The sequence below is a fragment of the Pinus tabuliformis genome, chromosome 7 (genome assembly GCF_031772625.1).
Source record: "Pinus tabuliformis cultivar Carrire ecotype Pingquan chromosome 7, CPIR1, whole genome shotgun sequence".
Classification (NCBI taxonomy): Eukaryota; Viridiplantae; Streptophyta; class Pinopsida; order Pinales; family Pinaceae; genus Pinus; species Pinus tabuliformis.
In genome coordinates this window covers 481,765,103-481,837,191 of record NC_142293.1, presented here as the reverse complement: position 1 = coordinate 481,837,191, position 72,089 = coordinate 481,765,103, and the positions used below count along the sequence as shown (strand labels likewise).

General features: G+C 36.5%; 3 pseudogenes; all 3 read left to right on the top strand.

Moving 5' to 3' along the window:
• Positions 1 to 28,861: 28,861 nt before the first annotated feature.
• On the top strand, positions 28,862 to 29,886 carry LOC149248101 (O-methyltransferase 11 pseudogene; annotated as a pseudogene).
• A 6,750-nt stretch (positions 29,887 to 36,636) lies between these two features.
• LOC149248100 (caffeic acid 3-O-methyltransferase 3-like) lies at positions 36,637 to 38,074 on the top strand (annotated as a pseudogene).
• A 13,021-nt stretch (positions 38,075 to 51,095) lies between these two features.
• On the top strand, positions 51,096 to 52,290 carry LOC149248099 (caffeic acid 3-O-methyltransferase 3-like; annotated as a pseudogene).
• The last annotated feature ends 19,799 nt before the right edge of the window (positions 52,291 to 72,089 follow it).

Here is a 72,089-nt window from a genome sequence, read left to right as displayed (position 1 = left end):
CTGTTGATCACCTGTTAGTGCCCGTGGCCCAACTGTTCCCAATGAACTCCTAACTAAAAAACTACTTTGGAGATGGTATAAAAAGACCTCAAAGGGAAGGCCTAAGGGAGAAGAGAATAGAGAGAAAGGTTATTATGATGAGATTTTTCCCTTGACCAGGTCTGAAGTCCCTTGTTCCTTCTGCACTTCCCCCAGTTTTTACAGGAAACCTTTGTTTCCTTGTGTATTGATGTTCATCCACCATTTATGACATCATGGAGAGAGGCATGGAAGGAGTTTTGTTAGAGGCTTGAGGCTGGAACGGATCCAGAAGGAAGCTTTGATTTGAGCCTGCTGAAGGTGATTCAGGTGAACATATTCCTTTTTATGTTCTTTATTTGTCTATAATAAAAGAAACACATGTCTTGGTTCCCGAAATGAATCTTCTTTATGTTAATGGTAGTCATGTTTAGAATTCATATGTAAATGGTTGTTTGGATTTCGTAACTAACTACCTTTCTTTATAACATGAAGATGGTTTCTTTATAAGTTTTGTCCATGTACTGCTGTGTTCCTTGAATTGGTTGTTTTGCAGGACAAAAGAGAAGAAGGGAACTCCAAGAAGGGTTTGGACCCTAAAGGCCTTCTCAAACGTAGGACCAAAGGTACGTACCCCTTATCATAGAATTTGCTTATTATAGCATAATGGCTGTATGAATGTATGTTTCTTTGAATAGATAACTTTCAGTCTACTAGGGTTTCAACCCAAAAAGCCCTAGGGGAGTAATTCCCTCTATCATGTATGAGTGGAGAGTAATGCCTTTTGGGTTGTCAAATGCACCAAGTACATTTATGAGACTCATGAATGAAGTTCTTAAAGAGTTCATTAGCAAGTTTGTAATAGTATATCTAGACAATATATTAGTCTACAATAGGTCTAAGGAGGAGCAAGTGAGGCATTTAAATTATGTCCTACAAAGGCTGCAGCAAGAAAAATTACTGCTGAATTTGAAGAAGTGTTCATTCATGAAAGAAGAGCTAGTGTACTTGGGATTTGTTATTTCTGATGAAGGGTTGAAGATGGATCTGGAGAAGATCAAGGCAATCATGGAATGGCCTTCACCCAAGAGTGTTTTTGAGGTAAGGAGATTTCATGGTCTACTAGCTTTTATAGAAAAATCATGAAGAATTTTAGTAAGATTAATGCACATATTATTGAGACCATAAAGAAGGACAAACAACCATTTAAATGGACTACTGAAGCAGAAAAAAAGTTTCAGCTGTTAAAGAAGAAAATCATTGAAAAGCCTATTTTGGTTCTACCTGATTTTAACAAACCTTTTAATGTAAAGTGTGATGCCAGTGGAGAAGCAATTGGAGGTGTGTTAAGCCAAGAAAACAAACAAATAGCTTACTTTTGTGAAAATCTAAATTATTCCAAAAAGAAGTATTCTTCTTATGATAAGGATTTCTACACAGTTGTAGAGTCGTTGAAGAAATGGAGGCATTATTTAATGTCTAAGGAATTCATCCTTTATTCAGATAACCATTCATTACTGTTTATAATGCAGTAGCCAAAGCTCAGCCATAAACATGCCAAATGGGTAGAGTATCTTCAAGGATTCCATTTTGTTTTGAAGCATATAAATGGCAGTCAAACAAAGTTGCAGATGCCTTAAGTAGGTGGAATGTATTATTTCAAGAGAGTCAAATCCAAGTGTTGGGTTTTTATTTTCTTAAAGAATTGTATGAGACTGATTCAAATTTTGAAGAGGCATTTGAGGCTTGTAAAATTCTTCTTTTGATGGATAGAAGTAGATGGTTGGATTACTTCTTACAAGATGGATTGTTGTTTAAGAAAAATCAGTGGTGCATACCAAACTGTTCAATGAGGGAGAATTTAATCAAAGAAAAACACAGTGGAGGACTTGCAAGACATTTTGGCATAGAGAAGACTTTTGAATAGTTAAATAGATTTTATTTCTAGCCAAAAATGAAATCTAAAGTGGAGAAGTATGTGGGAAATTGCACAATCTATCAACATGCAAAGGGAAGAATCCAAAATACAGGTTTGTATATTCCATTACCAACACTAGATAGGCCTTGGGATATGGTAAGTATGGATTTTGTTTTGGGCTTACCAAAGACTCAAAGAGGTAATGATTCAATTTTTGTTGTACTGGATTGATTTTAAAAAATGTCACACTTTATTCCATGTTATAAAACTAGTGATGCTTCTCACATTGCTAATTTGTTTTTTATGGAGATTGTAAGATTGCATGGGTTGCCCAAAAGTATTGTCTCATACAGGGATTCCAAATTTGTTGGACATTTCTAGAGAAAAATGTGGAAGAAGTTGGGAACTAAATTAAGTTTCATTTTTGCCTATCATCCACAAACTGATGGACAGATTGAAGTGGTAAACAGGAGTTTAGGCAATCTTTTAAGGAGCCTTACTGCAGAACATCCAAAGCAATGGGATCAAGTGTTAGCAGAAGCTGAGTATGCATATAATGACTCACCTAACAGGAGCACAAGACAGAGTCCATTCCATATTGTTTATGGAATGCATCCAAGAGGAGTAGCTGAGTTAAGAAATTTTGGAAAAGAAGAGATGAGAAGTGTAGAGGGTGAAGACTTTGCTTCAGAAATGTAGGCAATACATGAACAAGTGAAGCAACAGTTACAAGATAGCAACATCAAATACAAAACCAGAGCAGACATGAGAAGAAGAGAGGTGAACTTTGAAGTTGGGGATTTGGTTTTAGCACATCTCAGAAAGGAGAGGTTTCCAAAGAGGGAGTATAATAAATTGAAGTTCAAGAAAATTGGACCATGCAAAGTATTGAGGAAATTCTCTGCAAATGCCTATGAGATTGAGTTACCCCTGGATGTTGGGATATCACCGATTTTTAATGTTGCAGACCTGTACAAGTATGAAAGTGGAACTACAAATGATACATCACAAGATCAAGAGATCCAAGATATCGACTGGGTAAAAAAATTACCAACAGCAAAGGAGTTACAGCCAGAAAGAATTATGGACAAGAAGGTGTTTAAGAAGACAATGGGATGAGAGTACTTCTAGTATTTGGTGAAATGGAAGGGACAACCGACCGTTGAAGCTACTTGGGTTACAGAAGTCATTCAACAGAAACTGGGCAGTTCTGTAGATGAACTCATGGAAAAGAACCCATGAAGAATTTTGTCCTCAGGAGTCTGATGTAGGAACATGTGACTTAAAGGGAAAAAATTTAATTCCAAAAATCCAAAAAATCTATAGGCAAGGGAGTGGGGTCATTTAGCCAGCAAGGTTCATGATTTTCTAGCTTAGGATAATGATAAAATTAATAATAAAGATCAAGTTGTAATAACTCGTTTTATGATAAGCTGTAGTAGATAAAGGCCGAGAAGGATTATCAATTAATTATAAATAAGAAACAGTGGGACTCTCAGAATATAGATCCTGGAAGCATTATCATTTGAGAAGAAAAATCTCTCTCTGTTCATTAGAACTAATGACTCCCTGTTAACTGGTATTTTATGCATGTATCAGTTTTGATCCTATTGTTTTTTGCATGTATTATTGGAGACTCAATCGTTTTTTTCGATTAGCTCTTAATATTAGAACTGTTGCAGAGTTTTCCCTTCATATCGGCGAGTGTAGGCTTCTTAATTGCATTGTTAAGTCCCATAGACAAAACTCTATTTTACACAGAGAAATGATGATATTTCCTTGGGCGAAACATAGTTCTGGACCTAAAACTATATTAGATTTGGTTCATACCCATATCGGGTCCGAACTAATATCGCAATATCACAAGTGGAGCATGGAGGGGACCTTTGGAACGACCGAGGGCCGAAACCCCGATAGTCCAGACCTGAATCATTATAGAGCATGATAGAAAGGGTGTCGGGTCCGCAAAGTGTACCGTGTCACAAGTTCGGAGCGGGGGAAGTCAACTCCTTGGGACATCGGGATCGCCAATTGTGATCTCCAATATATACATATATATTATTGCATCGGAGGAAGGAAGGATAAAGGACCATAAAAGCGCCAATAGTGTATATTGCGTATACCGCAATACTTTAAATATAAAAGCGCCGATAGTGTTAATTCTTTGGAATTAACACAAGACTGTTTATAAGCCGCGACAGTGATATAAAGTGCCGATATTGTATTTTCTTCCTTTGGAACAAAACCCCACCGATCGTGTATACTGCATTGTAAATGAATTTCCACTTGTTTAAAAGAAATGATAGTGTGTTACTGTCATTCCTTTGAAATTACAGTCCCAGTAAAGGATAAGAGCTTTGTGTGAGAAATACTGCAGATAACAATTATTGGAGCAATCAGAGGAGAATCCATGAGGCTGTTAGTTAATTGTAAATGACTGATATGCCAAAACAAACAGAGGCAGAAATTTGGCCTGATATTGATGAAATTGTAACCAGATTTGAGAGGTTGTCCATATCGCCTGCACCCAGGCCACCATTAATGGTATCAGAGCCCCCTTCTGATATTGAATTGAATCTTAGTAGCAAGAGAAGGAAAGTTAATATGGCTTTCAGAGTTGGAAGAGGATGAGGATGTGGTGGAAGAGGAAAACCTATTGCAAACACTGAAGTAATGGAAGTTGTGCAATGGATGCAAGTTAGATTGGATGCATTAACAATAGGTAGGAATATAGATGATGGAGATGTTAGTGAACTTGAGATTGAAGCCACATAGGAGGAAGCTGTAGCAGGTACCCTTGATATGAGGTTCTTTCAGTCAGTGTTGAGATCCACGACCGGGCCAAAGACCGAGGTATCAATATATGAAGGAGGACTGAATCCAGAAGAATTAATAGATTGGATTAATGGCATGGATAAATTCTTAAATTATGAAGAAACAAAAGATGAGAAGAAAGTCAAGTTTGTTCTCACCACGTTAAAAGGCCATGCAGCAGTTTGGTGGGATGGTGTGCAGGCAGAAAGAAAGAGACTTTGCAAGCAACCAATCAAGAATTGGAGCAGGATGGTATCAAAGCTAAGAGGTAAGTTTCTACCAAGTAATTATTAGCAAAGTTTGTTTAGAAAAATGCAAAATCTTAGGCAGAGATCTTTGACAGTGAAAGAATACACAGAGGAGTTTTACAAGGTAAGCATAAGAGCCGGAGAAGCCCAAGATACAGATGAGAAGGTGGCTAGATATATGAATGTTCTCAGGATGGACATTCAAGTTAAGATAAGTCTATTGTCTCCTAAAACAGTAGAGGAAGCTTATAAGATAGCACTGGAAGCCGAAGAAAAACTCATGAGAAAGAAGTCTGCCAGAGGGAGAGGTACTTTCCGAGGAAGGGGAAGTCAAGGTGGTAGATGAAGATCTACAACACCTAAAGATGGAGCTAGCAGTAGCTCAACCCAGTGTGCACCCATAGGAGGTGATGCAAGAGGCGGAGGGAGTTTTTCTAGAGGAAGAGGAGGCAGAGGAAGAGGTAGAGAAATAAGATGTTACATATGTAACAAACTGGGACACAGAGCTTTTGAGTTCCCAAAGAATGCAGAAACAAATCAGAGGAATTCCTTTTTGCTCAAGCTAAAGGAGAAGCACCAACAACAATAGTGACCGAAGAAGAAAATATACCAGACATAGGAGAATCTTTGGAAATTAATAAAGTTTTGCTCAAGCGAACAAAGGAGATAGCTGAACCATCACAAAGGAAGACTTTATTCAGGACAATGTGTAAAGTCCAAGGGAAATGTTGCCAGATGATCATTGATAGCGGCAACACTGATAATTTGGTCTCTACAGAAGTGGTAGAGAAATTGAAGCTGAAGACAATGAAACATCCAACACCTTACAAGGTGTCATGGTTGCAAAAGGGACATCAACTGTTGGTGAATGAACAGTGTGAACTGGAATTTCAGGTGGGCAAGTATAAGGATAAAATTATTTGTGATGTGATGCCAATGGATTTGTGTCACATATTACTTGGAAGACCTTGGCAATATGACAAAGGAGCCATGCATGATGGGAAAATAAACACCTACAAGTTTGGAAAGGATGGTGTCAATCATACGTTGCTGCCTCTGCAAGAAGAAGATGTACCAGGAAAGAAGACTGATCCAAAAACTCTGTTACTTGGAGGAAAGGAATACTTGAAGCAGATTGAAGAAAATGAGGTAAATTTTGTTGTAATTTGCAAGCCCAAGGTAATAATGACCTCTACTAAAGTTTCTAATTTACCCATTGAAATTCAAGAAATGTTGGAGAAATATTGTGATATTATTGTTGATGATTTGCCTAATGAATTACCACCCATTAGAAGAATCATCCATCATATAGATTTGATTCCTGGAGCAAGTCTACCTAACAAAGCAACTTACAGAATGACTCCTATAGAAAATGAAGAGGTTAGGAAGCAGGTGCAAGAGTTGCTTGACAAAGGGTTGATCAGAGAAAGCTTGAGTCCTTATGCAGTGCCAACAGTGTTGAGCCCAAAGAAAGATGGAGGTTGGAGAATGTGTACAGATTCAAGAGTACAATGAGATTCAAGAGCCATCAATAAAAGCAGTGGAAACTGCTTTTAAGACAAATGAGGGACTGTATCAGTGGAGAGTAATGCCTTTTGGGTTGTCAAATGCACCAAGTATGTTTATGAGACTCATGAATGAAGTTCTTAAAGAGTTCATTGGCAAGTTTGTAATAGTATATATGGATGATATATTAGTCTACAACAAGTCTAAGGAGGAGCAGGAGAGGCATTTAAATTATGTATTACAAAGGCTGCAGCAAGAAAAATACTGTTGAATTTGAAGAAGTATTCATTCATGAAAGAAAAGCTAGTGTACCTGGGATTTTTTATTTCTGCTGAAGGGCTAAAGATGGATTCAGAGAAGATCAAGGGAATCATGGAATGGCCTTCACCCAAGAGTGTTTTTGAGGTAAGGATTTTTCATGGTCTTGCTAGCTTTTATAGAAAATTCAATAAGAATTTTAGTAAGATTAATGCACCTATTATTGAGACCATAAAGAAGGAAAAACATCCATTTAAATGGACTGCTGAAGCAGAAAAAGAGTTTCAGTTGTTAAAGAAGAAAATCACTGAAAAGCCTATTTTGGTTCTACCTGATTTTAAAAAACCTTTTCAAGTAACGTGTGATGCCAGCGGAGAAGAAATTGGAGGTGTTTTAAGCCAAGAATACTAACCAATAGCTTACTTTAGTGAAAAGCTAAATGATTCAAAAAATAAGTATTCTTCTTGTGATAAGGAGTTCTACGCAGTTGTAGAGTCGTTGAAGAAATGGAGGCATTATTTAATGTCTAAGGAATTCATCCTTTATTTGGATAACCATGCATTACAGTTTATAATGCAGCAGGCAAAGCTCAACCAAAAACATGCCAAATGGGTAGAGTATCTTCAAGGATTCCATTTTGTTTTGAAGCATATAAATGGGCAGTCTTGCAGATGCCTTAAGTAGGAGGAATGCATTATTTCAAGAGAGTCAAATGCAAGTGTTGTGTTTTGATTTTCTTAAAGAACTGTATGACACTAATTCAGATTTTAAAGAGGCATTTGAGGCTTGTAAAAATCATGTTTTGATGGATAGAAGTAGATGGTTGGATTACTTCTTACAAGATGGACTGTTGCTTAAGAGAAATCAGCTGTGCATACCAAACTGTTCAATGAGGGATAATTTAATCAAATAAAAACAAAGTGGAGGACTTGCAGGACATTTTGGCATAAAGAAGAATTTTGAACAGCTAAACAGATTTTATTTCTAGCCGAAAATGAAATCTAAAGTGGAGAAGTATGTGAGAACTTACAAAATCTATTAACATGCAAAGGGAAGAAGCCAAAATACAAGTTTGTATATTTCATTACCAATCCAAATAGGGCTTGGGATATTGTAAGTATGGATTTTGTTTTGGGCTTACCAAAGACTCTAAGAGGTAATGATTCAATTTTTGTTGTAGTGGATAGATTTTCTAAAATGGCACACTTTATTCCATGTTATAAAACTAGTGATGCTTCTCATGTTACTAATTTGTTTTTTAAGGAGATTGTAAGATTGCATGGGTTGCCCAAAAGTATTGTCTCAGACAAACTGATGGAAAGACTGAAGTGGTGAATAGGAGTTTAGGAAATATTTAAGGAGCCTTATTGCAGAACATCTAGAGCAATGGGATCAAGTATTAGCACAAGATGAGTATGCATATAATGACTCACCTAACAGGAGCACAGGATAGAGCCCATTCCATATTGTTTATGGAATGCATCCAAGAGGAGTAGCTGAGTTAAGAAATTTTGGAAAAGAAGAGATGAGAAGTGTAGAGGGTGAAGACTTTGATTCAGAAATGCAGGCAATACATGAACAAGTGAAGAAACAGTTGCAGGATAGCAACATCAAATACAAAACTAGAGCAGACAAGAGAAGAAGAGAGGTGAACTTTGAAGTTGGGGATTTGGTTTTAGCACATCTCAGAAAGGAGAGGTTTCCAAAGAGGGAGTATAATAAATTGAAGTTTAAGAAAATTGGACCACGCAAAGTATTGAGGAAATTCTCTACAAATGCCTATGATATTGAGTTACCCTCGGATATTGGTATATCACCAATTTTTAATGTTGCAAACCTGTACAAGTATGAAAGTGGAACTACAAATGATACAACACAAGATCAAGGGATCCAAGAGATTGATTGGGTAAAACAGTTACCCACACCAAAGGAGTTGCAACCAGAAAGAATTTTGGACAAGAATGTGTTTAAGAAGACAATGGAATGGGAATACTTCCAGTATTTGGTAAAATGGAAGGGACAACTGACCATTGAAGCTACTTGGGTTACAGAAGACATGCTACAGAAACTGGGTAGTTCTGTAGATGAACTCATGGACAGGAGCCCATAAAGAATTTTGTCCTCAGGAGTCTGATGCAAGAGCATGTGACTTAGAGGGAAAAATTATTCAAACATATTCCAAAAATCCAAAAAATCTACAGGCAAGGGAGTGGGGTCCTTTAGCCAGCAAGGTTCATGCTTTTCTAGCTTATGATAATGATAAAATTAAGAATAAATATCAAGTTCTAATAAGTCATTTTATGATAAGCTGTAGTAGCTTTATTGCTTTAAATCACTTATGTAAAAGCCATGATTTTGTACAAGATAAAGGGCGAGAAGGCTTATCTATTAATTATAAGTAAGAAACAGCAGGACTCTCAGAATATAGAGCCTAGAATCATTATCATTTGAGAAGAAAAACCTCTCTCCGTTCATTGGAACTAATGACTCCCTGTTAACTGGTATTTTATGCATGTATCAGTTATGATTTTTTTTTTTTTTTTCGTATGTAATAATTGAGACTCAAACGATGTTTTTCAATTAACTCTTAATAGTAGACTTGTTAGGTAGTTTTCCCTTCATATCGACGAGCGCAAGCTTCTTAATTGCATTATTAAGTCCCGTAGACAAAACTCTATTTACACAGGGAAATCGTTATATTTCTTTGGGCAGAACATAGTACGGACCTGATACTTGCAATATAACATGTTTATTAACCATGGATATCCACTCCCACTTTACCATGGATATTATTATCTTATAAACAACTTTTGTTACAATAACATGACTTATCAATACCACATGCACAAAAAATATAACTCGTTAACAATAAAAAAATAAAATGTAAAATGTTTTAGACATTACATATAACATTGATTACATAGAATGAAAATTCTCCATCGTATGGAGAGAGAGAGAGGAAGCGGGGGGGGAACGAGAAGGAGATAAAGAGGGAGATAGTGATAGAGCCGAAGAGTGAGAGAGAGAGAGGGGGAGTGGGGGGGGGAAGAGAAGGAGATAAAGAGGGATATAGTGACAGAGATGGAGAGAGAGAGAGAGAGAGGGAGAAGTGTAAGAGAGAGGGAGAGAGGAATGAAGAGAGAGGGGAGGGGAGTGAGAGGAGAGAGGGACGAAGAGACAGGGAGAGTTGGAGGAGGGAAGAGAGCGGGTGGAGAACAAAGACATAGATAGATAGAGGTAGAGAGAGAGGGAATGAAAAGGGAGAGAAGGAGAGAGAGGGAGAGAGGAGACGAGGGAAGACAAAGAGAAGGAGAGGGAGATAAAGGGAAGAGAGAGGGAGACACAGAGATGGAGGGTGCATATAAGGGGAGAGAGAGAAGGAGAGAGGGAGGAAGATAGTGACAAAATTAGAGGGTAGAGAGAGACAGATGGGAGGGGAAGATAGAGGGAGGTGGGCGAGAAAGGTAGAGAGAGGACTTGAGAGAGATGAGAAAGGGTGAGATAGATCCAACCTAAATATGATGTGTGTATAAAAACCAACCTAGATCCATCTTAAACCCAGATCTATCTAGACTAATTTAAAATTTAAACAATTTTGAATAAGCCAAATTTAAAAAAATATAATATAAACATTTAAAAATATTATTTATTATATTATAAAATAATAATGACATAATCCAAATATACATCATTAAAAAAAACAATAAAACACCATTTCACTCAAAAATACTTTAAAATTTTTATTTAATAAATCCAAATATACATCATTGAAAAGAAGAAACAATAAAACACTATTTCACTGGATAATATCTTAAAATTTTTATTTAATAAGTAAAATATAATTTAAAAACACAAGAACAACATCTTCACACGTTGATGGGAAAAAATGTATATAAATAATATATATATAATAGTTTCCCGACCAAATTTGTGAATAAGAAATTATCTATGAAATAAAAATTAATGATGTAGTCGACGTTAAATATTATTTATGTTATTTTATTTATGTTATTGTCAAACTAAAGTCAGGAAGTTATTTGTTCACACATTCAGTTTGGATGAAGATGGCGACAAATAATTAGAATCTGATCACTATACCATGCCCACTATTAATCTCAGAATCTATGAAGCTTGTCTTTAGTATTACCAATTTCTGTTACAGTGGCTCAAAATTGTTCATTAATTTCTCGTGGAAAATGAAGGGTAAGAGATTATCCGCGCTAGTGGCATATCCATTCGTTGGGGCGTGACGCCCTTAGCCACCCTTCCATTTTTGAATGAATTTTGCTTCTTCCCATTTACTTGGTAGGAGAAGGATAAAGGACATTGTTATGTCATTGATCATGGGTAGAAAAATAATAAATGGCATTTAAGGATTTTGTTTTCATGCGAGAAGACATTAAATATTAGGAAGATAATAATTAGGGTTGGAAAACAAAATTTATGGGTGTAGTTTAATTATATATAAAATAGTTTTTTTTTTTTCAGAGTATTTTTATTAGTTAATTTTGTTCAAAATGTTATATAAGTTTTTAAAAATTATAAATATAAGTTGTTTAATTTTTAAAAATCGTGTTAGGGTTTTTTACGGCGTTGAATATATTTATGTATTCAAAAGTGTATTTTAAATAATAAGAAATCACAATCTCACTTTATATTGTCAAGTTCTACTCAAGAAACTATTTCATTTATTAGTTAAATTACATATTAAATAACCTACTATTTAGATGTTAAATATTGAAAAATAATATTTATAATTAAAATTAATCTCAAATTGTATTATTTAGTATTAAATGTAAAATAGTGTGTTATTTATATATTAAATATAAACAAATAATAATTAAAGTTATAATTGTTACAAAATTATGACACTTAAATATTAAATATCAAGGAAAATTAATAATTAGTATGATTAAAAATATTTTATTAGGTATAAAAATTTTAAAATTAATATAAATTTTAGTCATTAAGTATTAAATATAAAAAATCATAAAAAAAAATTCCACAAAAAATTATAATCTTTTATTGAGGTTTATAAAAAGTTATATGAGTACATACCTAAAGTATTCCACCATTTGGTAACACATACAACATAAATCAAAATTGGGCTTTAAAGAAAGTAAATCTCCAACCCAAAACAGTCACAAAGAGATAAGTATGTAAAGTAGTTATGGAAGAAAACAAAATGCCTAGTCTAAACATATGACTTGAGTAGTACCTGCTACTCTGCAAATAGTATATATATAGACTACAGCCTAATAGGATATGTCCAAAAACCCAAAAAGCAACATATATGGAAAAACAGGAAATATGTGTATCATCCAAATTCCAAAAGAAAATGATGTTGATAAGAGTGTTATTTCCCTTCTATTGATTTAGTTATTTGCCAAGAGCCCTAATCTTGTCTAACACCCACTTTAGATATGTTGTTTTCATCTACATTGTGTTCCTTGTATATGTGACCACAAGAAACAAAATCAAAAGATGATTTTAGTTGTAATATTTCTTCTAAAATAGGTAGAAAAAAAATGGTTGTGGTGTCTACCGACAACGTTGAACCAATTTATCACATTTAGAGTGTCTCCAAATATTTGTAAAGATTTGCATCCCATCTCCAGAGCCCAGTACATGAGAAATTTCAAGGTTAAAATCTCTGCGAAGTTATTTTTCCCCCTTCCCAAACCTATTTTTAACTTTAGGTGTTGTGACTTTTTGAGGTGAAGAGATGTCCCTCCACCACACCTTTCTTGTTTATTTCATCATTGAAATAGGCCCAATGGATTTCATAGTTTATATCATCCACCATTGACACCTTAGGGTCTGAGCTTTATTCCTTCGCTAGCATTAGAGAGTAAATCGTTGTAATTTCTGATGCAATGAGGATTGATGGCGAGACCTGATCCCTAAAAATTTCCTTGTTCCTTGCTAACCAAAATCCCCAACATAAAAAAGGAGGGATGTTTCTGTACAAACTGTCTTGATCTAGGCCCCACCATGATTTCTATGTTTTTGAAAAATGCATCAATAAATTCTCAATTTGATTTTTCCCTGATCTAATTAAGAAAAATTGAATTTCCTCATCAACAAACAACTTGGATGATGTTAACTTGTGTGACATGGCTTGTGTAACCCAATTTACTTAGTAAATTCGATTTGGAGGAGTTAGAGTTCAGTTTTGCATGTGTGATTTCTAATTTCTAGCAATCAAGATCAGTTATCTAAGGTTTTTTTAAGTTAAACTAGTTCCAACCTTTGGAGGAACTAGCGGAAGGTCAGTTAAGAAGTGGAACTTCATTCAAACTCAGTGATCATCTAGTTAACTCATCAATCAACCCAAAATATCTAGTGAATGTAGAGAATTTGAGTTACCCAGTTGAGGTGGAGATTCCAAGGCAATGTAACATTAGTTGTAGACTAGCCTTGAGTGTACATGTGTTGCATGTTGTCAACTGACCAACATAAAGGAATTGCACAATTTAATTGACGAAATTTCCTAAATAATAAGGGCTAATTCCTCAATGAATAAAGTAATGAAATAGGAGTTGAAGCTGAGGCAAGATTTGAAAAAGTCTGGGTTAGAGACCTTCAGTGAGCAGAGAGATAGGTTGTGCACTTGCAGGGTGAGCTCAGTTGAGAAAATCATGTGTAATACATCTCTATTCATTTGATTAATGCAAGCAGGAAGTGGGGTTTTTAGCATATTTCTTTCCCCAAATTAAAATATTTGTTTCATGTGTGTTATTTCTTCTTGCATGTTTGAGATTGTTGTTCTAAATTGTGAAATAATGTCCACAGAGTAGTAGTGTAGGTTTGTGTCTTGTGATTTTGATTAAAAAATCATGAATAATTGAAAATCTACAGCCTAATTTCTACATGGTATCAGAGCTTGATTCACATTATAGCAGGAAATTCAAAGTTGTTTCTCAGAGGTTTGAATTTGAAGATTAGTGTCAAAGCTGAGAAGATTGCCTTCAATGGACTAAGGCTAGAGTATGCCTTGGAAGGAACCTCTAATTTTGTTGCATGGAAGGACCACATTGAGGTAGTATTAGATGACAATGGATTGCTAGAATACATTAAGATAGATGTTTGAAAACCTCAAGCATCTAATGCCCAAAACCTTGCTTAATGGAAGAATGATGTAGCAAAGGTGAGGAGAATAACCTTGGACGAATTACAGGATTATATGATCTTGAATATCCATGGAAAATAAAATTTGTTCGCGATGTGGAAAGTACTGGTAATTGTTTGACAATAATAGTGACCATCGGAAGCAAGCACTCAAGGATAAACTTTGAAGTATTAAGATGCAGAAGAATAACACAATTTCGTAGTATCTGAGCAAGCTTACACCGTGTCATGATGAACCTGGTGGGGTCAGTGTTAATGTCCCTGAAGAAGAATTTGTAACCTTAGCCCTTTTAGGCCTTCCCAAGAGCTGGCATAGTTATTTCGGTGAATGGGAGGGAGAAAATATGGAGTTGGGAGCACTTGTGTTATGATTTGCTACAAGAGGAAATAACCCAGAATACTAGATATGGGACTTCATCCAAGGGTGAGGATGAAGAAAAATTTTCATTGGATGGAAAGGAAAAAAACAGAAAAGGTAAGAAATCCCAATCCAAACCAGAGTCTAGTCAAGGGGGGAAGAAGAAAGATTTGTCAGAAATTAAATGCTTCCATTTTCATGAATTTGGGCACTATGCCACAAAGTGTCTACACAAGAAGGAAATAAAGGAGACCTACGGAGGAGGAGCAGGTGAAGCTTTGGCTTTATAGTTCAAGCTTGAATTTACCCTTGTTTCATGTATGGTCGGCACGGTGATGGGGAGTGTGTGGTACTTGGACTTAGGTGCATCATTCCACATGACAGGAAACACAGATTTTTTCAATCCCTTGGAGGAGAAATATTTGCAGATACACTTCAATATGGGGGATGACAGACCAATATTAGTGTAATTGCTTTTCAGAGGGAGTCAAGCTCTCCCCCTCATGCTCAAGGATGTCATGTTCATTCCAGGTCTAAAGAAAAATCTCTTCTTTGTTGTATTTTTGCAACATTGTAGTTACGATATGAATCTTAAACAAAGGAAAGGAATTCATGAGACACGTAGCCATGAGACAGGTGCATTAGATTGGGCTTCATGCAAAGAACCCATACAAGCTATATGTGGTGGATTCTGCTACATTGATCACAAAGGTGGAGAAGGTGTAGAACCGCAATTTCGGTGAAATTTGTCATAGAATACTTGGTCATTTTCATCATGGAACTTTGAAGATCATACAATAGATAACCACACACCTTCCCAAAGGAGTACTTGAGCATTAGGATGCATGTAAAGGGTGTACCTTGGGGAAGTACACAAAATCCACATTCCGTGATCAGGAGAACAAAGCACATGCAATCCTTGAAAGGATCCACTCTAATGTTTGTGGACCTTTCTCAATAGCCTCCACTAGAAAGCACAAATATTTTGTTATTTTTATTGATGGATTCTTATAGAAATGTTGGATCTTATTCATGTGGAAAGAAGGATGAGCCATTCTCCAAGTTCATAGAATTCAAGGCACCAGTTGGTAAAGAAACGGGAAAGAAGGTGAAGGATCTTACGAGCGATAATGGAGATGAGTATGTGTCTAAGGAATTTAAAAAAAAAATGTGAAAAGGAAGGCATTAGGGAAGATTTAAAAACACCCCTCAACCCACAACAGAATGGGGTGGCTGAGAGAAAGAAACATAACATTGTGGAAGAGGGAGATGTTGTAGGATCAACACATACCTATGCATTTGTGGGTCGAGGCATGCAACACAACAGTCTATTTGCAGAACTAGATTCCTCATCAGATTCTGGGCATGATTACACTGGAGGAGGCTTTCTAGGGGAGAAGGTTGGCTATGTCACACTTTAGGATTTTTGGAGCCTCTGTTTACTTCCATGTCTCCAAAGAATCAAGGAAGTAGCTAGAGTTGATAGTAGAATTGGGGGTCTTTGTGGGTTACATAGAAACTCCTCACAACTACCATGTCTACCTGCCATCCCTCACAATGGTAGTTGTGCGAAGGGATGTAAAATTTTATGAAGACAAAGTGATGCAGTGCTCTTTTGAGAGGGAGCTTTAGATCCCACTAGAAGAGGAGGTTTTATTTCCAAAGGAGGAACCTCAAGAAATTGTGGAGAAATCACAAGTTGAGGAATAGACAGTGGAGACATCCACTCAAGAATAATCATCTAGAGAAGGCAGAAAAATAACCACGGAAGCTGAGAAACTTGTGTAGGATCCGAGGGAGAATGTGGGTGCTCCTTAAAATCAGTGCAGGAAAAGAAGGACACTAGATCGGTATACTGTCTACATGGCTCTAATGACTGAGCTTGTAGAGATTGAGCCATCCTCTTTCAAGGAAGTAGTAGAGCAACCTATATGGGTTGATGCAATGGTGGAGGAATATGAATCCATTGTAAATAACAATGTATTGGAAGTGGTCCCAAGACCAACAGATAAATTATTTATGGGTTCGAGATGGATCTTCAAGGTAAAGCATCTAACACACAGAAGCATAGAAAAGTACAATACCATATTTGTGGCCAAGGGGTAGTCTAAAGTTTAGGGGGTTAACTGTGAGGAGAGATTTTCTCCTATAGCAAGGTACTCATCCATCATATCAATTCTTGCTTTGGTTGCATAGATGGGGAAGAAGATCCACCAAATGGATGTAAAAACAAAATTACTCAGTGGAATTATTGAGGAGTGGTGAACATCGAGCAACCAAAAGGCTTCGATACTTTTGATCGGGAGTCTCATGTGTGCAGACTCATGTGATTGTTGTATAGTATCACGCAAGTACCCCATGCTTGCTACCCTAGGATCGATAGTTATCTCACCAGTTTGGGGCTTCACCAAAAGTGAAGTGGTTACAAACCTCTATCATATCTTAGTAGAAGGTAATTTTTTTATTATTGTCTTATATGTTGATGACTTGATTTTAACTGGTGATGAACAACTTACCAGATCTTGCAAGGAGGACATTACTAAAGATTTTTAAGTGAAGGAAATGGGTCTCGTGCACTAATTCCTCAAATTGGAAGTATGGAAAGGTGACGGGGAATTGTTTGTCTCTCAGGGCAAGTATGCCAACTAGATACTTCAGAGGTTCCGCATGGATAGTTGCAAACCCATGGAGACACCTCTAGCGATCAACTGGAGGAAAGAGGATGCAACTTTAGGTGAGGGAGTCGATGATACTATTTACTCGAAGTTGGTGGGTTCACTAATGTATCTTGTGAAAAAATGACTAGATATGTGCTATGTAGTCAACCAGCTAAGCAAAACTATGGTTATGCAAAACAAATTATTTTGGAGGGAAGCTAAGCATGTTCTATGGTACCTCAGAGGAACAACCTAGTTTGTACTGTGGTATAGATGAATAGAGGGAGTGAAGCTATGTGTCTTCATAGATGCAGATTGGGCGTGATGTCCATTAGACCGAAAGAGTACATCGGGTGGAATTTTCAGTGTTGGGTCCAAAGGTCTATGGCACTCAACTCGACAAAACTAGAATACATGGTTGTCAGTGAAGTAACATGTAAAGCGATCTTGATGAGAAATATACTTGTTGGATTGTTTGGTCAAATGATGGATACAACTGTGATAATCAACCATATTCAACTATAGTCAACCATAGCCAAGGATTGAAATCTTTTTGTATTAATATTAATGAGGTTTAAAAGGATTTATTAATATGATTTTAAAATAAGGTTTATTAAGGTTTATATCTAAAAGGACTTAAGGATTATTTAATATTTAAGTTTAAAAAGGATTAATATAAATATTAATATTGATATTGATATTAAAAATGTTTATTAATAGGGTTATCGATAATATCAATAGTAATATAACTTTCATACTAATATATTAACATAACTTTTATAACATTTTTCAATGAGGCAACCATATTCAACCATGGTCAAGCCAAATCAATTATGGTCAATCATGGTCATTATGGCAATTCATAGTTAACATGGTAAACTGTCGAGCGATAAAAAGGTGTCTTTTTAACTCCTAATTACCTTCACATTAATTATCAACCCAGGGACGACCTTTTATTTCAAGAGTGTACTTAGGCTGAGGCGGCTATTTATTCAAGAGTAATGTTTTGCAGTGTAGTGCTTAAAATCCAAAAGTAAATGAATGCTTGAAAAAGAAATCTAACAATAACATAAACTCAAATGCTCTGAAATCCAACTATTCACTCAGCAAAAATCAATTGAGGATACAGTAGCAATAACTGGTTCCTCTAGAGATCGATGCAATTGAAAAGGCACTCAAAAGAAAGATCATCAAACTGGGAACTAGATAGCATATGTCAATGTTCACTACAGTCTCAGACCTTCTGCACACCAAAGAAAAGATAATGAGAATAACAAGAAATGGAACATCGTCTACTTCTATAAATAGGATTGAACAACAAAACTTTATCCTTGTTTAACTGATATAAATTAAATCAAGCATAAATAAGATCCACAATTGAGAACTTAGGCAGCGATAGCCAATGTCCTTTACAGTTGTTGATCTCTCACACCATACTAAAGCAATAAATTGAAAATGATAAATCAATAATGCTGCTAACAGAAATGGAATAAACACGCTTGTTGTAATAACATTTAAAAGGAAAAAACAAATCCTTGCGGAAAAGGAACAACAACTAAATCTATTGGAAAACTGAATCAACGAAGCTAATGAAATAGAAATACGCAGCAACTACAAATGTAATTGAATCAGCAACCTTAACCCAGCAGCATGAACATTAATCGCAGTTATTGAAGCAACAACAATTGCAGTTATAATTGAATAGTAACATAATTGAACAGTAATTGCAATTACAAATGAACAACAATTAAATGAACCACAGTCTTAATCAGACAACGCAGTATTATATTAGAATTAAGAGCAGGACAATTCAAGTTATGATTAATAATTTTGTCACTACGGAATCCAATTATGATTTCCCAATTCTACAAAATGTTCATAAACAAAAGATTGTTGAATAACACAATTTGAAGAAATGAGAAGGCAACCAAACCGTCACACGACAAGAAATCAGAAAGATAAAATACAGCAGCAGCATACTCCACCAGAGGCTGGGCCCTTAGCCGTCAGCAAATGTTGCTGGGCTACTTCAGATGAAAAGAATGAACAACAACCCTTTTATTTATTCATCATAAAACTGTGAAATTATTACAACAGCTAAAGCTTTGAGAATTAAAATGGCAATGCAACAATCTCCTTTTCCTCCTATTCTATCCTATCCCATCATCATTCTTGAATCTCTAATTCTAAATCATCAATTCGCCATCATTTTTCCATCCCCAAATCATCCCCATCTCTGATCTCTGTTTTCATTTAAATAGAGATAGATCAGAGAGAAGTTACAATAAAGATAAGTACAACATAATTTCTATTACAAAATTAGATTGTTTCCAACCAATTGATCAACAAGAAGATATATTTCCATCCATCTTTCAACAAGAGCAAGACGAATTTGGCTTTGCAGCTGAGATTTGGAGGACGGCCGCAACAACAAATCTGAGAAAATCGTGCTCAAAGAACCCTTCGTTTCTCTCAGTACGAGCCAAATTTGGGCAAGCCGTTCTATGATTAAGTTAATTGGGTCCGTTCTGGAAAAAACCCATGTTCCAGATTTTCCATATTCTGCTTCATTTTCTCAGAATATCAACCGCAAAACTATCACTTCTTATTCCAGCGCATTTCTGAGTTGGCACTTTTAATGATCAAATCTTCAATATGGAAATTATCTTGAAGGCTAAAAATGGTGAATAATGTTATAACCAATTTATTAAAATTTCATTGATAAAATCATGCATAATCATCAATTTATTAGAAATAAAGGAGAATAAATATTATTTTTACATAAGAGCATAAATCATTGTAAAATAGAATTATATGATAAATTATGGTAAATGATGTGATGAAGAATGGTAGAAATGGGTGGAATAAGCATTCAAAAGTGACAATAATAATGGTATATTAATGACCCAACATACCCCCACACTCAATATGTTGCATGTCCTCATGCAACCCAAAGACAAAACCCATGTGTTAACCAAGCAATAAAAATTTGAGAACAAATGAATGCTTCCTTAATTAATGAATATTCAATTTTAGCAATCTTGATGAAGGCATAACAGTTTTTACATTGACATTCAACTATATGTATGAATTTGCAACAAAATATGATATAGATAACAACAAACTTCATTAACCATTTTCTCAAAGACTACAAACCAGATTTTGTTGAAATGTTGCAAGTAAATTTACAATATATGAAGGCCTCTATGATCCAAAAATTAGATCGTTTTGATGCATGGATCATGAGATATAAACAAAATGGTTGTAGGTGAGAGTGCATGATTTCCGAAATTTTATGAACTAATTTATCTTGAAATTGTCTGGATTTGTATTAATGATACGTCTGTGTTTTCCAAAAATCACAAGAATTGAGTTCATATTATGGAAATCAATTTCTGCACTGTGTAAAAATGAAATTGTATGTCGTAAATGAGGAAGAAAGTAGAAAACATCCATCATGCGTAGCAATTCCTCCCCCTCTCTGAAGAATTAGCATGTCCTCATGCAATGCTAGAAGACAAATAGAGGTGGTTGCTACCAGCTGTTGAATTTTATGCTTGGTGTAAAACAACATGGAATAAGGGAGGTGTTGAGAAGGAATAAGAATAGCAATGGATGATAAAGAATATGAATAACATGGTTATAAGGAAGAAATGAATGAAATCAACACTCCCCCAAACTGAAAGATGATATGTCGCTGAAAAATGGGAAGTGGTACAGATGTGGACGGAAGGATGATAAATAACGCTCAAAATGGATTTTTATGAAATTCTCCTAAATTCGTAATAAATCATAAAATTATGCGATTTTACCTCAAGTTTTACCTCCAAAAATGTGGAATGACATATATGGACTCGCATTTGTTGAAGGTGATGTAGGCAGAGTTGGTGCTGAAACTGATGCAAAAGGTGGAATCCAGGTAAGCACATCATATCTGAAGAATTGTTCATGTTCGTGAGCCTCTTCTGTTAAGTGCAATAATGTTGTCATGCTATGAATAGAATTCTGCCCATACTTGTTGTTTTCCTGTAAACAAATCACTATTTTGCATACAATGTTCTTGAATCCACAGTGTTAGTTTTGAATAGCAACAGATAAGATGCATGCAAAAATTTCAATCAGAAAAACTTTTGTATACATGCAATACTGATATTTTGTCAAATCAACACGTTATCGCATAGTGCAGTAATCATATCGCATGCAATCCCATAATGAATACATTCCACCTCCAATTGGAAAAGGAATTCCATGACCATAACGCATATGAGACGTGTTGTGCTGATGGCAAGGCAAGGGAACAATACAACAGTAAATGAAGCAGAGTACACATATCAATGATAGGACAACGAGAGTTATGGTTATAATGAGAGCAGAGTGTGTAAAAATAGTTATGAATAAAAGATAGGATGATTTGGATTGATGATAAGTTATCAAAAATAGAAAAAGGACATCAATATGCCAAAAAGATGTTTTACTGACAGTATTCTAGCTGAAAGTGATGCGATGATCATAAAAGAATTTCTCATGCATAAAGGTTCAAAATAGGGAAAATTAAGGAAATAACTTCTCTGATAAAAAAAGGAATAAGAAAATGATATTATAGTAACAATTGACAATAAGATATAACTTCAATACCATAAGCAGGGCCTCTGCTGCCAGCAAGCGTCCATAGCCTCGGCAGGGTTGCTTTTTAACCCATATGAGCCATGATCCTCAATTTATAAATGGAGAGTTATAGTGTTGTTCTACAGAAGAGATCAGTGTGCTGGTGTGGTAACCAGATAACCACACTGTCATTCACTGGGATGTAGCAAAAGTGATCAGGCCGGCTCGTGATGAGACCTCCTGTTCCAAGGATAATTTGGCTATCCAATGGATCATAACCCTGGTGTGGTGGCCATAATGGGAATGTCACTTTGTTAAAACCTTATGTACATGGTAGGCTGGCTTGTAATGAGACACCCTATCCTCCATCTGCGAACAAAATTTTTTTGTTATTACACATTTTTATGATAAAAAGAGGGAGGCTCAGTACTCCTTAAGAGTAGGGATGGTGGAAGAAGTTGAACATGTCAATAGAAAAAATATACCCATAATCTCATTTATTACAGACAGAGAAGATTATAACCAGGAAGGGTAGAACCAACATGGTATTAAGATTATCAATCTGAATAATGTACAACAGAAAATAATGCAGTAAAGTAATATATAAATAATTGTGTCCCTTTTGAAAAGATTCTATCATCAAGGAGCTGTCCTATTAAAGATCATAACGTGACTGATACTAACTCCCTTCAAAAGAATCCATAATTCTTGTCCTCATAAAAGTAGTGTACTTCATGCCATGAAGGGGGATCAGTAAAATGTGGTTGAGATGAACTAGGAATAATCCTACAAGAGGAAGAAAAGGTTGCTCTCAAAAATACTCCCAAAGGGTTGCTCTTTTGAAGGAACAATAAAAACACTGAAAAAGTGGTGTTCCGCGTAGGGAACAGCAAAGGAAATGCACACCAAAAAGCAAAAATACACATAAAGAAGTGTGAAAATGAAAATGTCGTTCCTTTGGAAAAAGGAACAGCAAAAACTAAAAGTGTCGTTTCTTTAGAAAAGGAACAACAAAAACGCAAGTGTCGTTCCTTTGGAAAAGGAATAGCAAAAATGAAAAGTGTCATTCCTTTGGAAAAGGAACAACAAAAAGGCAAGTTCCGTTCCTTTGGAAAAGGAACAGCGAAAATCAAAAGTGTCGTTGCTTTGGAAAAGGAACAACAAAAAACGCAAGTGCCGTTCCTCTGGAAAAGGAACAGAAAAAATGAAAAGTGACGTTCCTTTAGAAAAGGAACAACAAAAATGCAAGTGTCGTTCCTTTGGAAAAGGAACAGAAAAAATGAAAAGGTGTCGTTCTTTTGGAAAATGAACAACAAAAAATGCAAGTCTCGTTCCTTTGGAAAATGAACAGCAAAAATGAAAAGTGTCGTTCCTTTGGAAAAGGAACAGCAAAAATGCAAGTGTCATTCCTTTGGAAAAGGAACAACAAAAATGAAAAGTGTCGTTCCTTTGGAAAAGGAAAAACAAAAATGCAAGTGTCGTTCCTTTGGAAAAGGAACATCAAAAATGAAAAGTGTTGTTTCTTTGGAAAAGGAACAACAAAAATGCAAGTGTCATTCCTTTGGAAAAGGAACAACAAAAATGAAAAGTTTCATTCCTTTGGAAAAGGAACAGCAAAAATGCAAGTGTCATTCCTTTGGAAAAGGAACACAAAAATGAAAAAGTGTCATTCCTTTGGAAAAGGAACAACAAAAACGAAAAGTGTCGTTCCTTTGGAAAAGGAACAACAAAAATGAAAAGTGCAGAAGTGTTGTTCCATTCGAAAAGGAACAGCAAAACGTGAAAGTGCAGAAGTGTTGTTCCATTTCGAAAAGGAACAACAAAACGTGCTGCTCTATTTCGAAAATGAACAGCAAAACGTGAAAAAGGAACAGCAAAATGGACAATCATAAAATGCAAACATGAAGAAAAAATAAATTAGCTGTTCATGGCATTGATGCTGAAGATATGTTACAATTTGAATGAAGCAACACCTGAAACACAAAATATAAGAGAAATCAGAAAAGAAACAACATTTTATTTAAAAAAATAGTATGCAAATAAGTAAATTAAGTTACAACAGCTATGATGTTATGTAAAAAAGATGATCTCTTTGAAAAATGTTTTAGCAACAGTGACAAGACATGAATCTTCAAATGGAAATCAATTCTTCATTTCTTCTGTTATGAATTCGTTGGGTAATGAGTTGGATGAAATTCCTTTGTTTCATTTAAAATTTCTTTCAAAAATCACTCGTCCATAGATTGACCTTCTTTATTTTCCCAAGACCTGCAAAAAACGAGTATCTACCTGCAATAAAAACATTAAATCATGGAGAAAGAGAGCTGCACAGGATCCCCTACTCCAATAATTATGCAAAAAAACTAACAAGTAGTTACTCTGTAGAACAAATCCACGGAGAAAATAACAAAGTAAAATTTATTTGTTATCTGCGGGAGAGCAGTGGCCAATCATGCTAACCTGCAGTGTTTTAATCACAACTTCTTTGTTTTTTGTCGAAATTGAGTGATTCCAAAGCCAAATGAGATCTAATTCAAAGGTTTATCTCTAGTAGAAATAGGTTTTAAATATTCATTGATATGATATGTCAATTTTAGTTAGAACAACCTGCATAATAGAGTCATTGTCGATTACCCCGCTTAGACCAACAGTTGATATTTGAAGCGTAACTTTTTCGTTTGAAGTCAGATTTGAATTATTCAAATTGGAAATAAAAATATATTCATTTATATATCTCCAATAGAAACCGTTTTTGAAGACAAGAAGAATTGATAGGTAAAATATTGTAAGGAACAGCCGGAAAGACAGAGTTTTAAGAGTGCTGATTTACGATAGACAGTCAGTATTTTGATCATAAATTCCCCATACGATATCGAAAATGAGTGATTCAAATTTCATTGTAAAATATATTCATAGGGGAATCTACCATAGAAACAAGTTTTAAAAATTCATTCATTTAGGCCTCCAAAAACTGACTGTCCCAACTCTGTTCCTGAGTTGCTCGCTAGACATCCGGTCAATGTTTTGGTTCTAACTTTCTCATTTCAAATCCAAATTGAGTGATTCAAATTGGGTTGTAAATTAGACATAAAAGGATACTTAGTATAGAAAGAAGTTTTAAAAATATTCCCTTTTGGTCCCTCAAAACATGACTGTCCCGACTGTTTTTGCAGAAATTCCATCAAGCCCGCAAGCCAAAAAAATTGTGTTATTCAAGAAGTTTTTCAAATTGGTGATAAAAGTGAATATGAGTGTTTGTAGAACTATTATTTCCATTATAATTCATCTACATACACAAATGAATTAAAAAAATTATCACCGATGTTGATTTCCATAGCATGTTGCAACAAAAAAACAACTAGCTTTACAAAAATAAAAATAAAAAAGATGTGTTTGTTTTATTTGTTTATTTATTTTATTTTCTCCACTATCCTACTCTTCTTTGAGAATTGAATATTTTTATGTATAAGAGTATTTCCAGTGGAACCATTTTAGAAATAAGGCTTTACGTATGCACATACCCAAATTTGAAAAATGCATGTTGATAAAAATTAGGGTATGAGAAGCCAACTTCCCTTGAAAAGATGGTATCAAAAATTGTTGAAGTATGGAGTGATGATGCAAACACGTGATGGAGTGAAACCAATCTTCAATATATGTGTTACTTTCTTGATTTCCCATCATACCATGAAGTTCTTGAGATTTTAAAATGGTTTGTTGGTGCAACCTTAAAGAAACCTCATTTTCTTCCATAGCTTCTACAATTTTTGAATTTGAAACATTCTGAATCTCATTGTAAGTTTTCTCTAATGGCACATGTGAGATAGAATGGGTGGGAAGGGTGGGTAAATTTTGCAGTTCAACATTGTAAGCATGGTGTACTGGTTTATTGTGGTGAGGGTGTGGAATTAGTTGAGCAGGAAATTCAAAAGTAAAAATGTTGGGCAGTTTCTTACCATAACAGAAGATGTTCTTCATGTGCTCCTTCGAAGCTCCTTAAATGTTCCTGTCAATTAGTTAGTGAAATGGGTGGTGCTTACATCACCACTTGAGTGAAATCATGTGATTCGTTTTTTAAAAATTTCTATCTTTTTTCTAGTCATTCACACAAAAATTCAAACATCTATTTCTAACCAAAAAAATTAACAAATCTGTCAGAAAGTGGGCGGGGGAGCAGGGTTGTTACATGCTCCGTACGCAGGTTCTTACCTTCCGTTTTTAATACCCAATTCTCTCCTAGCAGGCACTCATCAGATTCGCACTACTCTTTAGAAATGGCTACACTCTCCCCGGCAACGGCGCCAAAATGTCGAGCGATAAAAAGGTGTCTTTTTAACTCCTAATTACCTTCACATTAATTATCAACCCAGAGACGACTCTTTATTTCAAGAGTGTACTCAGTCTGAGGCGACTATTTATTCAAGAGTAATGTTTTGCAGTATAGTGCTTAAAATCCAAAAGCAAATGAATGCTTGAAAAAGAAATCTAACAATAACATAAACTCAAATGCTCTGAAATCCAACTATTCACTCAGCAAACATCAATTGAGGATATAGTAGCAATAACTGATTCCTCTAGAGATTGATGCAATTGAAAAGGCACTCAAAAGAAAGATCATCAAACTAGGAACTAGAAAGCATATGTCAATGTTCACTACAGTCTCAGACATTCTGCACACCAAAGCAAAGATAATGAGAATAACAAGAAATGGAACATCGTCTACTTCTATAAATAGGATTGAACAACAAAACTCTATCCTTGTTTAACTGATATAAATTAAATCAAGCATAAATAAGATCCACAATCTGAGAACTGAGGCAACGATAGTCAATGTCCTTTACAATTGTTGATCTCTCACACCATACTAAAGCAATAAATTGAAAATGATAAATCAATAATGCTGCTAACAGAAATGGAATAAACACACTTGCTGTAATAACATTTAAAAGGAAAAAACAAATCCTTGCGGAAAATAAAAAACAACTAAATCTATTAGAAAACTAAATCAGCAAAGCTAATGAAATAGAAATACGTAGCAACTACAAATGTAATTGAATCGACAACCTTAACCCAGTAGCATGAACATTAATCGTAGTTATTGAAGCAACAACAATTGCAGTTATAATTGAATAGTAACATAATTGAACAAAAATTGCAATTACAAATGAACATCAATTAAATGAACCACAATCTTAATCAGACAGTGCAGTATTATATTAGAATTAAGAGCAGGACAATTCAAGTTATGATTAATAATTTGTCACTACTCAATCCAATTATGATTTCACAATTCTACAAAATGTGCATAAACAAAAGATTGTTGAATAACACAATTTGAAGAAATGAGAAGGAAACCAAACCATCACACGACAGAAATCGGAATGATAAAATACAACAACAACATACTCCACTAGAGGCTGGGCCCTTAGCCGTCAGCGGATGCTGCTGGGCTACTTCAGATCAAAAGAATGAACAACAACCCTTTTATTTATTCATCATCAAACTGTGAAATTATTACAACAGCTAAAGCTTTGAGAATTACAATGGCAATGCAACAACCTCCTTTTCCTCCTATTCTATCCTATCCCATCATCATTCTTGAATCTCTAATTCTAAATCCTCAATTCTCCATCATTTTTCATCCCCAAATCATCCCCATCTCTCATCTCTGTTTTCATTTAAATAGAGAGAGATCAGAGAGAAGTTACAATGAAGATAAGTACAACATAATTTCTATTACAAAATTAGATTGTTTCCAACCAATTTATCAACAAGAAGATATATTTCCATCCATCTTTCAATAAGAGCAAGACGAATTTGGCTTTGCAGCTGAGATTTGGAGGACGGCCGCAACAACAAATCTGAGAAAATCGTGCTCAAAGAACCCTACGTTTCTCTCAGTACAAGCCGAATTTGAGCAAGCCATTATTTGGTAAAGTTAACTGGGTCCGTTCTGGACAAAACCCATGTTCTGAATTTTCCATATTCTGCTTCATTTGCTCAGAATCGCAACCGCAAAACTGTCACTTCTTATTCCAGCGCATTTCTGAGTTGTCACTTTTAATGATAAAATCTTCAATCTGGAAATTATCTAAAGGCTAAAAATGGTGAATAATGTTATAACCAATTTATTAAACTTTCTTTGATAAAATCATGCATAATCATCAATTTATTAGAAATAAAGGAGAATAGATAATATTTTTACATAAGAGCATAAATCATTGTAAAATAGAATTATATGATAAATTATGATAAATGACGGGATGAAGAATGGTAGAAATGGGTGGAATAAGCGTTCAAAAGTGACAATAATAGTGGTATATTAACGACCCAACATAAACCATGTTCATCTATAGTTAAACATTAACAACCATGGTCCAAAATGTCCACCCATGGTCAACCACAATTGACAATAAATAACCATGTTAAAAAATTAAGATCGGAATGTGACATTTAAACATCAAAGTTATAATGTATAAAAAAATCAATGATGCAATCTTAAAAAGAATAAAAATTTGCATCACAATTTGATCAACAAAAGTTGACATCGCAAGTGATGAGAAAAAAAATTTCATCGGAATATGACACACAAGAATCAACATTGTAATGTGACAATCAAAATATCGACATTGTAGTATGACAAACAAAAATCAAACCATGGTTCATCATAGTAGACCAAAATTGATCATGGTTGACTAAGGCTAACCATGGTCAACCATAGTCATCCATGTCAATTTTAGTCAACCATAGGAAATCATAGTCAACCATGAGAAAGCATGGTAATCTTTGATCAGCCATAGTTAGCATATAGTGAAACATGGACAACCATTATCAACCCTGGTTGACCATGACCAATTATGGTCGTATTGTATGAACCATAGTCACCATAGTTAACCATGTCAACCATAGTGAACCATTGTCAACCATAGTCATTGTGGTTAATCATAGTCAACATGGTTTACTACATCATTAACTATGGTTGAGCATAGTCAACTATGGTAGCCTATAGATAAAATGGTTAACATTGCCAACCATCATCAACCATTATTGACTCTAGTTTGTATGATTGACCATAGTCAAACACGGTCAACGATAGTCTACTTTAGTTAGCCATGGTCAACAATAGTTAACGATGGTCAACCATCCCCAGCCATGGTCATCTCAGATTAACTATAATTGAGCTTAGAAAATCATGGTCAAACATGCTCCATGAAGGTCCCATGGTTGAATATTGTCAACCATGACTATTCATTGTCTACATGGACAACTATAATCTATGATAGAAAACTATGGTCAAATTGGTCAAACCGTGGTTAACACATTTGACCATACTAAACCATGGGCAATCATGGTCAATGATGTTTTCACTGAACAAGAAGACAGCGATCAGCTAGAAGATGTGGACACCAAGAATATAAAGTTCCACTTGATGGGAATTTTGAAGCTGTTGGTGTATGGAGGAAATGAGCAATCATGTGGGCTTTTCTTGCTCCTAATAGAAAACAATGTCTACCTAGAAGCCTTTCAACATTTGCACGAATCTATCTTGGAGGGTTGCTACACCTTTAACAAAGCTCATGGTATGGATCCCTGGGAATACTTGGGCAACAATCCCAAATTCAACGAGATTTTCAACGAGGCCATGGCCACTAACACTAGATCCATCATGGTTTTCGTGGCGAAGATGTATGAATATGGGTTTAAGAGTATGGTGACGCTGGTAGATGATGGAGGAGGTATGGGCTCTGCCTTGTCCATCATTGTGAAGGAACATTCACACATTCATGGGATTAATCTCGATCTGCCTCATGTCATTGCCATTGTGCCTCCCATAACGGGTAATCAGATTTGTAATGTTTGTCACCATTAATATAATAAATTTGTCGATATATATAACATGATAGCAAGTTAATGATGATTTATGACTAGGAACAAGGGAGTGTTGCAGGAGTGGAGCATATGGAGGGAAATATGTTCGAGCACATACCTTTTACCGATGCAGTCATGATGAAGGTCACAATTTCATCTATGGTCTTCTGTTTGCATAAGAAATTTACTTGTGCCATTATTATTATTTCTACATGTTGAGGAGGACCAATACTTTTCTATTTTTATTTACTACAGTGAATTTGTTGAGGGCTAATGATATTCTATTGTCATTTACTACAGTGGGTCCTCCATGACTGGGTGGACGAGGAGTGTGTGAAATTGCTGAGAAGAAGCTACGATGCAATGCCAATGAAGGGAAAGGTGTTAATTGTGGAAGCAGTTGTTGAGGGAGACAAAGAAGGTGAAAGCATTTCGAGGCGTTTGGGATTGTTATATGATATATCGATCATGGTTTATACAACTGGTGGGAAGGAGAGAACATAGGAAGAATTCAAAGGGTTTTTCCAGTCATCAGTCTCCCTGGTATGTTGCATGTCAGTCCCCAAGTTTCTTTGGTTTTCAACTGACAGATTGCTTGCCATGAATGTCGCCATTTCTCTAGGTATTGCAAGTTTTTTCCTATCTCTCAGTAGTTCAGGCTCGATGGCCTCCAAGAGAGCAAGGTCAAAGGACACAGTTGAAAGTGCAACTGGAGATACAATTGAGAAAGTGTCTATGATTTTTCGGATTTACAAAGACACCAAGATGCTTGTAGAAAAAGACATCAAGTTGAAGTGGTAGGATGTCAACGATACATTCTCATGCAGATTTGGGGAAGATCTGGAAGACCATTGGGTCTATGTGAATATTCACAAGTATGGCATGTACTGGATTGCATGCAGGTATCCCACGTTTCCATGTGCAAACATGATACATTGGATCGTCTTGCACACTAATCCCAAGATGATGGTGTTAAGCAGTGTCAACGAGACAAAGATTTCTACATTCAAGGCACAGGACTATCAACTGATGTACCACTTAGCATAGCCGACGATCATAAAGGAGACACCATTCAGCAGACCCAGCAACAGTGCAAACTCCAGGGATATCTTGAAGAGCTGGGTGAAGGAGCCAGCCAAGTTCAGGATGACACCTAACCAGGTTTACGAGATGAAGATACTGTGGAAGGAATATTAGTACTTGGTCATCTTCGCATGCCGCTTATACGACCAAGAGAGAACAGAGACCTTCCCACAAAGTTGGGTGATCATGTTGGACCAACTGACCAGTGAAGGCAGACCATGCAACTTGTCTGACATGTTGGCTCATAGGCTGAAGGAACAAGTAACAGAAGCTCGGCAGCCACCCAAAGGTCAGCAAGCAGAAATATACATGTCCACATACATTCTAGATGCAATATGTGCCCGTCAGTAGTTCTCAGGCTTGAGTTGGGCATGGATATCAGTGGAAACCTATGTATACACAAACTACAGATTGTTTTCCAAATGCAGCTTCTGTGGAGTCATCACACAGTTGTCAGACCATTTTTTCACCCTAGTGTACAATATGATATTTGAGCAGGATCCACCTTGCATGTCACAAGAAACAATGGAGGCATTGATCGACATAACGAATTGGTATGCCTCACCTCTTGGCACCTTCATACGGATGTACAGTGAAAAGAAGCCTCCGCATGTTTTACCAAAGTTTTCCATGGACAAGCTCGTCATGTAAGAAGAGTCGTACCACATCTCAACAAGACGCTCAGCTAGTCTACATCGGAAGAAGAAGGTAGCTTGGCCCACTCTTCCATTGTGGATCGGGTTGCAGGAGATACAAAATCTTAAGCATGCTGATGCCAATATCGATGAGTTCAAAAGATTTACTTTCGGCATCAGGAGTTTCAATTTGTATAACCCGCATTGCTTGGTGAAGGAACATTTTTCAAGTATGGTTCTCGTGGATCCACGGGGTGTGTCATTGGCCTGAGGAAGGCCCATGGAGATACTGTCACAACTTCTTCAAGCTCAATGAAATGGTTGTCATAGCTATGGAATGGTTAGCAAAGCACAAATAAGTAACATCTTATAGAGCAACATCATCCACAGTAGTAGAGGGTAGCGTGTAACAAAGGCAAGAGAAAGGTTTTCGACAACGTAAAGGTAGAGCAAAGCTGCAAGTTTAAAGTAGATCCACTTGTTTTGAAAGAAGCTTTGGACATAGAGGCGAAGAGGCAACAACGTGATAGGAGGAATGCACAAAGGCAGAAAGAGAAGCAGAGGATGGACGAAACAGTGAAGGAGTCGCAAGAGTTGAAGCAACAACTCTGGGAAGAAAAATAGCTGCACAGATAGGAGAAGGAAGCACAACAGGGAAAAACATGATAGGAGGCACAACATGTGCAGTTTGATGAAACTACGCCCATACAGGTTGTAGACTCATTCGACCAGCTATCACAAAGAAGACAGGGTGAACAATTGCAGGAGTGGGACTTCGCTCAAGATATTTAACAGATAATTGAGTAGATGGATATGGAGATGGAGTAGCCAGAGTCAGAACATGATATTGAACTCATGCCTTACAACTAAGAGGTCAACCCACCGGATTCACCAGATTTGGAATAAAAGCAAGTCCTAAGCGATCAAGGAGATACTGAGATCCTTGAAGACAATCCGGAAGTAGAGACACACAACATATCATTCAACAAGTCACAGCATAGAGTTGTGCAATCATGCAGAGCGACTACTCTGGATGTCCGTGCATCTCCTACGCAAATTGAAGAATGAGTGATCGCATCTGACATGCGTAAGCAAACAATAGAATTAGCTGATCCTACCAGAGAATATGCTGAAGTGACTAGCTCGAGTGTTCGCTTCTTGATAGCAGAGAATGTGCAAATGGCTAAGGAGTTATAGATGGCCAAGCATGGAGGAGAACAGGTTACAACATCTCCCAGAGAAGAGTTGAAGAGAGAAATACTGAGTGAGGTATCATCTCTCGAGATAGTCATGCAAATGTTGTATTCTATATTTCTCACCATGCATAAGTCAGTTGTCCATCTCAACGGTTGGCAGTAGCACTATGTTAGGAGAGCGCACATCTTGTCAGATTTGTACACTATCGTCGACCGCATGAAAACATGGACAATGAGACACAAGGGATCCTCATTACACTTTCCTAAGATGATGAAGCCCAAGGCGGTGGTGTTTAAGGCATGCTTCTGGAGTCAGATTTGTAACTATGAGGAACTCCCGCAACTCATCTCCACTTTGTAGGCTTCACATGTGTGGTGTTCAGAAGCATGGATGTTGTTATGCACACGCATGCGATCCCATCCATTGGCACACTCACCGAGACAAAGACTAAGAATCAAGTCCGACTGGAGCTGGACATGTACTTTGAGGACTTGATGTGCATAGCCACCAGCACAGACTTGGCGATCAACATAGACACTATGCATTAGTATGTTGCTAGTATGCCTATACTCAAGATGATTATGCTCATGTTATTAGATGAGTTGGATAGAGGAGCCAAATTGGTGTACCTGGATGCAACAAAGGCAAGAATTCATTTCCAAAAAGATGTCACCACAGAGTACACAGACACCATCATGGACTACCAATCTTGGCATTAGTTCACCACCGTCAACCATCTCAAGGACATCAAAGAGTTGGTCTTCCCACAGTCGTCTGAGTCTTAGTGATGTCTTGCATGGAGTGATCAAGCCCATTTTTGTCACATGGGTACATGTGTAGATTGTATGTAACATCTTGTAAAGTTAAAGTCCAAGTGTCGATAGTTGAATGTAATAGTCATAGAGTAGTTGAAGAGTCATGAGGGTAGATGAACAGTCACAAAGGGGAATGTCAAGGGTCACCCCACCCTTTCCTATTTATAGAACCTCATAACTCATTATACAGGCTTTTGAGGAGCCAAGCTTCCTATAGGATTATCTTGTAGAAAGCTTGGAGTGTATTGTAACGAGCCTTGACTTCTCCACAGTGCAGAGCTAGTACATCTCTTTGGAGGAGCAGGTGGCAGTGACTGGAACGTTCTGTTTTCAGGACTATTGGTTGGTCATGGTTGTATTGTATGATTGGAACTTTCTCTTTTAATATACAGAGCCAGCACATTTCATGCATATGTTGTTGCTGTATCTCAACTATCTTGGTTACTTTAATGATATATGTATATGTTTGCTTACGCATGTATGTATGAAATTTTTCTGTATATGTATGTACGATCTTACCAAGATGTGTTGTTGGTTTAACCATCACTTTGGATCATTGGCTAACCTGCGTTCTAGTTTGTAATGCATCTTTGCTCGTGTGTTCCCTTCTTAGCCGCGTGCTTTCACAGGTTTCCAAGGGACGCACTCACCCCACTTTCCATGTGTTAGAACCCTTCATGCACCTTCCTTAAATTGTTGCACCAGTCACACCCTTCCTATGAATAAGGACATCCTACTTACCTCCGCGCGCAACTGCGGTCAAGGTGATATCGTAACACCCACTGCTGGGACTCCTACACCAAATGGTCTGAGGTCTAGTTGGGACTTCTTACTAGGGAGATGCCATAACATGTTGGCGGGTCCAACACCATCAACACGAAGCTAGGGTGAAAAGTCCTTAACTTGAACTATGAGGGTTTATTTATAACACATGAGGTGACTCTCCACCTCCCATGTGACTCTTTACCTCCCTCATGACTCTTGAGCTCCCATGTGACTTTTGAGCTTCTATGTGGCCTTTGAACTCCTACATGACTCTAGGAATTCCTAGTGACTTTCCAAATTCCATTTGTGGCACTTGCGCCTCCACGTATTTTACATTTTGTTATTTTTGGAAATACAAAATTACATTCCACAAATTGTGGTAAAATACATGGACAACATAAGACTTTTATGACGACACTTTGAGAAGCCATAATTTGGTGAATTTGACATAAGACTTCATTGTAATGTATCAATGCCAAGTTATCCTCTTTTTTGCTATGTATTCTTGTCCTTCATGATATATCTTGCTTATATGTCTTCATCTTCATCCTCCAAAAGAAGTTGGTTATAACATCAGGGTCTTCCATGTCATTCCAATCTTCATCCATCTATTGTAGTTTACAGTTCATTTATTTCCACATTTGATCATACCTTTTTATTTCACTTCCACAAGTTTCTTCTTGCAGCTTCTCCTTGATGTCCTCCTTAAGCATCATCTTTGCATGTTAGGATGATAACGCCTACAAATAGAGTTCACTTTTGGAAAGACAATACTAGTCCCAAAATCACCTAATCTACCTTTTTCTCTCATGCAAAATGTTGATTGTGATGGGAAAATGGAACAAGGGCTGAGAGGAAGGCATTCTCGCATGTAGTTCATGGGTTCAGGAGGCAAGGAGTGAGGGACGGAGCACTAAGGGTGTGTAGTGTATAGTAGCAAGGAAGGAAGAGGCTTGCGTAGGTCTTGGAGGTAGAGAATGCATGCTTTCTCACTAAGAATACATAATGCACAGTGCTTGAGGAGATGAGTCTAGGGATTGCGATGTTAAGAACTGGAAGTGCTGAAGGGTGGCCCTACTTCTCAATGAAAGTGTGTAGTGCGCAGTGAAGGCAATGTTAGTCTAGGCATTATGCAGAGGGAAAATTTATGAGACAAGGGAGGCAAGTTTGGGCATTGTAATTGCTCAACGCATAGTGGTTGAGGAAACGGCTCAAGGGATTGCATAATTGTGTACTACAAGGTTTCGGAAATGGCGCTACTATCCACTAAGAATGCGTAGTGTGCAATTTGGGGTAGTATTAGTCCAGACTCATGCAACGGGAAAGTGTAGGAAGTAAGGTTGATTGACTGTGCTTTGAGGTTGCTCAATGCACAGTCAACGACGACGTCCGCTAGATGGGCATAATGTGTAGGTCAAAAAGGTAAGGATTTCATCACTTAGGCTTAGGAATGCACATTATTCTCATCACTTAGCTATAAGTTGAATGTGCTCATGAGTTGTGCAAGAGGTGAGGACAAAGAAGAACTATAAAATTGACTAAAGTGTGATATCAATGGGACAAGAGAGTAAGAGCATATAACAAGACTTGAACATGATCTCAGACACATATATAAACATGCATATAGCGACAAGATATACAGTACCCAAAACCAACATGCATACAACAAAATAATAGTAAAACAACACTTATCTCCAAGTGCGGCAATTAAGATATATCATTACAACACAAGTGTCAACTACAACAAAAAGATGTGTTATGCCATGAGAATGTGTCCAACGTATGTTCTAATAACAAATAGGATCAACTAATGTAAGAGCGTGCACTTGAATTGCCTCTTAAAGGTGCGCGAGTGCCACCTTTAACAAAAGACGACACTTTAGGCTTCTTTAGAAAGGAACTTAAACACTTACAAAAAATTAGAGAACATGCATGAAACAACTTCAACGACTCAAAATGATAGTTTTCACACTATCAATAGAAGGCTTCAAAATTTGAATGTAGACAAAATTTAGAAAGTATTATAACAGCGATAACAATACCCTCATAAACTTTGCTTGCCATTTAACTAAAATTATAATCCAAAAATATTTACATAATCAAAAAAATATAACAGAAACATTAAAACCTCATTAGGTGTTATTTTTAAATATTTTATTTAATATAAACTATAATAATGTATTATGATTCATAGCAAATGTGTGAAAAATAACCATCCAAACACCATTTCCTTATATATTATTTTTAAAACATTTATTGAATATAAAATATAATAATTTATCATGATTCATAGAAAATGTGCGAAAAGAAAACATTTATTTAATATAAAATATAATAACTGATCATGATGCATAGAAATTGTGTGAGAAAGGAAATATTTATACTTATAAAAATATTATTTTACATATTAAGTGTAATAGTTTCCTCATGATAATTGAGAAAAATATGTGGACAGGATAGTAACTGTGAAATCAAATTTGATGTGGGCGACTGTTAACACATTATTTTATTTTATTTAATGATATTTGTCAAATAAAAGTTAGGAAGTAGGAAGTTATTTGTGCGTAGTTCAGTGTTGCTGAAGATGACAACAAAAATCCTTTCAATCTTATCCCTCCCACCACCATTGTTAACTGTTAATAGGATTGACATAAAACAACTGCTTCATCTATAAATGGATCACCAGCTTCTAAAGAAACACGCAACTTCATCCCATTCCATACGCAGTCCCCTTTCAATACCCATTCCTTTATTTTTCTATGCTCACCCTCGCACCTCCAATGGACTTGATTGATCATGTTTTGGCTCCTGTAACTGGGCAACACATCAACTCATCACGGGAATCCGAAGAAACGTAGGAGCTCCAGCTATATGAGATGATATTCTTTGTTGTGAAGCCATTGACTTTGAAAGCAGCTATGTTGCTCAACATTCCTGATATCATCGCCACATGAGGCAATGGAGGTCTGCTTTTTGCCGAGTAGATTGCCTTTCACATTGTTGCTGCTAATTCCTCATCAACTGGCAATTCCCACGTGGATGTGGGATACCTGTACAGAATTCTGAGGTTCCTTGCTTCCTATGGTGTTTTCGCTGAACAAGAAGAGGTCGATCAGCCAGACGATTCAGACACCAAGAAAATAAAGTTCGGTTTGACAGGAATTTCGAAACTCCTGTGTGTGGAGGAAATGAGCAATCATGTGGGCCTTTCCTGCTCCTCATAGCAAACAACGTCTACTTGGAAGCCTTTCAACATTTTCAGGAATCTGTCTTGGAGGGCTGCTACACATTTAACAAAGCTCATGGTATGGATCCTTGGGAATACCTGGGCAACAATCCTGAATTCTACAAGATTTTCAACGAGGCCATGGCCACTAACATTAGATCTGTCATGGCTTCCATGGCGAAGATGTATGAAGAGAGGTTTAAGAGTATGATAACACTGGTAGATGTTGGAGGAGGTATGGGCTCTTCCTTGTCCATCATTGTGAAGGAACATCCACACATTCGTGGCATTAATCTCGATCTGCCTCATGTCATTGCCACTGTGCTTCCCATAACACGTAATTAGATCTATAATGTTGGTCACCCTTAATATAATAATTTTTTTGATATATATAACACGATAGCAAGTTGATGATCATTTATGATTGGGAACGAGGGAGTGTTGCAGGGGTGGAGCATATGGAGGGAAATATGTTCGAGCATATACCTTCTGCCGATGTAGTCATGATGGAGGTCAGGATTTCATCTATGGTCTTCTGTTTGCATAAGAAATTTACTTGTGCCACTATTATTATTTCTACATGTTGAAGAGGACCAATACTTTCCTATTGTCATTTACTGCAGTGGATTTGTTGAGGGCTAATGATATTCTATTGTCATTTACTACAGTGGATCCTCCATGACTGGGCGGATGAGGAGTGTGTGAAATTGCTCAAAAGAAGCTACGACACAACGCCAGCGAAGGGAAATGGGTTAATTGTGGAAGCAGTTGTTGAGGGAGACAAAGAAGGTGAAAGCATGTTGAGGTGATTGGCATTGTTATATGATATATCGATGATGGTTTACATAACTTGTGGGAAGGAGAGAACAAAGGAAGAATTCAAAGGGTTGTTCCAATGCGCAGGCTTCAAGAGCCACACCATCATCAAGCTGCCTTTCCTTCAGTCACTCATAGTGTTTTCCAAAGCGTAATAAGTTGTTGCATTTCCAATTATCATTACAATAACGTTGGTTTTGCTGGGGTTGTTATCATGTAGTATATGACCTATGTTTTATGTGGTACGTCAATAGTTTGAATTTTTAAGGAGCTAAAGGATTTAGAGTGCGATTATTGCTACAATTAATGGTGGTTTTTCCTTGTAGTATAAGATATATGTGATAGGTCAATATTTTGAATTTTTAACGAGTGAAAGAATTTATAGTGGGAGTAATCGGGATGGCTTCCACGATACCCTTAACTCAGAGATTTATAAGATTTCTTAAGAGTAGACATGGTTGAAATTATTGTGAGATTTTCTCATTATAACAAAGATTGTCTCATTATGACAAAGATTGTCTCATTATGAAAATGAACCATGGTCAATCATGGTCCAACGTCACATTGTGACAAAGATTGTCTGGATATGAAAATCAATAATGGTCATCCATGGTCAACTATGGTCCAACATGGCATTATGAAAAAGATTGCCTCAACATGAAAATCAACCATGGTCAACCATGTTTATATTAGGGTTTATAATATTGATCTTAGGGTTTATATATGTTGGGTTTGTAATATTAATACCGTGGGTTTAATATTATTCTCTTGGTTTTATAATAGCTTGGGTTTTTAATATTAATCCCTTAGGTTTACTATTCGTTTAGGTTTATAATATCAATCCCTTGGGTTTATTAATCTAAGGGATCATATTCCTAGGGTATGATATTAATCATAGGGTTTATTAATCCTAAGGCCTAATATAAATCCCTTGAGTTTATGATCATGATCAACCATGGTCCAACGTTGCATTGAGACAAAGATTATCTTAATACGAAAATCAACCATCGACAACTATGCTCAACCATGGTCAGTTATGGTCAATCATTGCCAACTATGGTCAACCATGGTTAACCATGGTCCAATATCGCATTGTGACAAATATTGTCTCAATACAAAAATCAATCTTGGTCAACCATGGAGAATCATGGTTCAACGTTGTATTGTGAGAAATATTTTCTCAGTATGTAAATCAACCATGGTTAACTATGTTTATTTTAGCGTTTATAATATTTATCATAGGGTTTATATGCCTTGGTTTATAATATTTATCATAGGAGTTTCTCAATATAAAAATCAATCATGGTCAACCATGGTCAACCATGGTCCAATGTCACATTGTTACAAGGATTGTCAAAATATGAAAATCAACCATGGTCAATGGCATTCTAATGTCACATTGTGACAACCATGGTCATCCATGGTCTAACATTGCATTGTGAAAACCATGGTCATCCTTGGTCAACCATGGTACAATGTCACATTGCGACAACCATGGTCATCCATGGTCCAACGCGACATTGTGACAAATATTGTCTCAATATGGAAATCAACCATGGTTAACCATTGTCCAAGGTCACATTATGAGAAAGATTGTCTCAATATGAAAAGGAATCACGATCAACCATAGTCCAATGTCACATTATGATAAAGACTGTGTGAAAATTAAAATCAACTATGGTCAACCATGCATATGTTATTGTTGTATCTCAGCTATCTTGGTTACTTTAATGATATATGTATCTATTTTCTTACACATGTATGTATGGAATTTTTTTGTACAAATATGTGTGATCTTACTGAGATGTGTTTTTGGTTTAATCATCACTTTAGATCATTGGCTAACCTACTTTCCAATTTGTGGTGCATCTTTGCTCGTGTGTTCCCTTCTTAGCCGCATGTTTTCATAGGTTTCCAAGGGGCACACTCACACCACTTTCCATGTGTTCGAACCCTTCATGCACCTTCCTTGACTTGTTGCACCAGTCACACCCTTGCTACCAACAAGGACATCCTACTTACCTGTGCGCGCAACGATGATCGAGGGGATACCATACGACCCACCATTGGGACTCCTACACCAAACAATCTAAGGTCTAGTTGTGATTTCTTACCGGGGAGAACCCCTGACATGTTGGTAGTTCAAGCACCGTCAACATTTCTGGCACTAGAAGGAGGGACAGATGACAAGCTATGTCCTCTCATCCTATTTTGAATCTTCAGACAATTTTTCATGGATACTATCAGACTCATCCCTCCATGATTTTTTTCGCATGCCGAACCTCTCACCATCACAAGGGAGTTTTTTAATCTCTTGTCCGAATTCACGTATGATGGTGAAGGTGAAGTAGCCTGACTTGAGTACTTAGAAGACTTCTATGCATTCCTTGAGGATGCAGATGAGTTCTATGAAGAAGTGGTCAACGTGATGCTTTCACACACACTTCGCGAATCCCCGAAATGATGGTACAACAGTCTTCCACCCAATAGTGTGCACTCACTTGACCAGTTTTGTGATCTCATTGAAGCTACTTTCCATAATTTTGATCCAAAACCTCTTGACAAAAATAGTTAAAACAACGGAAGACTCTACAAGAATCACCTATGGATTTTTGGGACCGCTTTTGGATATTTCAATTTAAAGCTTTGAAAAGTCACATGAAATTACAGTATCTCATGGAAAGATTTGAATATTTCCCTACCAAATCTGTCAATCCCAAGATGAAGTTGAAGTTCAAACCCCACTCAGCATACTTCGGTGATGAAGTTGTGCAATCGCAGACGGGCACAATCACTGTCACAAGTGACCATCTGACGTCCCCTCATCAAACATCTCCACCACCGTAGAGTGATGTTGGAGAACATGCACACATGTCCATTCAACTGTCACATCCTCCCAACATCACTTCTCTCAATTTTCGCACAAATTTGGTTGTGAAGCCCATGGGCTATGACATGCATGTCTTACCTCAACCTCCATCTTTGTGTTCTACTGATCCTCCGGATTACATTGTCTTATGTTCTTCCATTCCGGACTCTACATTTGTTGTGAATGAGGATCAAGATATCGACAAAGTTGGTGTTACACAAACAACCTGCACTATCATTCATGAAGAGTATGACTGGGAGCCTGAACATCAACCTGCGGTGAAGGATGATTCCCTTCGGTCCGCGCCTCCTCTGTTTTTCCCTGACATCTTTGGTGATTCTGCCATCCCTGATTTTGTGTGTGTATCTTCGTCTAGAGATGCAGCCATTGTTGATCATTCGCAAAACACATTAGATGTCATTCCATCATTCGACAATGGAGAGGACAAATCATTCTTTGAAAATCCACTTGATTTTTCATCTACCTTTTCCAGAAACATAGGGTGAATTTTTGAATTTTTTATTTTTCATGACGATGTTGATGAAATCTTTGATTTTTCTAATGATAGCTATCATGATCTATTACCCCCGTATTCGATCATGATGATGGTTTTATCACAATTGATTTTTCAAAGCCACCTATTTATGATGATCTATCTGTCGACGAACTCGAAACCCCACACACTATCGAGGCACTTTAGCTCGAGCTGATGGTTATTTCAGGCCCTCACTGTCCTGAGGTTGGTTTCACTTTCAATCAGGAAATTGTTAAAACACCCAAGGCTCCTCATCACTCATCTGTATGCATTGAAGATTAATCTCACACACAGATTATGCTTCCTCCACTCAAACTACACAATCCCATCGCTCATGCATTGGAGGAATCTTACACAACAAGCACACATGTGCGACCCAAGTTATCTTTGTTTCTTTCATTTTCTTGCATGTCACATTCAAGAGTATGTGTATGCTTAACATCTGCATGCAGTGTCACACAACACCATGGTAAGTCCACGGATTACATGTCATGCACTCACACTCATGTTTGTTCCGTGGATGCTTTTAAACTCAGAGTGTGTTTGTCTTCATTGTTATATATTTCATGTTTACTCGTTCACACGACTTAGATGTTCATGAAACATGCCTTCACCAACAAGGGTTGACCAATGTGCAGGTGGCTGCATTGGAAGTATGATTTCACGTGAGCAGACCCATGCACTATTAGCTTAGGATTAGGAGTAGTGTTTTCTTTTGGTTTGTTTTCCTGCATGCATGTTTGCTTCTTACTTTGTATGTTTGCTTGATTGCTTGTTTGTTTTCTTACTTGCACTGCTTATGCATTTACTTCTACTTTTTCTTTGGTTTTAGGTGTGTTTTCTTGTTTACGTTTGTAGGATAGGTTCACATGGATCGTGTGCGACTCTGGAAACAAGCAAGGTAAAGTAGAAGAGGACATGTGAGATTATCAATACTTGGTTATTTATCATCATGTCTTTGTATGCAGAACTTGTTGTCTTCAGTTCATGATACACCAAGGGAAAATATGTGTTGTTTGTAGTGAGGCTTGGTGAAAACACACTTCTTGCGTGCTAACTAGTATCACCTACTCTAGTTAGTTGTTTTTGGGTTAATCCTTGTCAGCTCAGTCAAGTAGAGTAAGGTGAGGGGGAAAACCTTAACAAGCACGTTAGAGGTACATATAAACTACTTCTATGAAGGGATAACCTCTTCTTCTCTCAATAAGTCGAGATCCCTCTTCTTCCTCTCAAATGAATAAGTGCTATGCACAGTTAAAAATGAAAATGAAAAATTGAAAATTTTCTAAAAATGAGTAAGGTGAAAGAAGAGAAAGGCTTCCTATGCAGAGAGGTGATGCAAGTAACTTCGCCGGGGTACTGACTAGGCTCGCTGGCAGTGGAGCAATGCTTGTGTTCCTGTGTGACTCTGTCAGGGTATTGTCCAAGCCTGCTAGTAATGGAGTGACATCAAAGATGAAACTTAAACTCTGACAACCATAAGGCTTGTGCACCAATATACCCATCATCCCCAATCAAAACAACTATGTTGGCTTGGCTTGGAATGTGTGTCGATCGTCCAAGATCTTGGAAAATGCTACATCTTACAATCAAGCAAGTTTGGAAAACAAGACAAAGAGAGAACTGAACAATACTTCTGGAGGTGTTAGACTTGCTTTTCACAAATAAGGTCCATTCAGAGAGCTGAAGTTCTACCAGTGTGTCCCCAAGTGTTGTAGCAGCTACAAACACCCTCCAAAATTTTTTCCTTAGCTTTGTTTTGGAGCCTCCCTACCAATCATCCTTAGGAGCATGTCTTGCACTGTCAAGTACATAGACTTCAACTGATTTTCAGTGATTGGCGAGCCTGTGCATGTTAGTTTGATTCACTTCCTTCATACGCTGCCATCCCAGACTTAGTTTATTTGCTAGCTGAGCAGTTCCCCTAGAAAATTGTGCAATTCTAGAGGGGAATGAGCCTTCCCTCCAGAAATTGCACAAATCTATTGGGTTTCCTGCAAACCTCTAGAATTGCACAGAATAATCAGATAGGCCTCGCATAGAAAACTGCACAATCTGGCCTGGCACTAAGCCTCAGCCCAGAAATTGTGCAATTCTGGGAGATAGTCACCTATTGACCATAGAAATTACATAATCCCTTAGGGACAACCAACCCAGCTCAGCCCAAAAACTGCACAAATCCCTCTCCCAGGCTTGTAGGTTGTTGCATGTGCCTTTAGGTTGACCAGTTCCCTCCGAGACCCAACAAACTTGATTTGCATGCATGGGATGCTTTTCCCAAAATAGAAAAAATCAACATTCAAAAATCATCCCTAGATTTTAGGGATCTATTTTAGCAGTTGGAGGTTACATGCAAAGATCGTTTTAGAAACTGACCTCCAACTGTCGTTTTTTCTTAGATCTGTGGCATGCACGTCATGAGACTCAAACTTATTTATTCGATGTTGCAGAGCTCATTCCTCACATCAATTTGGAGCTATGACATCCCACATCACATCTAGGAGTCGTCGGCACGTTCAACTCATCTTTTTCCGGGTAAGTCTGCTTTACAAGTCTTGTGTAGTTTTTCTATCGCTTTTTGTGTTTTGGCTTGTGTGAGTGTTTTCTTCTTGATTTCTATGAACGATTGTTGTCGTTTGCATGCGTGTTAGCCTGTAATAGTAACGTTTCAGTTTTCATTTGCATCTCACTGCTGTCACATGCATGACACTGTTTTTTGACTGAAGGTCGCCATTGCGGTGATCCACTTCACACACATGCATGTCTTCCCATTTTCTGAATCTTGCATTCATTTTTTGCATCCATGATCATTAACTCTCTCTTACACTCAGTTTCGCCATGCATTCAAAACTACACATGTTTTCAGTCGCTCGTTGGCGGGTCTGGGCAACCTTGACCCGCACCTCGCCTTGCCCGGACAATATTATGCATTTCTGAGAGGGAAGGCTCTGCCTTCCTCCCATAAAATGAAAAAATTTGGCCAGGCACTGTCCTCAAGGCTTGCTATATGCATTTCTGAGAAGCATTGCTCTGTTGGCCCAGAAAATTGCACAATGCAGTCCTTGGGCTTGCAGGCCTTACTAGATGAAAGTGTGCATTGCGCAATCTCAGCCCCAGTAGGTCAACCTGGTTTGCGCACTACCCAATTCCAACATCCAATCACCCTCTCGACAGTCTAGATTGTGCTTTGTGCAAGTTCGGCAGTCAGTCTCCGAGCCTCCCGGTGAAAATTGCGCAATCCTTGTCATCAATCTCCCTGGTATGTTGCATGTTAGTCCTCAAGTTTGCTTTGGTTTTGAAATGATAGATTGCTTTCCATGAATGTCGCCATTTCTCCAAGTATTGTAAGTGTTTACCTGTCTCTCTGCTATATAGGTTCAATGGGGAAGGTCTGGAAGACCGTTGGGTCTATGTGAATATTCACAATTGTGGCATGTACCAGATTGCATGTAGGCATCCCACGTTTCCATTCGTAGACATGATACATTGGATTGTCTCGCACGCTAATCCCGAGATGATGGTGTTAAGCAGTGTCAGCGGGAAAGGGCTTGCTACATTCAGGGCATAGGACTATCAACAGATGTACCACTTGCCACAGTCGGTGATCATAAAGGAGACACCCTTCAGCAGACCCAACAGCAGTGCAAACTCTAGGGATATCTTGAAGAGTTGGGTGAAGGAGCTAGCCAAGTTTAGGATGACACCTAACCAGGTTTACAAGACGAAGATACTGCGGAAGGCATATCAGTACTTGGTCATCTTCGCATGTTGCTTATACGGCTAAGGGAGAACAGAGACCTTCTCGCAAAGTTGGGTGATCGCGTTGGACCAACTTGCCAGTGAAGGTAGATCATGCAACTCATCCAACATGTTGGCTCATAGGCTGAAGGAATAAGTAACAAAAGGTCGACAGCTGCCCAAATGTCAGAAAGAAGTAATATACATGTCCACATACATTCTGGATGCAATTTGTGCCCGTCAACAGTTCTCAAGCTTGAGTTGGGCATGGACATTAGTGGAAACCTATGCACACACTTACTACAGATTGTTTTCTGAATGCAGCTTCCGCTGTGTCATCACACAATTGTCAGACCATTTTGTCACCCCGGTGTGCAAGATGATATTTGAGCAGGATCCACTTTGCATGTCGCAGGAAGTAATGGAGGCATTGATCGACATAGCGAATTGTTATGCCTCACCGCTTGGCACCTTCATACGGATGTACAACGCAAAGAAGCCTTCACATGTTTTACCGAATTTTTCCATGGACAAGCTCGTCATGCAAGAAGTGTCGTACCACATCTCGACAAGACTCTCAGCTAGACTACATCAGAAGAATAAGGCACCCTAGCCCGCTCTTCCATTGCGGATTAGGTTGTACGAGATACAAAATCTTAAGCATACTAATGCCGAGACCGATGAGTTCAAAAGATTTACTTTTGGCACCAGGCATTTCAATTCATATAACCTGCACTGCTTGGTGAAAGAACATTGTTTGAGTGTGGTTTCCATGGATCCATGGGGTGTGTCATTGGCCTGAGGAAGGCCCATGGAGATATTGTCACAACTTCTCTAGGCTCGATGAACCAATTAGCATAGCTTTGGAATGGTTAGAAAAGCAGAGAGACGCAACATCTTAGAGAGCAGCCTCATCTGCAATAGCAGAGGGTAATGTACCTACGCGTGAAAAAGGCAAGAGAAAGGTTGTCGACAATGCCGAGGAAGAACAAATCTGCAAGTTCAAAGTAGATCCACTTGTTCTGAAAGTAGCTTTGGAGATAGAGGTGAAGAGGTGACAACGTGATAGGAGGAACACACAAAGGCAGAAAGAGAAATAGAGGATGGAGGAAATAGTGAAGGAGTTGCAAGAGTTGAACCAACAACTCCGAGAAGAACAATAGCTACGTAGATGGGAGAAGGAAGCGCAACAGGGACAAACATAGTAGGAAGCACAACATGCACAAATTGATGAAACTATGCCCATATAGGTTGTAGACTCATCTGAGCAACTGTGACAAAGCAGACAGGGTGAACAGTCATAGGAGCAGGACTTCGCTCAAGATATTGAACAGATACTTGAGCAGATGGATACAAAGATGGAGCAACTAGAGTCAGAACATGACATTGAACTCATGCCTTACAACCAAGAGGTCAACCCATTGGCTTCACCAGATTCGAAAGCAAAGCAAGTCCTAAGCGATCAAGGAAATACTGAGATCCTTGAAGAAAATCTGGAAGTAGAGATGCACAACATATCATTCGATGAGTCGCAACATAGAGTTGTGCAATCGTGCAGAGTGACTACTCCGGATGTCCATGCATCTCCTACGCAAATTAAAGAACGAGTGATCGCATCTAACATGTGCAAGCATCCAACAGAATTGGCTGATGCTACCAGAGCATATGCTAAAGCCACCAGCTCGAGTGTTCGCTCCTTGATAGCAGAGAATGCGCAAATGGCTACGGAGTTACAAACGACCAAACATGGAGGAGAACGAGTTACAACATATACTAGAGAAGAGTTGAAGAGTGAAATACCGAATGAGGTATCATCTCTTGAGATAGTCATGAAATGTTGTGTTCTATATTTTTCACCATGCATAAGTCAGTTGTCCATCTCAACGGTTGGCAGCAGCGCTGTGCTAGGAGAGCACACATCTTTTCAGATTTGTACATTGTCATCGATCACATGAAAACATGGACAATGAGACACAAGGGAGCCCCATTACACTTGCCCAAGATGATGAAGCCCAAGGCGGTAGAGTTTAAGGAACGCATCTGGAGTCAGATCTGTAACTATGAGGAACTCCCGCAACTCATCTCTAGTTTGCAGGCTTCACATGCATAGTGTTCAGAAGCATGGATGTTGTTGTGCGCACACATGAAATCCCATCCATTGGGACACTCACTGAGGCAAAGACTAAGAATCAAGTCTGACTGGAGCTGGACATTTACTTTGACAAGTTGATGTGCATAGCAACCAGCGTAGACTTGGCGATCAACACAGACACTATGCATTAGTATGTCGTTGGTTTGCCTGCACTCAAGACGATTATGCTCATGTTATCAAACGAGTTGGATAGAGGAGCCAAATAAATGTACCTGGATGCAACAGAGGCAAGAATTCATTTCCAGAAAGATGTCACCACAAAATACACAGACACCATCATGGACTACCAATCTTCGCATCAGTTCACCACCGTCAACCATCGCAAGGACGTTGAAGAGTTGGTATTCCCACAGTCATCTGAGTCTTAGTGACCTCTTGCATGGCTTGCTCAAGCCTATTTTTTCTCACATGGGTACATGTGCAAATTATATGTAACATCTTGTAAAGTTAAAGTCCAAGTGTCGATAGTTGAATGTAATAGTCATAGAGTAGTTGAAGAGTCATGAGGGTAGATTAACAGTCACAAAGGGGAATGTCAAGGGTTGGGTTTTCTATTTATAGAACCTCATAACTCATTGTACAGGCTTTTGGGAAGCCAAGCTTCCTATAGGATTATATTGCAGAAAACTTGAAGTGTATTGTAATGAGCCTTGACTTCTCCATAGTGCAGAGCTAGTACATCTCTTTGGAGGAGCAGGTGGCAGTGACTAGAACGTTCCATTATCATGACTAGTGGTTGGTCATGGTTGTATTATATGATTGGAACTTTCGCTTTTAATATACCGAGCCAACACGTTTCATGCATATGTTGTTGTTGTATCTAAATTATCTTGGTTACTTTAATGATATATGTATATGTTTTCTTATGCATGTATGTATGGACTTTTTTTGTATATGTATGTATGATCTTACTAAGATGTGTTGTTGGTTTAACTATCACTTCGGATCGTTGGCTAACCTGCTTTCTAGTTTGTAATGCATATTTTCTCATGTATTCCCTTCTTAGTCGCATGCTTTCATAGGTTTCCATGGGGCGCACTCACCCCACTTTCTATTTGTTAGATCCCTTGATGCACCTTCCTTAACTTGTTGCACTGGTCACACCCTTGCTACAAACAAGGACATCCTAATTACCTCCGTGCGCAACTGTGATCGAGGCGATACTGTATGACCCAATGTTGGGACTCCTACACCAAACGGTCTGAGGTCTAGTTGGGACTTATTACTAGGGAGATCCCTTGACATGTTGGCCAGTCCAGCACCATCAACAAGAAGCCAAGGTGAAAAGTCCTTTACTTGAGCTATGAGGGTTTATTTATAAAAAATGAGATGACTCTCCACCTCCCATGTGACTCTTTACCTCCCTCATGACTCTTGAGCTCCCATGTGACTTTTGAGCTTCTATGTGACCTTTCAACTCCTACATGACTATAGGAATTCCTAGTGACTTTCCAAATTCCATGTGTGGCCCTTGGGCTTCCACGCATTTACATTTTCTTATTTTGGGAAATACAAAATTACATTCCACAAATTGTGGCAAAATACATGGACAACATAAGACTTTTACGATGATACTTTGAGAAGCCATAATTTGGAAAATGTGACATAAGACTTCATTGTAATGTATCAATGCCAAGTTCTCCTCTTTGTTGCTATGTATTATTGTCCTCATGATATATCTTGCTTATATGTCTTCATCTTCATCCTCCAAAAGTAGTTGGTTATATCATTAGAGTCTTCCATGTCATCCCAATCTTCATCCATCTATCGTAGTTTACAGTTCGTTTATTTCCACGTTTGATGATGACTTTGTATTTCACTTCCACAAGTTTCTTCTTGCAGCTTCTCCTTGATTTCATCCTTAAGCATCATCTTTCCATGTTAGGATGATAGCACCTACAAATAGATTTCACTCTTGGAAAGACAATATTAGTCCAAAAATCACCTAATATACCTTTTTTCTCATGGAAGATGTTCACTGTGATGGGAAAACGGAACAAGGGCTGAGAGGGAGGCATTCCTGGGTGCAGTTCATGGGTTCAGGAGGCAAGGAGTGAGGGACTGAGCACTAAGGGTGTGCAATGTATAGTGGCAAGGAAGGAAGAGACAAGCTTATGTGCATTGCGCAGGTCCTGGAGGCAGAGAAGGCATGATTTCTCACTGAGAATACACAGTGCACAGTGCTTGAGGAGATGAGTCTAGGGATTGCAATGTTAAGAACTGAAAGGGCTGAAGGGTGGCCCTACTTCTCAATGAAAGTGTGTAGTGTGCAGTGAAGGCAATGTTAGTCTAGGCATTGTGCAAAGGGAAACTTTACGAGACAAGGGAGGCAAGTTTGGGCACTGTAATTGCACAATGCACAGTGGCTGAGGAAGAGGCTCAAGGGATTGCATAATTGAGTACTGCAAGGTTTCATAAATGGCACTACTGTCCACTAAGAATGCGTAGTGTGTAATTCAGGGTAGGATTAGTCCAGACTCATGCAATGGGAAAGTGTAGGAAGTAAGGTTGATTGACTATGCTTTGAGGTTGCTCAATGCACAGTAAAGGACGATGTCCGCTAGATGGGCATAATGTGTAGGTCCAGGAGGTAAGGGTTTCATCACTTAGGCTTATGAATGCACATTACGGTCATCACTTAGCTAGAAGTTGAATGTGCTCATGAGTTGTGCAAGAGGTGAGGACAAAGAAGAACTCTAAAATTTCCTAAGTGTGATATCAATGTGACAAGAGAGTAAGAACATATAACAAGCCTTGAACATGATCTCAGACACATATACACCCATGCACATAGCAACAGGTTTTATTGTACCCAAAACCAACATGCATACAACAAAACGATAGTAAAATGACACTTATCTCCAAGTGCGGCAATTAAGATATATCATTACAATAGAAGTGTCGACTGCAACCAAAAGATGCATTATGCCATAAGAATGTGTCGAATGCATGTTCTAATAAAAAATAGGATCAACTATTGCAACAGCGTGCACTTGAGTTGCCTCTTAAAGGTGCGCCAATGCCACCTTTAACAAAAGACAACAATTCAGGCTTCTTTAGAAAGGAACTTGAACACTTAGAAAAAGTTAAAAAACATGCATGAAACAATTTCAATGACTCAAAATGACAGTTTTCACACTATCAACAGAAGACTCCAAAATTTGAATGTAGACAAAATTTAGAGAGTATTATAACAACGATAACAATACCCTCATAAGCTTTGCTTGCCATTTAACTAGAATTACAATCCAAAAATATTTACATAATCAAAAAAATATAAAACACTATTTAGAAACATTAAAACTGCATTAGGTGTTATTTTTAAATATTTTATTTAATATAAACTATAATAATGTATTATGATTCATAGCAAATGTGTGAAAAATAACCATCCAAACACCATTTCCTTAGATATTATTTGGAAAACATTTATTGAATATAAAATATAATAATTTTTCATGATTCATAGAAAATGTGTGAAAAGAAAACATTTATTTAATATAAAATATAATAATTCATCATGATGCATAGAAATTGAGTGTTAAAGGAAATATTTATACTTATAAAAATATTATTTTACATATAAAGTGTAATAGTTTCCTCATGATAATTGAGAAAAATATGTGGACAGGATAGTAACTGTGAAATCAAATTTGATGTGGGTGACTATTAACACATTATTTTATTTTATTTAATGATATTGTCAAATAAAAGTTAGGAAGTAGGAAGGCATTTGTGTGCAGTTCAATGTTGGTGAAGATGACGACAAATCCTTTGAATATTATCCCTCCCACCACCATTGTTAGTAGGATTGACATAAAACAACTGCTTCATCTATAAATGGATCACCAACTTCTAAAGAAACACGCACCTTCATCCCATTCCATACGTAGTCCCCTTTCAATACCCATTCCTTTATTTGTCTATGCTCACCCTCGCACCTCCTATGGACTCGATTCATCATGTTTTGGCTCCTGTAACCAGGCAAGACATCGACTCATCATGGGAATCCGCAGCAACGCAGGAGCTCCAGTTGTATGAGATGATACTCTCTGCTATCAAGCCATTGGCTTTGAAAGTAGCTGTGTTGCTCAACATTCGTGAATTCATCACCACACGAGGCAACGAAGGTCCACTTTCTGCCGAGCAGATTGCCTTTCCTATTGCTGCTACTAATTCCTCATCAACTGGAAATTTCCACTTGGATGTGGGATACCTCTACAGAATTCTGAGGTTCCTTGCATCCTATGGAGTTTTCAGTGAACAAGAAGAGGACGATCAGGTAGATGATGCAGACACCAAGAAAATAAAGTTTAGCTTGACGGGAATTTCGAAGCTACTGGTGTATGGAGGAAATGAGAAATCATGTGGGCCTTTCCTGCTCCTGATAGCAAACAACATCTACCTGGAAGCCTTTCAACATTTGTAGGAATCTGTCTTGGAGGGTTGCTACACATTTAACAAAGCTCATGGTATGGATCCCTGGCAATACCTAGGCAACAATCCATAGTTCAACAAGATTTTCAACGAGGCCATGGCCACTAACACTAGATCCATCATGGCTTCCATGGTGAATATGTATGAATATGGGTTTAAGAGTATGGCGACGCTGGTAGACATTGGAGGAGGTATGGGCTCTGCCTTGTCCATAATTGTGAAGGAACATTCACACATTCCTGGGATTAATCTCGATCTGCCTCATGTCATTGCCACTACGCCTACCATAACTGCTAATTAGATTTGTAATGTTGGTCACCATTAATGTAATAAATTTGTTGATATATATAACACGATATCAAGTTGATGACGATTTATGACTTGGAATGATGGAGTGTTGTAGGAGTGGAGCATTTGGAGGGAAATATGTTCGAGCACATACCTTCTGCTGATGCATTCATGATGAAGGTGACGATTTCATCTATGGTCTTCATGTTGAGGGCCAATACTTTTCTATTGTCATTTACTGCAGTGGATTTGTTGAGGGCTAATAACATTCTATTGTCATTTATTGTAGTGGATTATCAATGACTGGGGGGATGAGGAATGTGCGAAATTGATGAGAAGAAGCTACTATTGAAGAGATATTGAGCTTTGTTATGCCTGCAATGCTTCCATTAGCTTATCCAATTCTTAGGATTAGGAGTGTGAAAATAATTTTTTGTTGCTGCTATTGAAGAGATATTGAGCTTTGTTATGTATTTTGTTGTTGAGATATTGAGCTTTGTTATTTGAAGTAGTAGATCAAACTAATTGGTAGATTTAACTTCTTAATCTACGAAAGTCCAAGAGCGAAATTTATTTTTCATTCTTCATAATAAATGAATGCCAGAAATATTTTTCTTTCTTCAATTTTCAGGCAACATTATTCTACTACTCCCACAAGAAATAAGACATCTTTTGCACATTACCCTTTTATTTCAAACTCGCCAGGGACTATTACTTCTTACAACAGCCCTTGTTTAATTGAAGTGTCACATTAAGTACTTTGTTATTTATGTCACTACTAATAGCACTTTATCCTCTCACACCTTTGGTGTCTTTCATCATGTCATTATTTAAATGAAGTGCCACACTATGTAAGAAACATGATATGTTCACATACTAGAAGAATTCTTTGAATCTTAATCATTGGTCATGCACAATCAAACCCATAATAAACATAAGGGTATTAAGTTCTTTTTATTTATACAACTAATTAAAGGATAAATGTGTTTATGCAGTATTATGTTTCAAAGCATTGCAATGTTTAGTAGTTCAAAGCATTGGAGTATTATCTTTGAATATTTATAGGGAAGACGATTATGTGAAAATGTTGTTAAATGGTTATTTTTAATTAAGATGGGAAACATGTTTATAAGGAAGATGATTATGTGAAAAGGTTGTTATATGTTTATTTTTCGTTAAGATGGGAAATTAAATCTTTGGATACAATAACTAGCACAAATCATTTGTGTATGTAAAGGACACCTTTTCTTATTTTTTTACAATATGGCCTATCAACATCATATGACTCAATATCTTTCAGAATTTATCCACTACTCATAACAATATCCAAATATGTAACAATGGATTTAAATTCCCTCATAATCCATTAGTCCTCAAAGAGATTATATTTATATATTTCTACCTCTCTATCATGTACTCTCATCAAATATCCATTAATGATTAACTAGTTCATACCCTCTTTTGATTGGTACTAAAAGGGTGACTAGAATCCACATATAAATGGAAAACAAAAATATAGACTTTATTAAATGGTTTATATATTGGTTACACAGTTTATACCCTCTTTTGATTGGTACTAAAAGGGTGACTAGAACCCACACATAAATGAAAAACAAAAATATAGACTTTATTAAATGGTTTATATATTGATTATGCATGGGCGATCTAAAAAAATACACTTCCATCTTTTAAGTAAAATAACAACTCACCTTCACATTGGCGTACCCTTTCCTCTACTTCAAGGTATGCTAGCTTAAGCATGTCTATAAAGATACTTCTTATTTTTGTTTTTTCTCTTCTCCGTAACATCTCATCAACTTATTTTTCTCTCTATTTATAAGATTTATTAAAGAATTTTTTATCATTTAATTTTTTCATGAATACTTACTCTTACACTAAAATGTAAAAGAGGTATAAACAACTTTGCTCCTAGTTTCACTTGTTATAGATATTTTAAAGAAAAAAAATATGTTTACATTTACACATTAATAATATGCATTATATGTAATATGAAGAATGCAAGGTATTAATGGATATTTTATCTTGAGAATGGGTAGGGTGGAAATATGTTCGCATATATATTTTCAGTGTTCTTCATGGAACAAACTTGTTTTTGATATAAAAGTAAAAGAAAATTTATATTACATATAATTTATTTTTTGTTAATAAAATAAAGGCTTTGAGTTTATTTTTTGTTTTGATAGATCAATTTTCCAATTAATAGTTATTAACATATGTGATTTCATGTTGAATTTTATGTTTATATATATATAATATTTTAATGATCTATATTGAATCATTATATTATTTTTCATCTATTTCAATATGTTCAAAGTGAAAAAAAATTAGATGAATCAACATGCAGTGTTATTAACAACAAGTCCAATTTTGGACAATTGGAGCTTGAAACTTTCTCGATCGATTTTGAAGCATCAAACACCACATTTTTTGGGACAAACCTTTCCTTTTTACCATTGAATCCCAATATGTTGATCTACATGTAGAGGCATGTTGGCCACCCAATAGACTCCCCTCTCATATTTCAAATGAAATGGGCCCCTCCTTTGATTTTCTTGCTTATTTTCAGTTTTGATAACTTGGTTTGAACTGAAATGGCAATTACGATTTTGAAAAAAAAAAATTCTTGATTTTGACATGGTTTCTTTTATTGCCATGTGGTATGATAATGATCTTTAAAGAAGTCAAAGTCACACCTCAAAACCTATTAACAGTGCTTGATGGTTGATTTTTCATTTTTCTAAAGTTATATATATCTCATATCTGTTGAGCAATATCCTAACGCTACATGTCTATTTAATCAAAGCTACATGTGACATTATGTTTTCAATGTGTTTTTATATATTTCATATCCTTGACTATAGGTTAAAATTGTGCTCAAAGTCATGGTGTTTATGTATTATATAACTTGTAGATTATGAATTTTTTGGTTGTTTTCGAGCCTTGATATGACATATAACATAGGCACTTATATTCACAATGGTTCATACTCCTTGATGAGTAAAATGTTGTGACTCCATCACCTTATAATATCAGGTGGAGTTATTAAACTTTGTATATGTATTCATGTGGTATTATGGCTTCCACACATCAAAATTTAACACAAAATCCTATGGTTTTATGTGTAATTAAACTTTGGTAATGAAATATCTCGATATATTGTGCGATGCGTTAATTAATGAAAAGTGGGTACATCTGATGGGATTTGTTATGAATAAATTATGAGTTTTTTAGTGACTTAGATTAACTTATTTAAACTGACAAATGTAACTCTTGACACCTGGTTTCACCATTCGTTGTTGTCATGTCTCGAGCTTTATGGTTACATTATTATTATAACTGTTGTCATTACTACTAAGAACATATGCTACTTCCTACTAGTTACTCAATTCATAGACTAAGGTTTTCATTCCACATTCCTTTCATTCCCATTTTGAGTCTTTGCCTTGCATACCTCATTATAATGGTTAGGTTGTGAAACTCTGTCTCACCTTTTTTTCCTCCTTTCCAAACGAAATCACTGTTAGGTTTTATTATATATATTGCAATGCCATATATGATTCAAACAAAGTTGATTGGCAGTGAAATTATTGAATCATATGAGGAGTATCTAACTCTATTTTAAGAGGTCAGTTGGTGGGATTTTGTTCACTGCTTCCAGGGTTTTAACGATGAAGTGGTGAAGGCTTTCACATCCACTTATAATGGTAGAAAATCTAGGGTTGGAAACGTAGAGATATGGGTCGATGTTGACTTCATTGTAGGGGTGGCTCGTCTCCCCACAAAAGGTGAGAATTGGTCAAAATTTTATCTGGTGCATAATGTGTCATGGCGAAAGATTATAGATTCCAAAAATTGTGTGTATAATGTTAAAGGTATGCCAATCAGTTTTCTTAAACCCAGATGGAAATATTTGTTGTATTTTGTTCGGCTCTTTATCCCTTTTGATGGTAGATACGATTTTGTATTTATGTGCCACACACTCTTTCTTACGGTATATTTAGGCTTTAAGCTTAAAGCCCCATTCTATTTACATAAGAGTCTCGCCAAGATGGCTTAGGCATATCGAGCTAAATGTAAGAACCCCAACCGATATTTTTTTCACCATGGTTTGATTTTCATTTTTGTAAAACACTAATTGTCCAACACTCATGGGATATGTTCTTCTTTGCAATGGCTTTGATAAAACCCATGCTATAAAAAACCAAAATTCACCCCTAAGGTTTCACCCAATCTTCAACCAGCTAGTCCAACTTCATCTCACTCTCACAGTATTGATGATTTTTTCCCTGATGAGCAGTGCCACTCTGATGGCTTAGAATTGTCTAACGATACTAGGGTTAAAAATCCTGAAATGGTGTATGTTCGTATTACATGAAGTATAGAACGAAAGTATGAGTTTCACCACATTGAATTAGAACCTGAATTTAGGGAAGAGGTCAAACCAAATTTCTCAGACCATAACCTTCATTCTGAACTTACATAAGAAAAGGAAATTAGTCAATTAAACCCTACTCCTCAGTATCAACTGAAGAGTAAATAATTATAAAGAAAGATATTGAAGGCAAGGCACAATACATGTAAAAATTTCCCTGTTGAGGAAGTTTATGTTGATCTGTAGTATCTTATCAAGCCTCTACCAAAGAAAAACAAACCTAATTTAGGAGATAACTACATATTTGTTGATAATGGTAATTACACTTAGGATGGAGACAATAATTTCAATAAGCATCCTCGGAGTAAGATTGACTCTCATAAGTCTATATATGACATGTATTGTCAATAAAAATATTTGGTTATGGTACCTTGTCTTGAGCATTGTAATAACCTGCTTATACAGGAGAACAATTAGCTCATAATGCTTAATTAATTTAGGAATAATCAAATTGATCAAAAGTATTCAGGGTCAGAGAAAAAAAACAGTTTATGGACACACACAAAATAATTAAATAACCTAATTTCAAAGTGGTCATTACTTGAGATGCACACGATTCAAACTGTACTAAATAAAGGTCCTATTAATTCTCTATTTTTCGGGATCCAAGATTTTCAAGGTATGTTTTATATTTGATTTTTTTTGCTAATTATAAAGTCTCCACATAATCAAAGATTATATAGAAACCTTATTTTGATAACAAATGTTGATTATTAATATCATTTTCTCAATTTGTAAACAAGTTTTCTTCATTCATAAGATGTTGGTCTTGGTTTGCATGAAATTGGTTACTGTGGATATGACACAACTGTTCCAAATCTTACATGGATACCCTATTATTCAATCATGTTTATTTATTATAAATAGTTGTAGTTCGACTGGGAAGTCAAGACAATGAATTATATTTTTTGAAAAAGTAGCTTTTATTTGGAAGATTTAGTTTAGAATATTGATGGGCTTATCATCATGTATATAAACCCTCAGTTTTGAGAGTAAAGTGGTGGGGGGGTGAATGCTTGAAAATTTTATTGCGAATAAAGAACTTATTACATATTGATATTTGTAAGTGTTTGGATTTGAACTGTTTCAATCGGTTAACGCTTATATATATATATATATATATATATATATATATATATATATATATATATATATATATATATATATATATATATATATATATATATATATGTATGTGTATGTGTGTGTGTGTGTGTGTGTGTGTGTGTGTGTGTGTGTGTGTGTGTGTGTGTGTGTGTGTGTGTGTGTGTATATATATATATATATATATATATATATATATATATATATATATATATATATATATATATATATATATATATATATATATATATATATATATATATATATATATATATATATATATATATATATATATATATATAGCGAGCGAGAGAGAGAGAGAGAGAGAGAGAGAGAATTAAGACTTATCAATAATTTTAAATTATAATTTCATATATAATTTAAAATCAATTTTACAGGTTTCATCAGTAATGCATAGTGAAAGATAATATAATTCATTCTTCATTATTTTGACTAGTTACACAAGGCTTTGGTTTTCTTTCTTGTTGTATTATACTTCTTGTATTATTCGTATAATTATTCATATGGAATAATGTTACATTAATGAAACTCTATATTATACATACTAATATAAGAATAGTTTATGATTCATGTACATATAATAATTAGATAACTTTAGGTTTCACCAGGTTCTTTTCTTTGTAACAGGAAGAGAAGAATAGGCTAACAAAGCCTTTAACCATGCAGGAGTGTCTACTTTAAATGGCTTGGTCTATCTAAAGAGCCTTTGTCTAGGCCACATCAGCTTTATTGAAAAATGTCCAAAAGCCCGTGTCAACAAATTCGTGCTAGAAGGATGGAAAATCAAATTTTAAATGGCTAAGAGTAGTCATAAAAGACAAATTGTTTTCTCCCCTATTGTCACTAGAAGTCAATCAAACCCTCCCATTAATGAAACTTCCCCTAGTCCTAAGCCTGAACATATTCTTGAACAAACGACCAACAAACCCATGACTACAACCCATTCTTGTGTCCAATTTGAGATTGACGAGTGTCTCCAAAGATATTGAGAAGTTCTTTCTAGGACTCAAGAGAGGCCGGAAGGAGAAATATATTTTGAAAGATGATTATTTCAACATTTTATTAACTTTCCTTTAAAGGAACCTAGAGTGTTTAATTCCTAGGCAAGCATTTCCCAAACTTCTAGTACCCCTAATAATATATTACATGACATTTTAATAGGTAAAATTGATCTTCATCAATGAGAATCAATTGAACCACCTTCCATGGAATCTACCCAACCTCCTCTTCTAGGATACTTTGGTCGACCTCCTTCTCCACCTAGTTCATCCTCTTCTCTTGAAGTTTCCTCCAGTGAAGACATTTGTTCATCTTTGGATTCATCTGATTATTAGGTTTCTCCATGATTGGCTAATAACCAGGAAAAAGAACAAGGTAATCAAGTCAATAAACCTACAGCTCCATACCTCGATCAATATATTGTGGTTGTCCTAGGTGTGCAATATCCTCTTCCAAAAAGTCCTCATAAATTCCTCCATAAATTTGATCGAGACTCTAAACAACTAGCAGAAGATCACATTAACGCTTTTATGATGGCTATTAGGCAAAAAAGTGTGCATCATAAAGATGTGGTTTGTTGGTTATTTCTATATACTTTCGAAGTAAGAGCTACAACTTGGCATTTGTGCAACCCCCTTAAAGTATTACATCATAGGAAGAATTTGAAACTACCTTTCTAGACGATATTTGGGATGATAAAAATCTAGAGGTATCGATCATGGATTTATCTAATATGAGAATGGAAAGTAAGGAAAGGATAAAGGATTTCAAAGTAATATTTCTGGAATTGAAAAACAAGATTCCTAACAATTCCATGTCTGTCGAGAACCTACTAATTTCTTATTATGTGAAGGCGCTTTCTACTGAGATTTCTATATGGGTAAAGAGGGCCCAAAAGGATACTTTACAAGTAGAATTAGATGACGCTTTGTCTGTCAAGAAATACATACTCAGCCTAAAGCCTAATTCTGACAAACAAAGTGATAAATTCTCATCCTCTACTAAGAAACTTGAAGCAATGCCAAAATCACCTACTAAATAGAAGGAAAAAACACCTTTTGATCTTTAAAGCTTTCATAATGTCCTTAATAAGTTGATTAATGAAGTCATTGATCTTAAGAAAAATGCAGTTGAAGGGTCTTCTAATAGGGAAAAATTTAAACCATATTTTAAGAAACAATTTTAAAATAGATCTACCCTCCCTTAGATCTACCCTCCTTTAGTGTTCAAGGTTTATTAAAAATTTTACAAGAAATTATTGTAGGAACAGAGTCAACATATGATGGAAATGATACACAGGAGGTTGAAGGAAACAATGAAATTGAAGATGAAAATCAACCATCTTCTACCATGGGTCATTTTTCAAACAATTTTTTTGAAAATGATTCTAACTCAATTTTTGCAAATCAACATCAATATAACACACGTAGAAAAAATCTAGATGATAATCAAGATTCTCCTCCTTATGAGAAGGGAAAAAACTCTAAAAAATAGCTAGGAAACCACATAAATTTTATTCTCTAAATATAGAGGATGATCTGATTGAAGAGCTTAAGAAATTAAAAGCTAATATTTCCCTTTTTGAGCTACTCAAAATTCCTGTAATTCAACAAAAAATTCAACAACTCTTTCTGGAAGATTATGTTAAAAATAAATATGATCCTAATGGAAATGCAACTAGTTTTCTTATATAAAATTAAAGAAGTGTGTAGTTAGCAAGTTATTAGTAAAATGGCATGATCAAAGATCATTCCCATTCAACAAGAGGCACCTTGGGCTATATTTAAGCCAGGGCTTCCGACAATTGTAAACATCATTCATGCATTCAAATATTAATAAAAATATTTATTGTGTCAATTGTTGAGCACGTTTTCTTTTATGGTGCCTTTGCATAGGAAGCGACTTGAATTTTCATAATTATTCAACATAATTCTTTTGACCTTTTGATTTACCTATAACACTTTAACATGTGCTAGACCTACTTCAATGAGAAAGAAACTCATTGACATATAATATAAAAATAATATTTCCTTTTCTTGAATAAATACAAATGTCAAAAGTATATTTATGAAGACCAAACCTAGTTACATTTCCTTCAACACTCCCTCTTAACTAGGGAGGTATTCATACAACATTACAAGGTGTTTGGCTATGTTTCAATATTGAAGAATTCACATAAGAGAAATCAGATCTGCAGTCCATATGTTATAGCATCATATCAATCAACATTGTCATAGTGAAAGGCCTTGACTAACAACTCCATCTCTTCATGAGATAATGAGCTACAATGCTGGCAAGACCAATGATTTATAGACATCTTCATCATTGTCTCTTACCTACTCTTTTCTTGGATGCCCTATACATCCTCAAATAGTATCGAATGCCAGATGATTACCTAATCCTCCCATTCTTTCTTCCAAGTGAAGACAAGAATGATGTGTCTATCTTGTGTCTACATTTCCATTCATGAACTTCATCTAGACTTACAGTTGTTAGTCCTGGTTTAGTGAATTATACATGAAATGTAAAACACAATTGTCACTCCTTTGTAATCAGGGGTGATTCAAAAATCCCTCTTGAGAAGGGACCTATCAGAGCTCCCTCTTAACTATGGACTCTTTCATTCATCAACAAATTCTTCTTTGTGGGTCCTTCAACAGCTTGATCTAGTTCCTTTCTTTGATATCATGAAGTCTTCGTTAGAAATTCTTCTAGGTAGGGCACTATCGATCGATCACTTTCATTCATGGTTTTTCATGTCACTGCTTCCTCCATGGAAAATGTCTTTCTTGTCATACATTGGGTTTTCTTGTCAGTTGGATACTCCTTTGTCATCTGTCCATGCCTCATAATACTCTTCTCATGGATACTTCGTCGTACTTGCTTGTTTACATGCTTTGACCTACTAGCCCATCATGACCTCATCCTGATATTGCTTCAACATTGATTTTTCCTTTGCTGGATGGCTTCTTTATCTCTACATCTTCGTAGACTAGAATCAATTATCTGCATCTTTCATATCTCCAAGGCCTTCATAGGTGTCAAGGGTCCTTCCTTCCTTCGTTAGAGTTGTCTTGCCTTCTTTGGGGAGATATATTTAAAGTATATTGTTAGATACTGATTCTCAGTGATCATGGTGTTCTTCACATGCTTGATCTCTTTCTTCATTTGCTTCTCTTTGGATAAATTGGTCAACTGCTGTATGCAGCTTGAGAGCTCTTCTTCATTTTTTGCTTCCTGGACTAGTCAACATTTATTCTTTCTTCTTAGTCAGAAATATTATACTCCTTATGTTATCATATCCTTTTGTTTACCTTTATTGCATTGTAGTAAATTCCTTTGAGCATGTCATTGGTGAAAGAGATTCTTTCCTACTTGATCATGTTATATAACGATTCCCACGACTTGATAATATACACATGATAACATGACTAACATTTGATGCATACATACCTCATCTTGATTCTCCTTTGATCAGCTTAGCTTCATTTGGTTGTCCTTGGTGTGGCCCTTCTTGCTTCATCTTAGCCTACCTACAGATCATCCTTTTCTCGAATCCCATGAATGGGATTCCCAATGAGACATCTCCTTTGGTTCATAAACCTTCTTTTGATGATTCCATCATAGGATCTTAAAGGTCCTTGCCTTGCAAATGTTCCTTTTCTTTTGATGATGGAGGTCTTCTAATATTCTTAATCATGATCAATCTTCTTTCATCGTGGATAAATTCCTACACCAGGTATGCTCCTTCTACATGAATATATTGAACTATATCTGCCATGCTCCTATATTCTAGAAGATATTTCTAACCATGCATTTTATTTTCATTATAAATGATACTTCTTCATGAGTATTGAGAACTCTATGTACTTCATGCTTCTAGATTCTAGAAGATGTTTCTAGTCATGTAATTTTATTTTATTCCTACATGCTCCTATTCTACTCAAAACCTTCGAAGAAGACTTGAAGTAAAGAGTTTGACTTATTCATAGTAGATATACGGAGGATCTTCCTTCTTTTTCTTCTTTTATTATTCTTTGACCTCTTGAGTCATGTGAGTGTCTTCCCTCTTTCTTTTGTTGTTGTTGTCCTTCTTAAGCTCACGACAATTCCTTTTGTAGTGTCCATATTATTGACATCCATAACATTGGATTTTGGACATGTCTTTGTTGTTTGTTCTTCGTGGACCAAATTTACCAAATTTTCCCTTTCTCTTAGCCATGGTAGAAAATGATTGCACCTTTGATCCCACATTTTCGTTTGCTTTAAGTCTGGTTTCCTTTGCCTTACATAGAGACCACATTTCACTGAGTGTGGTTGCTTCCTTCTTGGCATATATGCTTGATGTGAAGTTTCCCCAATCCTCAAATAGAGCATTGAATACTACAATTGTCATTTCTCTATCATACATGACTTCCACAAGCTCTTGAAGTTTATCCCTCGTCTCAAAGATCTTCATGAAGTAGGGAGCTATTCTTTTCTTTGATATCCTCATCTTGTACAATTCATTTACTAGAGATATCACTGCTCCAGTTGTGGATACTGAGAATAGCTCAACTGGCTTATCATAAATTTCTTTTGATGTCTCAAATTTGGAGAGATAAGGAATGAGAGAGTCCTTGATAGATTCTATTAGAATCCCTTGAGCTCTTGTCTCATCCTTATTATACGTGGCTAAGGCTTGAGTTTGTTCCTTAGTAGGGATAGTGATATTCCCTTTGATATGTTCTAGAATTTCATTCTCCTTGAGAAGTAGATCAATCCTCTTCTTCCATGCAAGAAAGTTATTGGTACCTACCAATGTGTTTCTTTCCTTGCAAAAATACATTGATGTATATTCAGAAGGGGACATATACTTACTTGATAGATTTTGAAATGTAGTTGACTTCTTCTCTCCTTGATGAATGATAGATGATAGACCTTCTTATCCTTGATGTGATAGAGACTTCTTGGCTTGATGCTTCAACTTTTGTAGATGTCCTTCCTTGATGAGTGTTCTTGAGATGCCCTTTCCTTGATGTGTCACCTTAGGTTCGATACCATGTTGAAGAATCCCGGGAAATCAAGTGTAGTTTGATTCTTCTTGACTTGATAACAATTTTTGAAGCACTTTTATAATTATCTTAGCTTGATCTTCTTCTTATTATTAGTGTGTGTGTTTCATCAAACTGCTACAAAAAACATAAATACAAGAACACAAATTTTGGCTCTCTGCTAGGGCCAAAACCTCTCTTCTCTTGAGAGGAAAACCCTTCGGTAACTTTTCTCTTATTGAAGCTTCTTTATTGATCAATTCCAAACCCTAGATCCTTGACTAGAAGATCCTCCAAGCACAAGTCAAGTCCGTATTTTCTCTGCACTATGTTTCCCCGACACTACATTCACCTCCTTCTGACACTTTGGTCCCTAACACTTTGTTCTTCTTCTGGTACTTCGTTCTTCCTTAATTTGACAGCACTGCAACCCTAATTCTCGCATGTGAGAGAGCTAACCTAGAGAATTATGGTCCTTTTACCTTCGATAGAGAGAGAGTCTTCTTCTCTTGCCTTGAGAGGCCTTGTAGGCCTAATTTCTAACCCAAACAATGATGAACATGTGACTATGATCTCACTGCTGATATAACTGCAAATTTTCATATTTTTTCTCACATGTGTGACTGTATTAATCCTAGAAAACAATCTTTTCGACTTTGGCTTTTCTCCTCCTTCCTTCCCTGCCTTAGAAGACCTCTTCTTCTTCCTTTGTTACCCTTTTTCTAGCCTCTTCTCTTCGCAGATTTCAGAGCTTCTTTGTTGACGTTGTAATGGAGTGGACAACCTCTATTTATAGAGGATTGTCCCTCCTTTTAGGCCAACTAGAAGACCTAAATTCAGACTATTTGCAGGCCGACTTGTTATGCTTATTTCAAATGGTTTCTTTGGTGATGTCGCATGCTTGAAGGAGACTCTTTTATGGTGCCTTTGCATAGGAGGGGGCATGACTTTGCTTGGAGGTTACTTCCTTGACTCCTATACACAATGTAACATACCCTTAAGGTATTTAACATAATTATTTTGACCTTTTGATTTACCTATAACACTTTAACATGTGTTATACCTACTTCAATGAGCAAGAAACTCATTGACATATAATATAAAAATAATATTTCCTATTCTTGAATAAATACAAATATCAAAAGTATATTTATGAAGAACAAACCTAGTTACATTTCCTTCAACAAAATTTAGCACATGCAAACAAAGCTCTTTCAACTTGATTCAACTTGGATTGAAGCCATAAAATTTTGAGATTAATAACAAAATTTACCTTGCATTATTTTCATTTGATTAGCTTGGGAATTCAGCACGTTAATTTGTGAATCCTCTAGCAATCCTATAGCAATCTTGTAGCAATGGAAAATTTCTTGAAGCAATTTGTTTTTGAGCTCTTATTCACTCCAAATTCATAGTAGAAGTATATTTATATCCTATGAATGTTCTGAGGCCACTTAGGTTGAGACGAGGCTTGGTTAGGTTTCCCTTTAGCTTTTACATTACTTTATTCTTAAATGTTGATTTCTGTAATTAGTTTATATTTCCTTTCTACAATTTACTTTACCCAAAGTTTGATTTCATTCCTCCAAGAGTAATATAGGACTTTCCTTTCCTGCAAAATAGAATATATTTCCTTTAATTCCATTTCTTTCCAGCAAGATAGATTAGATTTTCTTGGTTGTCATTGTGCTTTACACTTTTGCAATTACAATAGATTTTGTTTCTTTCATGTACTTTCCAACAAAAGTAGAATAGGTTTGCTTATTTCTCTTTACCTTTCACAACTTAGGACTAGAGGCTTACCTTGATCTTTGCTCATTTGAAGTTGTTTCATTCCCTTATTTCAACTGCATCAAATGGAGTCATACTAGGAAGAGGAATGTGTCTACCACACATATATTTTGTTGGCCCCTCTTAAGTTTGTATGAACCCCGAGTTGATAATTAATGTTGGTGGCCTTAGGAGTTGCAACATTCTTGTTGAAATACCGAGTCTCATCACCAACCTTAGCTACATCTTTCTTCTCCAAATTAGCCACCTTCTGCTTGATCGACAAATTCCCTTCCAAGTGATCATCTCCACAAATCCAAGAAGATATGGGATTATTCTCTTTGGTCGCACCTGTTAGTGTAAGTCTTTGCAGCCTTCCTCCAATGATCAAACATGCTCTTACAAAGTGATTTTAATGTGTCAAGGTCAATTTTCTCATTTCAGTGAGTCTTCAAGCAAAATTTGGTCACTAGGTATTAGTTCTACGGTTTGCTTTCACTCCTTTCAAAGTTGTCCAAATGTCGGTCCATTTCACCATTCAGATGAGTGTACCATAATTCAGAGGTTTTCATCATCATGTCAATATCCAATGCGTCATTTTACACCTTGTTCATGCTTCAGTTGTGCCTAGGTAGGGTTCATTTCCCTCTCCTAGGGTTTTGAGGGTAATTTCTATTGGATGGTCAAATCATCAGAAAACCTTGTATCCTAATGTTCATACACCTTCCCCTATCCTTAATGTGTCTTATTAAACACTTCCCATCACTGATATCCCTAAAATTCCTCATTTTCGCACAAACCCTAGTTTCTTGCTACAACTTGAAAATTTTCTAGGCTAGGCCTATGTTTTGCCCTTTTGGACCTCTTCCCCTCACTCAGTCTCTGAAATTCCACTTTCCCCTACTTCCTAACATCCCTCCTTACTTCCAAAAAATTTCTCAAGAACTTAGAAGCCCCTTATCCCCTTCATTTCACTTCATTTCGACAAATCCCTTGTTCCACACATTGGGATAGGTTTTACTCCAATGACATTTCTGAGCAAGACAAGATGAATTTGGGAACAATGAGAGTTTTTTGTCCATAATAGGCCAAGAAAGAAAAACCTCCTTCACTTTTTACACAGGTGTCATGGTTTTAGAGAAATGTCAAAAATACTGTTGCCTCAGGAGAATTGATGCACCTCTGAAGTGACCTTGGGAAAATCAAGATTTCTCCTAGCTTGGTTGGCCAAATGACTTGCTTGATGATTCAAATGATACATAGACACAAATATATTTCTAATGAGCTATCATGAGCTCAATTTGGAGTTGAGGAAGACCTTCAAAAGTTGACTGCAACAGCACTCTGCCTTGAGGCAACCTCATTTTTCACATTTTGACCAGTCTTGGGAGATTTGATTTTTGACAAGGAAAATGAACTCCAAATTGAAAAATTCAAGTTGGGTTGGAAAGTAGACTCAATAATATTTCCAACTAGCTATCCCACACCCAATTTTGACACAAGGAAGGCCTCCAAATGTCTCCTGAAAAAAGGCACTACACATTGAGATGGCGCTACACATTGGGCAACCCTCTGCAGTGTAAAAAATGAACTGGCGCGATGCATTGAGATGGCGCAGCGCATTGGGCTAAAAAGCCTGAAATCCATTCAAATTTTCCTCCAAAGACTCTCAAATTTCTAAATTCTTCATTTCCCAAGTAAGTTAACATCCCTTCATGACCAATGAATGAATTTCTCTTGGTGCTTATGGTGATTTAATGGATAAAAATTAAAAACCTACCTCCTTGCACTTTTTGTCAAAAAACAATTGCATAGGGTTTATGAGTTGTATTTATTGTTGCTAACTCCACTCCTATCCATTTCTCACTCCCTCAATCCTTCATTCCCTCAATCATTTTCTCCCTCTCTTTACATTCTCATCTACCCATTCCACATTTCCCATATCCCTAATCAACTAACCCTAAATCCCTAATCCCACTATCCCAAACCCTAGTCAAATATCCCTAAAACCCTAATTGCCATCCCAGACCCTAAATATCATCCCCTAAACCCTTTCATTTCCTAAAACCCAGTAGCTAGCATCAAATCCTCCCCTCATCAGTCCCACTCATCCATGGAGCTCAAAAACATGAAGGCAAAACTAGGCTGCGAAAAGGAGGAAAGTCAAGCTCACAACACTTGAACAAGAAATCAATGCTGATCATGAATCTTGGTTGGAGAGGTCAAATATCCATTTGGAAAATATTCTAGAGAAGGCCAACTGAGAGAAAATTATGTTGAGACACATGGCCCATCATTTCTTGACGAGAAACAAAGTGTGCAAGGCAAGAATTAGGAACTTGAAGGCCAAGTTGAAGAAGGCATCGAGGAAGTGAAAAGAGAAAGATAGACTTAAAATCTTGCCTGAGGCTTCCTTGGCCCAGCATAGAACTTAATGGAGGACAGTCAGCCCAAATTTCAAAAAAAATGGGACACTTTTTGTAATCTTTGAATTTTTGCCTTGAAAAACAGACTTTTCTACCTAATGCACCGCACCACCTTGCGCTCGCTTTTGATGGAGACCTCCTTTTGAGGAAAACTCAACATATTTGGATTTTTCATGAAAATATATGCATGATCACAAATGGACAAGAAATTTTGACAGGTTTTGGGCTTCCAAAAAGGTCAAAAACACCCCAAAATGACCTTTCTACCCCTTTTCTGACACATAAGAAGTAGTCTTGGGAGAACTCAATTTTGGAGGGGCAAATGGAGGCCAAATTCAGAAATTCCATGTGTACTGGAAAGTAGACAGGTAGAAATTTCCAACCAGCCCACTTGGAGAAAATTTGGACACCAGGAAGGCCTCAAAAACCAGTTTCAAAAAGGTGCTACGCAGAGGGAATCGGTGCGGCGCAATGGAGGAATGTTTCTCATTTTTGGTCAATAACTTTGTTTTTTGCCTAGTTTTTTCATAGTTTGACTTTTCTCCTTCTAATTGTCAAACTCATGATGTAATTTAATGTGAGATGATGGATTTTGATGTAATTTTGCTAAATTTTCACTCATAGAGGTAGATTCATCCATCAAAAGGTAGTTCGCAACTGAATGAATCAGTTTCCTAGTTTTTAGAGGCAAGGTGTTCCACTGCCTACTTTTTTGTTCGCAATTTCGATTTTGTTGGAACAGCTCCTAATCTTGTAAGCTCGACCCCTATAGGCTAGGATGAATTTTTGGTTGCTTATATCTTGTAATTTTTCAGTCATTAGCATGGTTGGACTCTTGAGAAAGCTTGGAGGTTCATTGTATACATTTTTTCATCAGTTTTGGCTAAGGAATAGACCAGGGTTTGCAAAACTCTATGGGATTCATGTGGCATGTTGCTTTGATATTGTTTTTCCTTCTGTAAATGTAAGTTTATATGTGTTTTATGTATGACATTATCTCTCTTGCTTCTTCTTAACTAAAACAAACAAGGATAAAGGTAGAATCCATTGAAATTGCAGTGCTATACCTAGGGTTTGCTTAGTTATTGATGTTTTCAGCTGTTTGAAGGGATCCTTGAGGTTTTATTTCCCTCTTCAACTGCTCACCTGTCTAAATCTCTCCATTTCATTCAATTTGAAGTATAAAATCACTTGTGTACCTTGCCCCATTGAGACCTATGCAACACTGAGCCTCATTCCTAAGACCCGAAATTTGCCTTTCAATTTGAGCCAACAAACATAATCAAATTCAATCAAACACCTCTGTACAAATAACTAGCCTAAAATTAGTCTTCAGTCAAGTCATCTCAAGCCTCCTTGATCATTTTTGCTAAGATTTATAGGAGAGAGCCCTCTCCCGACCTGGTAGGGCTAGCTACCAGGTTAAGCATGGTTTGATGTTACCCTGGATCTTACCTTTCTTAGCCTGAGGTAGATTTAGGCCCTAACAACACCTGTTAGTTTTCCATTCTTGTAATTTTTCACTTTTGCTTGTCTCTTCTTATTCTTCTTTCTCTTATGCATATCCTCCTTATCCTTACCATATGTTTGGTACTCAAGAAATTTATTTGCTACGATAATAGTTGCTACAAGTGATTGGACTCCCTTCTTCATAATTTTTTTCCTTTCCCGTGGTTAGGGATCAATGATGAAGCAGTATAACCTTTCTTTCTCATGCATATCTTTATGCTCCAACATAAGACCTAAGAATTATTTTAAATAATTTTGATCTTATAAGTATGCTTCAACTCCCTTAGGTGATCCCTTACTACTAATTATTTATTTCCTGGTCTAAACTATGTGTACAAAGCTTCTTTTAGCTCTGCCCATGTCTCAATCCTATCTATAATGTGACTTGCTACTAAGTCTTCAACCATGTTCCTCCACGAGAGTTTAATTGTTTTTGTGAGGTACATGGATTTTTCATTGACTTATGTCTCTTTAAATAAACCTTTCATTTGTTCCATCATTATTCCACAACGCAAAAAATGTTTCCTAGTACCTTATCACTTTTCCTCCCATCATACATCTTTGGTCCCCTGATCTTCACATTCGCATATGAACTACCTAAACTCTTTCCTATAAATTGTTTCAATACTTCAATGACATCATTCCACTACAACAAAACATCCAATTTACGCCAGATTTAGCACCATATTTTAGTGTATTTTTCTGTCCATTGGGATGATTAGCATGGCGCTAAATCTATCTCTATTGTACAATTTTTAAAGCGTCCTTTTTTGCGCCAAATTTTGCATCTTTTTTTATGCCAAATTTTGCATCATATTTTGCACCAAGATTTGCATTTGGTTTTACAACAGGTTTTGCTTCTAGTTTTGTGCCATTTTTTGCATCATTTTTTGCTTCCTGTTTTGTGCCATTCTTTGCTTCTATTTTTGTGTCGTAATTTGCATCGAGTTTTACACCATATTTTGCATATGATTTAGTGCATTTTTTTGCATTGCGTTTGTGCCAGTCTTTGCATCTAGTCTTATTCCATTTTTTGCTTCTAATTTTGTACTTATTTTTATATCTATTTTTCCATCAAATTTTCTGCCTTTTTTACACCATTTTTTGCATCTAATTTTGCACTACATGTTGAATCTGATTTAGTGCCAATTTTTTCATCCATTTTTGCACCATTTTTTCATCCACTTTTTCGTTTCATTTGTCTTCCTTTTCGGCATCCTGTTTTTCACCTAATTTTACATCATTTGTTGCATCCAATTTAACATCATTTTCAACAACATTTCTTGCATCGAATTTTGCATCCTTTTGAGCATCTAAATTTTCACCCTATGTTGGACCATGTGTTGTGTCCACCTTTGAATCCCATTTTGTGTCTAATATTGCGTTCAATTTTGAGCCATTTTTCCATCTACATTTGCATTTGTTTTTGCACCAAGTTTTGAATCATTTGTTGCACCTGAGTTTGTATCCAATGTTGCATCCAAATTTTAGCCATTTTTATGCCCATTTTCACACCATTTTTTTTACTTTTATGTCCAAATTTTCACCATTTTTTATGTCCAATTTTGCATCCTTTTTTGTGTCTAATTTTTCACCCTTTTTGGCATCCAAATTTGCATCCTTTTTTCTGCCACATTTTGTGTCCACATTTGCATCTCATTTTGCACCTAGATTTTAGTCTGAATTTTCATCTAGTTATGCATCATTTTTGGCATTGTTAACTTCACCCTTTTTTAGTCCCATTTTGCTTCTTGTTTTGTGTCTTTTCTTACATCCTTTTTGCACCCAAATTTTCATCCTAATTTTACGCCATTATTTGCATCCTCATTTTCGTGTCCATTTTTACATCCTTGTTTGCGCCCAATTTGGTATCTTTTTGTATGCCCTATTTTGTTCCCTTCCTTTTGTTTAGTTTTACACCCTTTTTTAATTCTACTTTAAAACCCTTTTTGTCTCATTGTTTGCATATTTTTTTTATGTCTAGTTTAACATCGAATTCTACTCCCAATTTTTCATCGATGGTTACATCCACTTTTGGCTTCTTGTTTAGAGTTTTACTTTTACTTCCATTTTACTAATTTTATTACATAGTGAAATATATTACAGTTTCTAAATATCATTTTGCTGTAGGATTTAATGCATAGTTATATGAAAATAAAACCCTCTCAGTTTATCCTAGAAACCTAAGATAGAATGATTAAGAGAATGGTTGTTCTAGGGCTCAAGATTCTTAGTAGATCAAGATGTAGAGTATAGATTAAGAAAAGAAGAATGAATTCATGTGAGTCCTCGCATGCAGGTATTGTTGGAGTTTTTAGTGTAGCAGGGAAATGCTCTTAGATAGCTCCAAATCTTGGTACTACACACAAGATAGAGAGAAAAGAAAACTTCACAACATAATATCTTGATAATTGAAACTATCATAAACATATAAATGTTACTGAATAAATAAATATAAACCAAAATCCCATACATTCATTAGTTAAATAGGATAAGTAAAGAATGAATAGTAGCATATGGAAGGAAGAACGACTAATCTATATTAATAAAGGAGTTGGAGGAAAGTTACAACCATCAGATACAGTTGCAACAACACCTCCCCCAACTCCTAGCTCCAAAACTCTCCCTCTCAAGATAGATCTCAACGGCGTGACAATACATGAATTCCCATCATTTCCTCAATGGCCAAGTCTCCAATATATAGGAAATCGAAGGCGATGAAGATTTCTGAAATTCCTCATTAGTTAAATTTTGGCAAAAGCTTTTGGGTGAATAATGTTTCCGCATATAAAAATGACGTTTTCCACTTTTTAGATGCTTTTATGCTTAGGAAAAA